This window comes from Chenopodium album, chromosome 15, assembly GCF_948465745.1.
Source record: "Chenopodium album chromosome 15, dcCheAlbu1.1, whole genome shotgun sequence".
NCBI lineage: Eukaryota > Viridiplantae > Streptophyta > Magnoliopsida > Caryophyllales > Amaranthaceae > Chenopodium > Chenopodium album.
The window spans coordinates 47,105,648-47,177,736 of NC_137848.1; the positions used below are offsets into that span (position 1 = coordinate 47,105,648).

Below are 72,089 nucleotides of genomic sequence, written 5' to 3' on the forward strand. Positions count from 1 at the left end.
AATACAATGGTTATCTTAACTGTTCCACTGTAACTTTATAATCTTACCCATTCATTTATAAATTTTAATCTTAACCGTCCATAATTATCATTTCAAAATAATAAACAAATAATTAAATTTTTTTTGAGGAATATAAAATAAATTAATTGTTTAAAAATTAAATAAAAAACCTGACTTATTTTTGGTTTGGAAAAACTCTAACAATAGTCAAGCATTTATTAAAAAATTATCATTAATGTTATAAATAACTTAATATAATAATTCATGATTACCAAACAAAATAAGTTTTTTTGCAATTACCAAATAGAAAAAAAAAATGTTACCAAAGAGAATTTTATGTTATTATTATGGTAATTACCAAATAATTTAACTATTACTATTAGATTAAATTATGTGTATATATAATTTTAGAATCTACTAAAAAGGTAGTCAGGAAAATAGGGTTGAATCCTCATGGAAACAATGTCTTTTTACTCTAATTATTAATCTTATCTAGTCTATTAGGAATGATGATTTGTGAATTATTAAACTAAAACAATAATTAACTAGGAAAATTATCAATAATTAGAGGCTTAAGGGATTAGGTTCACCAATGATAATAATTCGAGCCTCCGGGGTAAAACAAACAATCAACAATCAATGTTGCAATTAATTTGATTAACATGTGAAGGACTAGTGTCCTTTGATTAAGTGTATTATTCCAATAGATGGTTCAGTTAATTACGAAGTTAATTATGTTGTGTAGTTAATTAAGTGATCAAAATGTCTAGCTGGAGGCCGCATCTTAAGCCCGAAATCAACTCGTAAGACGAATTAAGGCAAAGGCCTAAATACGCCTATAAATATAGTTTAGATCAAAATGTTGGACGTAAGGTTTAGACGAACCAAGTCCAAGCATACAACTTCAATTGGATCAATGTATCGCAAGATGACAAAACAAATGAAGCTACCACGAGCTAGGCCTAAAGGCCTACCACAAGTCCTAGGCTAGCGCGCCAAAAGTTCGCCACAAGGCCTAATCGAGGTTAGGTGAGCCAACAGTTCAGCTGATAGGTATTTTTATGTTAATTCTGATTTATCTTTCCAATAAATTATGTATTTATTACCTTCATTTCATGCTATAAATTTCAAATTATCTTTAATTATCTCTCATTTGAGAAATTTGTTGTTTTCAGTAATTTTTGGTTTATTTTTCGTATTTTATCTCTATGTATCTTATTTGCTAAGATTAATGTCATGTGCTTTTTGATAATTTTACAATGGGCGTTTGAAAAATGACTATCATATTATTTTCATGATAAAAAATATGATTGGTATTTAACGTTACAAAATCACAAGTAGTCTTCTAATGTTTACATTGTTAATATAATTTATGAAAAATTAATCCAACATAAAAAATTTTGATAAATAAAAAATAATGTTGATAATATTTTTTTACATCAAAAATAATGTAATATAATTGAGGAGATTTAATTTGTAACACCACAAAAAAAAAAAAAAAAAAAAAAAAAAAAAAAAAAAAAAAAACATAAATTTGATTTTTAACACTATAAAAAAATATTTATTTAATACCACCAAAATTTTAAAATGTTGCCTTTTACCACCACTTAACTGATTCATGGATAGAATCCGTTAATGGGGTCCACAATGCTTACTTGTAGGGATGACAATAGGTCGAGTCTTGATCAGGTCCACTGAGACCCAAACCCAGACTCGGAATTTTGGAGGCAGATTCAGATCCGACACAGACCCACTGGGTCTAAAAAAAACAGACCCAGACCCATCGGGTCTAACGGGTCTTGGGTCTAAAACAGGTTCAAAATGGGTCTAACTATGATTTTTATTAATTTTTTATAATCTTTTATATATATTATAAATTTATATATATTACTACTTGAAATTAATAAAAGATGCACTAAAAAAAATTGTTCATATTTTTTACACACAAATAATTTGTTCATTGAAAAGTAAAGACAATGCACGAAAAAAAAAAAACCCTTAAACTAAGTTTCTTGGCTGCTTGCTATCTTTTGCTAAAGTCTATCTTCTCAAACTCTAATTACATAGTATATTATTAATTTAGTATATATGGTTTTTTTTTATAATATTATATCTTATATATATTTATTATTTATAAAATAAAAATAAAAAACAAGTCCATGGGTCGGATTTGGGTCAGGTCTGAGTCTACACTTTTTGGACCAAGACCTAGACCCGACCCATTAAACTTCAACCCAGACCCGACCTAGATGGCAATGGGTCGGGTCCAACCGGGTCAAGGTTGGGTCGAAGACCCATTACCATCTCTACTTACGTGTCAACATATTATTGGACGAAAATATTTAAAAAAAATTTAAAAATAACAAAAACCTTAAACTAACCTGTTACCCCATCCCCACCGCCGGCAGTGCACTGCCACCCACTGTGCCACCTAAACACCCCCGTTCCCAGCCAAGCCACCGAAAAATCCCCTCCCTCCCTAAAACTGGCATCCCCTCCCGAACTAATGCCTAAAACGGGCGATCGTTTTCAAACCACCAAAATTCGACCACCAATAACAGCCGTTATGGGTCGCAATCGGCCGGTTTATAATTAGGGCCTAAGTGGTCGATTTCGACCATAAACCTTAAACTAACAAACAAGTTTGAACAAAAATCTTAAGCTTGGTCAAATTGATGAACAAAGCTCGAACAACATTATGTTCGACTCGATAATGTTCATGAACAGCTCGTTAAGGTCCATTTATAAGTTTGCCCAAAAAAAATCCATTTATAAGTTTTTCATGCCTAAATAAAACTCAGACAACTTATACAAGTATATCTTTTGTTCATACATATTTGTAAGAAGTACTAATTATTTTATCATATAAAGGCATGAAAACTCCGTTATTACTTTATTCTATAGAAAGAATAAAAATATTTTATATAAAATTAAATGGATATGTTAAAAGAAATCATTTTTTTAATGATTAATTAGTGCTTTTATTTAATAAAGCCTGATTGAAATCCGTTCAAGCTCGAACTTATACCCGAAATGTAAACAAGTATGTTCGTGAACAAAGCACAGTTTGAACATGAATAATTCTTATCAAACTTAGCTCGAATAGATTAAAACTCGTCTTGGCCCAAATCGTTTGCAGCCCTATTTGATAGGCTAGTTTAATTAATGACTTATTCGTAACTTATCACCAACCAAGGTTGCCAAGGCTTAGGGCCAACCCTCGCTGGTTAATTATTTGCTCATTTACCAAATGAGAAAAAAAAAAAAAAATTGTACGTTATTTTTTTTGTTGTATTTTGTTTCTTTTTTTTCCCCTTTTTTTTCTTTTTTTTTTTTTTTTTTTTTTTTTTGCTCATTTATCAAATGAGAAACAATTTTTTGTTCATTTACCAAATGAGCAAATAATTATTTGCTTATTATCAAATGAGCAAAAATTGTTCGTTCATTTATCAAATGAGCAGCAATTCTAAAACATTCAAACTAATATAAAACCTTGAACTTAATTAGGCCCTGTTCTTTTGAGCTTCTTGGTAGAGCAAAGAAGGGATCAGCAGAGCAGAGCAAGGCAGGGGAGAGTAGATTTCTACATTATTATTATTATTATTATTATTATTATTATTATTATTATTATTATTATTATTATTATTATAAAATATTAACAAAACCTACAAAGTCAATCAATTTACAAGAAATTAGTGGGGAGCCAAGATACAATCTGGGCCCCCACTCCTCTAGCTATAACGAACCCGATCCTGTTGAAGATGTGAGCAGCTGCACGAGCAGCTATATCCTGAGTCCTTGTGAACACCTGAACCCGCTTCAGCAATGCAACAACATCCTTTTCTAATTCCCCTAAAGAAGAAAAGGAGAAGAAAAGAAAACCATAACCAATAGCCCAGCAACGCGCCCCATATTTGTCCCGTTTCCGCTGAGCAGCAACCGATACAACAGGACCAGGAACAAAGTCAGCCAATACTGATTGTGTCAAAGGAGAAGACCCCGTCAAGTCAACACACACATCAAGGCCTCTATCCTAAGAATAAAGCAACAAATCTGCAGGTCGAAGAGCCCCATCGTTGCCTCTTGTCAACCCAACATTAACCTCCTTTTTCGCAGAAATTCCGGATCGAAAACAACAATCAATAAGGATGTCGCGAACAACATTATGGCGATGTTTAACACCCATCATCCTAGCACAGGACATTGCATGATCTCCAAATATATCCCCATCAAAAACCCTTGAGCAAGCGGAACACGGCGTCGAAACCGAGAATAATGGAACACCCAATCTATAGCAAAGAACAGAACGGTAAGCCTTACCATTGTCTGACCCAACCCTGATATTGGGACTGCCCGCAACCAGGCAGATTTGTGATCCCCCTGCTGGGATTTCCATAAGGCAACCTGACGCGAAGATGAGGAGAAAGTGGAAGTTGAAGAAGCAATAACCTTTGTGAAATATATATCTGCAATTTTCTTCATGAGTTTGGGGGCAGCGATCGCACTAGGGTTACTCATAAGGTCAGTTTCCACAGTCCTATGAAAAAGACTAAGAGCATCATCAAAGGCCGGTCCCGGACCAACAATACCAAAATTGCGAAGAAGCGTAGCCTGAAGACCAGTAGACTCTAGACGTGACGCAAGGAAAGCATAGTGCCGAACATCACCTGCTAAATAAACACCCGGTCCACCATAAGCAAAAGGTAACGTGGCAAGACGCCATTGCCAATCACCAAAACCAGGCCCCGAAGCAGTTGCAATACGCTCCAAAGATGCCCGAAGAGCCATATAAAATGAAATATGTGCCGCTTCAAAAAGACGAGGAGGACAAGTGCGCATAGCAAAGTAGAGTTTTGAAACCCCAGTACACGCACGAAGAAGTAACAACTCAAATTGGGGGATCATCGAGCTTAGCAACAACATCCATTAGCACAATGGTCTTCGATACCCTCTGCGAAACAAGCTCACCACAGAAGGAGGATTCCGCAGTGACAGGACCACCCAGCAACCTAACACCATGCACAAGACGACCAATATCTGGAGGAAAGACACTCACGAGACGGCTACGAGGGTCCTTCAAGGGCTAGAAAACTTCCGTTTTCTCAACGTTAATATGGAGGCCGAAATGAGGTCCCTCTGCCAAAATCAACTCTAAAACCTTTCCTACCACTAAGGGTCACCAATAATAGTGTCGTCATCTAAATACCAAGCCTGAAAACATAAGTCAAAAGAATCCCTGATTTAGCACACCAACGGATAAAGAACCAAAGCAAAAAAGCAAAGGGCCTAAAGGATCACCCTATTATACATCCTGACATGACCATAAGGTATGCTCCCCGTAAAACAACCTGGCTGGAGTAGAGTAACAGAATTCAACCCATTGCGAGAGAGCTGGACAACGGAGAAAAACTTCACGTAACATAGCCGAATGGATAACCAAATTAAAAGCATTCTTGAAATCCACCAACAACATAGAAAGGCCAACCTCATCACCACAAGCCTCAACTAAACGATTAACACCATGAAGAATAGCCTCACCACCAACCGGCACCCCCAACACCAAACTGAAGACCTCCTAAATAACTGCCCAATCACGGACCAATTAAAGCATCCCTAACCTTTTGAAACCAGACGCCACCAAACAGTACCCACATCAATAGGCCGAATACCACCACCAGGCTTAACAAGTGACCTGAGAGGAGCACTAGCAATATACTCCCCCAACTGAGCAGGACATTTCCCTGTGAGAAAGAGATTAACCACCTGCATAATAGAGCCCACCAACTCATCTAGAATAGCAACTGTAGCACCACTCAAGCAATCCAGAAGAGGTTGAGCTCTCAAGATGTCTCTACCGCATGATTTACCACGCAGATAACCCCTAATCTGGTCCAAAACAACAGCAGGAGTAGCAATAAGGTGCTGATCAACAGGGATATCCAGTAATATAGGAGCCAGAAAGGAAGGATTCTTAGCTTGTAAATCTGCAAGAGTTGCATCATTGTACGGGGCAAGACCAGAAGACGAAAGAACCCTAACTGCAGCAGTGTAATGTCCGTCACAAATCTTTCTCTTACACTGCTTAATATTACGCTCAGACAAATCATGGTCCTCATCATTATCCAATAAAGGTGGAGACACGTCAGCCAACGTGTCCCGCACAAGTAGCATAGAACCACGAGGCTCACACCAAGAACGAATAGCAGCGGAGATACTTTCTTCCTGTCGTTGTCGTCTGAGCCCCCGAAGAAAACTTGCGATTACTCCGCGGAGAAAAGGTTTTAAGAACACAAATAGGTAACACAAGCAATTGAATCCAACAATAGATGTCATCAGGTTTGCAAATCACCCTATCAAGCGCTCCTTTGAGAACCCGAGAAAAACCCAATCGACACTTAGGAGGGATAGATTTCACCGAACGAAACCGCTTAGATATCAAACTATCAAGGAGAGCAACATCGAAAGCAAAATGTGGCACACGAGGCACACTAGGAACAACACTAGAAACCTCCGAAGAAAGACCCTGAGGTTTGGGAAAACCATAAAGAACAAACCGTACAACACCATCCCCTGAATCAAGTGGGTCCACAATAGCATTTGAACCACGACCATGTCGACACTTTGTACGAAAAGTATATGTCTTGAAACACTCCCCACAAAGCCAAATGCCCATACGACGTAAAGTTGACTCCGCCTCTAAGAAAATAGCCAAATCAGAAGTAAGAGAGTTTCGAGTCAAATTCCGCGCATTTGCACAACAATGGCGGTCATGGAGATGAGTGATCAAAGAAGTTTTAGTGAGTCCATTACCCCTGCCATCTTAACACCCATTAAGACCCACGAACGGGAAATGAAAGAGAACACTAGGAGGCATAACATCCACCACAACTAGCCACAAGAGAACCGTAATACAATACAACACAAACTGCACCAAAAACGTCCCAAAAACAAAGCAAAGCAGCTCCTAAACTGCACCAAAATCACACTACAACTACAATAAAAATAGCACCAAAATGACCACAAAACAACACCAAAACCACCTTAAAATAGCACCGAACAAACCAACCAAAAGCACCCAAATAGCATGCAAAAAAGCACCCAAACTGACCAGAAAATTGCACCCAAAATAGCACCCAAACAGACCAAAAATTGCACCCAAAAAGCACCCAAAACAGCACCCAAAACGACTCGAAACTTGCGTGAGAATACACCACTGACCCAGAATACCGTTTGAAAATTGGGCTTAAAACAGCCTGAGAATCGCCCAAAATAGCCCGAAACACGACCACCGAGGCTGCCTGAAAACACCCGCCTTAGACCCTTAATTGCCGCCAGAAAATAGTCGTTTGAACCTGAAATAAACGCCTGAAAAACTATTCCAAAACTGACCACCCTAAAAACCCAATTAAATACGCACCCTAAAAACCCTTAAAAACCGCCAGCAAAAAGAGATGGTGCAGCCCCCACGCCGGTACTATTACCCGCCAAAAAAGCTGCCGTGGAACCTGCTAGATATTAGCCGTGAAACCTACCTGTTTATTGACGTGATCGTAGAACCTGGTTGCACCCTAAACGCCCTATAATCGCCCCAAAACCGCCCTGTTTTAGAGTATTTTGTATTATTATTATTATTACTATTATTACTATTACTATTATTATTACAATTATTATTAATTATTATTATTATTAAATATTAATTAATGTTATTATTACTATTATTATTATTAATATTATTAAATATTAATCATCATTACTAATTATTAATTATTATTAAATATTAATTATTATTATTGTTATTAAATATTAATTATTATTATTATTATTATTATCATTATTATTATTAATTATTAATTATTATTATTATTATAAAATATTCATTATTATTATTATTATTATTGTTGTTGTTGTTGTTGTTGTTAAATATTAAATATTATTATTATTGTTAAATATTAAACATTAATTATTATTATTAAATATTATTTATTATTATATTTAAATTATAGTTATTATTATTATTATCATTATTATTATTATTATAAATATCAATTATTATTATCTCTAAATATTAATTAATATTATTAATATTAATTTTTATTATTATTGTTATTTAATAATATTAATTATCTAATATTAATAATTTTTTTAAGCAGAGCAGAGCAGAACAACTCAAAAGAATATAGCCTTACTATATCAGAAAATATACACAAATGTTGGACCATAAAAAGACCAACTATGTACTAATTTATATTATGCATTCATTTTTAGAAAATTTTTAGATTACCACCCAAAAATAGATTCATTTTCTAAATAAACACCCAATAAAAATTTTATTTTAAATACCACCCCATAAATTAATTAATTACGCAGATTCCCACCTTTTTTAAATTTCCGGTGGAATTCTGATGTGTGGGGCCCTCCTAACGGCTAGTTCTTGCTTTCCAATTGAATTCCCCCTCGATTTTTTCCTATAAAACATATCCCCTACCCTAAATTGTGATTTCTACTGCAAATTCTCCCCAAATTCCACAAATTCACCTACTTTGTAATTGTATACGCATCCTCAACAAAGCAAGAAGGTGAATTCGCATCAGGTAAATTCAATTACTCTTTAAATTTAGGGTTCTTATTGTACTTAAATTGAGGAAAACTGGTTGATTACTTAAGTAGGGTTCTTCTTCTTCGCAAATTAGGGTTGTTATTGTATGTTAATTGGGGAAAATTGGGTGATTAGTTCATTAGGGTTCTTGTTATTCGCCCAATTTTTATTTTTCTGTCAATTATTTGCTGCTAATTCTGGTGAAATTGTGTTTGCAATTAGTTTACTTAAGTATTGTTAGGATGGATGGGAGCATGTTGTAAGCTTGTATGTTTACTTGTTGTTGAAATTATTGTGGCAGAAATGGAAGAGAATAAGGTGGTTTTGAGATTTAAGTATTTGAGTGTTGTTATTGACTTTGAATATGAGATTGGCAAAAGTAACTTACAAGATACATCAATAGAATTTGAAGATAAACTTCGTGATATAGATGATCCAATAGAAGGATCAATTGACCTCCTGTACCCCATATTCCAGTATATTTATAAAGGAAAGTATAGGACTTTTAAAGATGATGGAGATATGTTCAAGATGATTAGGAGGTTACCTAATCAGGACATATACATCATACATGTTGGAAGCACAGATGACCCTGGTTTCTTGGCTAACTGTATCATTGAGTACAGGATGAAGCAAAATGGGACTTGGCCATCCCCTGGTTATCCCCATTTTGTAGCCAACCACCACAGTGAATAGGTGTGATTGAGTAATTAGTGTGTAATTAGTGTGTAATTGGTTGTTTGTTGGTATTGTTGCTTTATCTAACATGTTTTATGCTAATTTCAGGTTTCACGATGTCTTTAGAGTAACACATCTCCCACAAACCAGAAGAAATGCAATTGTGGCTTGTCTTTTGCAAAGTTGACATCTTGGACTAGGGAGAACCCAGGCAGGAAATTCAAGGCTTGCAAATTCTATGACTCTGACACTGAAACTAGGGGTGTAAGTGTTTTGAATGGGTTGACAGTGAAGGGACTGAGTGGCAGAGAGATGTGATTAACCTACTTGTGCTTGACAAAAAGTTGATGAAGGGTGAAGTCAACACATTGAAAGTTCAGGTTGATGAACTCACTGCCCAAAGAAGATGCTTACTTTGGGATTGAAATGCAAGGCCCTAAGTGGTGACAGGAAGAAGATGATCAATAGCAATGGGGATTCTGACAGCAAGCTTATGGTTGTTGTAGTTCTTATGTGTTTAGTTTTTTTAGTTCTAGGTTGTGTTGTACTAAATAAGGTTGTTTAAGGGGGAGGTGGAGTGAATGCTGTTTGTAATGCTATTTTTATGTAGTAATGAATGAAACAAGTTATTTTGGTTTCAACTTTGTGATTCGTATGAGTTGTGCTTTGTTTTTGAATGAACAAGTGATATTGACACACTAACAACAAATTTTGACTTAAACAACACAAATAACACAAAAAATGGCATATAATAATCTTTCCAATGCATTAAGCAACTAATCATTCACCAATTCATAACAGAACCCAAAAGATTGTAACAAAAGCATTCATCATTGTTCAACTACTTAAAAAAAGGGCATGCACCTTACATAAACTGTTACTTAACATTGTTCAACTTAATTAGACTAAGTAATCTATTCCTTAACTCCTCTAATAATATGCAACTTGCTTCTTGGTGGTCTAACAACTGGTGCAAAGGTTGTGGCAGCTATTGTAGTTGAAGCTTGGCTCTGTTGAGTCTGCTGCTGACTCAGTTGTTGTGCCTGTTGCTGACTCTGCTGCTCACTCTGATGCTGAGTCTGCTGCTGACTCTGCTACTCACTCTGCTGCCGAGTCTGCTGCTGCTTCTTCCTCTGCTCTTCTTGAGGGAACTTCTTGCTGGAAATACTGTTTGGTCCAGGTGTACCACCAAGAGCAGTCTGCAGAACATGACAGAAAACAGTTAGGGCTTAAAACCATGAAAATCACTTTTACAAAAATCACTCTAATTACCTTACTTAATGCCCTTTCTGCTTTCTTCTTTCTTTGATCATTGACCCACTCAGTATTCAAATGTGGTCTACCACCTTCTATCTTAGGGGATGATACAGCAACTGGTTTCACAGTTGGGTTTTTGCAGGTCTTAGCATAGTGTCCAAGCTGGCCACAATTCTTACATGTTGCCCTTCTTTTGATTAGTTTCTGTTCTTGCTGGTTCTTCCCTACTTCCTTTTCTTAGACTTAGGCCTCCTAGGCTGTACTTTCATTGCTGGTGGTAGTGGCTGCCTTAGCTTCACCTTCTCTCAATGGTTTGGACCAGGCATAGGTGCTACCTCATACATGTATGCTAACATGTATGTGGACACAAAGTAAGCATTGTCCACATACTCCTCAGGGTCTGCCCTTTTGTTCATGATGCATGCATACGCATGGATACAAGGGATACCAGTGAGGTCCTAATGGTAGCAAGTGCATGTTCCCTTGCTTAGGTCTACTTTGACTATGTCTGAATTAAGCTCAACCTCATAGGTGTGACCTCTAGAAACTTGCACAATGCAATGCCTTGCTGCTGGTTTTATCCTTTGGAATGCTTTTTTGACATATGGAACCACCTTTCCCTCCATTTTCTAATAACTTTCCTATTTGTCATTGTTTCTTTTCATCAAATACCTCCTAAGCCACTCCATCTGAGTCAAAATAGGCTTATCCCTAGCTTCTTTGATTACAGCATTAAAAGTCTCACATACATTGTTAAGCAACATGTTTGACTTTGAGAATGAACTAAAAGCATGTCTAGACCAATGCTCAGGTGGGATGTCAGGTAGGTATTCAAATGCATCCTCAGACAAGAACCTTATTGACTCCATTGCCACTTCAAAATCAAACTACAAAAAGGACAAGAAAACATACACAGTCAACACAGTCACACACATTCACAACCACACTCACACACATTCTCACTGACACACAATCACACACACTGACAGACAGTCACACACCAGACACAGTCCCAAACAGTCACACACACTGAAAGACAGTCACACACAGTCAGAAACGGTCACAAACACTCACACACACTTAAACATACATATCATACCAGTGTTGTAGCCCTTGCAGCAGACCAGAACAGCTCCTTGAATGTTGCTCCACTAAATTGCAACTTGAAGTTGGCCCATATGTGTCTGACACAATACCTTGTGTCTGCATATGGGACAACATGCTTGAAAGCTTCTAACAAGTCCTGTTATCAGTTCAAAAGTAATGCATTAGAGAACTAAACAATGTATAAACTATCAAAAAAAAAATGTAAGATTGGGTTCCCATGATTACCTTTTGTCTGTCAGACATAAAGGTAAATCCAAGGCCTTCATTCTCACCTTTTAAAGCATTCATTAGGCTCTCTAGGAACCACACCCATGTCTCTGTGTTCTTTATTTCACATGTAGCCCAAGTAATGGGAAAAATGTTGTTGTTGCCATCCTTCCCTACTGCAACAAGTATCTGTCCTGGGTATGGACCCTTGAGATGACATCCATCAACCCCTATTAATGGTCTGCAGCCAGACAAAAAGCCCTTTGCCATAGGTGCTAGGCAAACAAACATCCTCAGGAACAATGGGGGCTCAGGTTACTCAATCCCATCAACTACAACAATGCATTTTGCCCCAGGGTTATACTTCATGAGAGCCTTCCCATAGTCCCACACTCTTGCATATTGTTGTGATGCTGACCCATAGATCATTAGCTTAGCTCTTTCCCTTGCCATCCAAGCTTTGCTATAAGTGATTTCTATGCCAAGATCAACTAAGACCCTCCTTATGAATCCCTTTAACTTCCACCCTGGGTCAGTTCTCCAATCCTCAATGTACTTGTCAGCTAAAAACTCAGTAGTAAGATTGAGATTGCTTCTTACCCTTACACACTTGTGCTTCAGATTCAAATTCTTAATCTGCCAGAAATCTTGGTTGGCAGATCTCCTTGCAACCACCCTAAAATGGCATCTCCTCCCACCAACACAAGTACACTTAGGCAGCCTACACGTTTTAGAATTCTATTTGCACTGACACCTCCTTCTACACTGGATGGTTAACTTTCTACTATAATTGTGCAAATACCAATATTCATACCTATTCTCCACTACATGAATCCTCAATGCTTTCCTAATCAGTATACTGTTGAGGAACTTCTGCCCTTTCAGCAAAACAATTGGTTTCTTGAAGTCTGTTGAGGCATTAAACCATGGCTACTTGTCTTCCTCATCATCAGAACACCTAAGGCTATCCAACTCCTCAGAACCAGAAGTGAACTCTCTCTGTAGAGTCACTTCTTTGCTTAACGATTCACTTTCAAGGACAAACTCATTATTCTGCACCTCATCATCTCTCTTATCTTGCACATACTCCAAACTTGCATTGACATCTTGAATTATGTTGTAACAGTGTTGTCCAAATCTTCTCTAAACTCAGCATCCTCATCTAACACTTTGTCTTCTTCTTCCTCCTACCCTTTGCTTTACACTTTCCCTTTCCCTTCACTGTATTTCTCCCAGATGGACCTTCCTGTTCCCCTTGCTTCTTCTTCCCTTTTACACTGTCAGAGAACAATCTCTTTCTTGATGATTTCTTCCCTTTCACACTCACAGATGGACCTCCCTCTTCAGTCTGCTCTACAACCTTATCCTTTTCTTTATTTTCCACATTGACCTTAAACCTAGGGCTTCTCCTAACTTCAGTGGGCTTAACAGCTTTGCTTTGAGTGTTTTGGGTGGGTTGTACAATGTTGGGTTGTTGGCTAGTACAATAAACTACAACAAACCCATCCTTAGTCTTTGTCTCCAAAAAGCCCTTTACATCATCTTCACTCAAAATCTCCTTTTTACTATTTGACCAAGTCTTCCTCTTTTGTTTGTACCAAATATTCCACATGTTGGGCACTTCTAAATCTAACTTCACAAACCCCCAAATGCAAGATTCCCTTACAAAGTGCACTGACATCTCACTCACTTTGCACTTATACCTCCAATATTCCCAGCCACCCTCATAGCCAAACAAAGTCTTCCCCCTTATTTTTTTGTCCACAAACACACCCCCTAATCCAACCATAACATCAACAAATTCAACAGAAGCAGCAATTTGTGCATGTAATAGCAAAATTAAAAGATTTAGCCAAAAATTGATTTGTTTATTAAACCCAATATACATAGCAGCAGTAAACAAATCCCCTAATTCACTGTCCTACCCACATCCATACTTAAACAATTCACCAACAATTAAAGCATAATTGACCTCTATTAAATAATTCAATAAAGTATAAATTGAACCCTAAATTTCAACAAAATTGCAATTCTCCCATCACCAACAAACAACTAACAAAATTAAAGGCAAGGAACAAAATTGCTTACCTCAGAAGTTGCCATTGCACTCAGAAATTGTCAGGTGAATGAACTCAGCAAGTGGTCCCTAGAAAACGCCCTAAAAATGGCGACTTTCGCAGTCAACCTTCAAGCAAAAATCCAATTACACGGCAGTAACTTCTTTGTTGAACTAAAACTAATTTAGGGCTTTAATCTGCAATTTAGGATTCTAATTTGAAGAATGGGTGAGAATTTATGGAGATAGGTGGATTTTGCAGAGAGAATTGAATGAGAGAATTGAAAGAGGAGTACACTTCAGTAGCTTAGGATAGAGAAATCGACAAAAAGGAAAAAAAAGGAGGGAAGTAACGACTGTGGGCCCCACACATCAGAATTCCACTGGAAATTTAAAAAAAGTGGTAATCTGCGTAATTAATTAATTTAACGGGTGGTATTTTAAAATAAAAATTTTAACGGATGGTTATTTAGAAAATGGTCCTATTTTTGGGTGGTAATTTAAAATTTTTCCTTCATTTTTTGCCTAATTTTGAATTATAAAGTTCACAAGGTTAATTTAATACATTTAAAAATTCAAATAAGCAAACTAAATTAAACGGGTTTTTCACTATATGCCCCTGAGTTTTTTGTTTATTCACTATATACCCCTAAACTTTTTTAAATTCATCATATACCCCTGAGTTTTCACAAAAATACACCATATACCCTTGATGACTAATGATTTTTAATTTTCTCAATCATTAGAGTTAATTATGAACCGAAACCACCCTAAATACATTCCCTAACCCCTTAAACCACCCACACTCCTTTTCCCACCCCCAAAACCACCCTAAATTTCCTTTTTTTTATCCTCAAAATCAATCATACGGATATGATTGTGGAGATTTATAGTGGTTTCAGGGGCTGGAAAAAAGGATAGAAGTGGTTTTGGGATTAGGGGAAGAGATCTAAGGTGGTTTCGAGATATAATTAACCAAATTCCACTCATCTTATTTTTATTAGGGGTGTATAGTGAAATTCTGTAACAACTTAGGGGTATATGATGAATTTGAAAATTTTGATGGGTATATGGTCAATAAACAAAAAACTCAGGGGTATGTGGTGAAAAAACCGTAAATTAAAATTAGCAAACTGAAATAAAATAAGCAAACTAAAATAAAATGAGCAAAAATACATACTTTAAAATTTACAAAAACTTCAATCAAAATGAACAAAATTATATTAGAATCACATTAAATTGCTCCATACTATCATCACATGATACAAACTCATTAAACTCATTTTTGATCGCCTAAATCTTTCAATTTTATCGAAACAACCATAATCATCGTCGATTGGAGCTCGAAAATGCCATAATTGGTCTGAATTTTGAGCTTAATTTCTTTGTTATTGATGTTGCGAGGTTGATAACGATGATGTTAATGGCGGTATTGTTGATGGCGAACATAATCGTCGTCAATGGGAGCTCGAAGACCCAATTATTGACCTCAATTCGAGCTTTATTTCCTTGTTTTTAATAGAGTGAAGTCGATGGTGATATGAGCTTAAAGACGCCATGGTTGATTAGAATTTGAGCTTAATTTCTTTGAAATTAATGGCGTAAATTTGTTGACGTATACTAAAAAAGGTTAAGGTGAGAGAGGAGAGAAGAAGAAGGTAAGGAGAGAGAAAGATAGAAATGTGGAGGTGAAAGAGAAAAATAAGGGGTTTTGTTTAACATAATCATAACCCTTAAATATAAAGTTTCAAAAATAAAGTTAATTACTTTATTTTATTCTATTTATGTATTTGTTAATTTAGATTTCATTTGTAGATGGCTGATGACTTTTATTAATGAATTGATTTTGTTTTATTTTAAAAAAAAAAAAGTTACTTAATTGTAATAAAAGATGATATAGTAATTTGTTTTCTTTTTCTAATCCTTTTTATTCAATATTGTAGTATAAACCAAGAGGGGTATTTAGTCTTTTTAGTTAGGCAATGCAGCTTCCCCTTTGGTTATAAAATAGTGATGGATTTATATAACAGTACATAATAACAAAGATTTAAGTAATATGGCATAATAAGGTAAGTAGAGTAAAAGTCTTAGCTCTTTATTTAATTAAGGGTACACAAGAACTTATAAATAAAGTAATAAAATATAATATCAAATGGATCATACGTCCAAATTTTAAAATCACCCTCCTGATTTTACTAGCTAACAACTAAACATATTTAATTACTTTTAAGTTGAGCAACGACATCCATCATTGATGATCTAAGGTGACAAATTGCCTCTAATAAAGGCTTTTCCTTGGGACCAATGTTGACACCAATTTTCATAGGCGCTTCCCAATCAAAACATTGGATAAGAGTAGCCAAAGCACAAGTGAAACTCCTAGTAGCAAAGGCACTCCCGGGGCAAGACCTCTTCCCAATTCCAAAGGGAAAAAACTTGTACCCTTGGGTTTCATATGCAAACCTCTCTGGCTTAAACACATTTGGCTCGTCCCATAGGCTAGGGTCCTTTTGTATAGCCCAAGCGTTGACATAGAGCATTGTGCCTTTATCTACATGGAACCCTCCAATAGTGCAGTCTTTGGATGAGCATTGTGGAAATAGAATTGGTTCTGGTGGGAACATTCTTATAGTCTCATACATTATCCAATGTATGTAGCTCATTTTTGGTACATCAGATTCGTTTACGAGCCTTCCTTTTCCTACGATTAGATCAATTTTGCCCCTTGCTTTTACGATGATTTCTTGGTTGTTTATTAGGTTTGACATTGCCCATTCCAAGGTTTGAATTATACCTTTCGGTCCCGCTAATAGCTGCATCTGATATATAGGTAATCATCACATGACTTATATGAGTAACACTCCCTCCATTTATTATAGTAGAAGGAAGTTTTTTTTAATTTCTACTTCATACATTAATTCCTAATATAACAACATCACAATACATTTATAAATATTAACTTAAAGATATGAGATACACATCACAATACATTCATTTTGCCGGTCCTAAAAAGTTTCATCACCCAACAATGTGACAACAATTTAAGTAGCTTCTAAATCTTATAAAAATGTTTGACTCTCTCATTTTTTTTTTTAAATCAAAGTGAGATACTTACATTTGATGTTTGAGAAATCTACACTTAAACAAATTACGCTCCTCCTCACATTATCAACACTACATTAATGAATATTTGTTTCTTCTAATGAGCAATTGGCCATCCTTACTTCTTGTAATAATGATTACTGATCAACCATAATTTAAGCAATACTAATAAGGGATACTAAAAAGAACCTACATAGTCAAATATTATCCTTACAAATAAATATTGCATTTACTACAATTTTCATAAATAATAAGGTAAATTAGGATAGAATCTTTTCTTACCTTTATTAAAGAGTTTCTAGTATGTTAAAGAGTTTCTAGTTGTTTAAAGAGTAATATTATCATTTTATTTATTTTCATTTTCTTTTACTTGTCACTTCTTTTTTTCTATTCTCTACACACTTGCCACATTAAATTTGTGATAACCTTTTGTTTTTTAACTTGCATTTCGACCTTTAGCATTTATATTTTCGTTAAATCTAAGTTACAAATTAATTATAATATAATTTCCTTTTTACTAATTATTTATTAATTATAAACTTTCCTTTGATTCTATATTATGATTTACTCATGTAAGGATAAATATGTTTAGATGATATTTTGATAGATTAGATCTTAAAGGATCAAATCAAATAGGAGATATGATAATTCTCGAAATAAATAAATATTAACTTAAATAATTTGAATCGGACATAGCTTATCATTTAAATAAATACATAATTAATGACATTACTCATTTGATTAATCAAATTCATGCATTGACATGTATCCTATTTAATTGTAGCAATTAATTAAAAATTTGAAGACTTAACACATTGTATCAAGAGGCAAAGGGAGTAATAGTAATCTTACCAAAATGAAACTTTTGATAAATTCATCGGTGTAGCAATCTGGTTCAGCAACCTGGAAGTCTAGCAATTGTTCAATCAAATTTTTGTCACAACTTCCTTACAACAAGATGATCCTCTTTTAATACTTTCTCTACAATCATCAAGCAAATTTTGTAAATATTCATCCCTCTTCTTCATAACCTTTTTCAAATTTTTTTCGATCTGTCCAAAACCTACCCATCTCAATATGGGAAAGAAATCACACATTGTCATGTAACTAGGGGGTGGTGTCAAATCCATATTATCCCATGTCTTCCCATTTATTACCCTCATAACAAAGTTGTGAGCCATCTTATGAAAAATATTATTTAAGTTCACTTTCCGAGTCCCACCCTCAGACTCGTTTAGAAGCTCTAAGATCATGTTATGGATCTCAGCTATTCGGATAGGGCTCACGTCATTAAGCTTATTAAAGGAATACAAAGTTAAGTCTCCAACATGTCAGAGATTCCTCCAATTGAGGATCGAAAAGTTATATCCTAAAATCTCACCAACAATGAACTTAGGTCGGTTAGCAAATACGATATCATTTTTGTTAAGGCATTCCTCGACGACCAATGGAGAAGAGACAACCAAAAGGGGTTGATAGCCCAAACGAAGGGAGAAGATTGGGCCGTAATGTTCGGCAAGGGTGAGGAGTGTTTTGTGGAAGGGAGGCTTAAGTAGGTGTAGGTGGCCCCATATAGGAATTGATGGTGGACTTGGTGGGAGTTTCATGTTCTTTGCTTTTGAGGGTAGAAAGATTTTTTGAAGGAAAATTATTATTGCAAAAAGAGATAGGAACAAGTACATTTTATCCATTTCCATGGGGTTTTGTTGTATTAATGTGGGTGCTTATAATAAGGATGTCATTACATTTGAAAGTGGAGATAGTATATATAATCAAAATAAAGTGTCAAAGATCAGAACATTAAACAATTATAAATATTCATTAGTCTTATGTGGTGGTTAAAGATTATAACAATGCATGTAAGGCATGTGCGCCTTTTGGCAGGTAAGGAAATAAAAATACAATAATATTTATTAGAAAATTAATGATTCTTAACATACATGGAAGATAATTAAACTTAAAAAAAAGGTAAGATGAGATTATATCTTAATTTGATTATTCTTTTAAATATGTAAATATTTATTAAGGTAAAAAAAAATTGAGTATATTGTATCTCTTTAATTGATTAACATTTAAATATTTGGATTAAAGTATTTTATATGATAAAAAAAACTAATGCTTCATCTTTTTTTCAAAAAGAAACGTACGTTTTTGGCACACACTTTGAGAGAAAGATTAAGCAGTGTATATCGGCAAATCATATTTTCAAAACAATTTATACAATATAAGTACTATAGGCACCTTATTGTGTCTCTTCAACCTAAACTCGGTAATGAGTGACCTTTTACCGCTAATTGGCCAGGTTGCGCAATAAGTCTTAGCTGCACCCTGGTGCAGCTAGGATAGATGCAACACGGCTTATAAAATTAACGTGAAAAAAAAATATATGAACACGTAAAAAATTGAACATCTAGTAATAAAAAATGAACACGTAACAAAAATGAAAATTTAGTATTAATAAGTGAATATGTTAAAAAAAATGATCATATAGTAAATTAAAAATGAACATGATTATCATATAATCATAGAATTGCTGGACCAAGGCCTTAAAAATGAACATTAAGTAAAAAGAAAAAAAATAAATAATGAACACGTTTTTTAAAAAATTAACATTTAGTAATAAATAATGAAAACGTAAAAAAAAATTGAACGTTTAGTGTATTAAAAATGAGCATTTATCATTCAACCATAGAATAGGTAGACTAAAGCTAATAAAATGAACATTTCATACAAAAATATGAACACTTTTTTTTTTTTTAAATGAACATTTAGTATTTAAAATGAACACATCAAAAAAGTTTTGAACATTTAGTATATCAAAAATGAACATGATTTTCATATATTCATATAAGTTCAAATTCTTTATATATAATTATTAACAAAATATACAGATAAAAATAAATCATTAAAATATGTTCATTTTTTCTGTACTAAATGTTCATTTTCGGGTATTAAATGTTCATTTCGTACTAAATGTTCATTTTTAAAGTACTACGTGTTCATTTTTATTTTACGAAAATTGTACACAAGTTCTATTTTAATTATTTTAACTCTAAAAATTTAAATATCCACCTTAAATCTTATCTTGGTTCATCATAGTGAAAATAATTGCTGATGTATAATATTATAGATTAGAAATTACAGGTGAAAATTGATAGAAATCAACAATTTTATAACATTCACATATTTATAAACCACAAAAAAAAAAAAAAAAAAAAAAAAAAAAAAAAAAAAATCAAAATTATTTCACGATTCACAATCGCGACGAAGATGATGATGATGGAGAATGCTACAATGGTGACGAATTGAAGAATGCTCGAAGTAGAAGGACAAAGAAGAATACTAATGATTGAAGGAAAGTGAGGTGTTTACTTTTTTATTTTTATAGAGACAATAATGGAGAGAGAAAGTGAGGAAAAACCAGAGGAGAGAGAAAATTAATAAAAGTAAGAAAAGAGAAGAAAGAGAATTAAGATATAAAGAAAGAAAGAAAAACGCATGTTCATTTTTGATGTACTATATGTTCATATATATGCTGCTGGTGCAGCTAGCTTGAATTTGCTCAGCCTGCGCATTGGAATTAAATATTACTTGAACTCCTAGCCCTTGTTTATTCTATCCACCTAATCCAATCCATTCCTAGCCCAAACGAAATCCATTTAAGTAGTTTTCATTGCCCAAATTCCAAAATTCTTAGTCCAATTTTCTTTTTTCTTGACCAAAGTCGAAAATTAAGCAAATCTGATTTTTATGTCCCATAACTTTGATTCAATCATATTTGGTTGAATAGCTCTTGAAATAAGATTTTCAGCGATATATCATAAGCTCAGTTCCAATATAAAATAAATAAGATATAAGCCAAATACTAAACTTGGCCCAACAACAACACACTTACGCTCCAACGATATTTTATTTGTCTCATTCTGATTTCGGGATAAAAAAAATACGATAAAAATAAAAACTGCTTAAAACCCAGTTTTAAGATGTCATGGCGCTGCAAGGATGGTGTGACGCAGTATTTCTGGCATCCCGAAGTTGATGAAGAACAATCGACATAACACCACTATCAACAACTTCAATTCAAAACGTAAGTATTGTCATACGATAATAGTACATTCTTGATTATGACTGAATTAGACGACATGATAACGAGCATGTATACACCATAATTCTCATTTGCAAACATGCATCATACTTCGTAAATTAAGTTCCTTGTAACTTACACGTTACAACAACAAAACTGTACAACGGCTCAAGGCACCATTACCATGATAACCCAAAACGTTTAACAAAGAGAAACGCTAACTTGCATTTCCTCTTGAAACACACCACACTAACATGTTTTTTAAACTTGGAAACCTCTGCATCCAAAAAACAGAGGATTTTAACATTTATAGGACACTTTTTTTAGTGCCTAGTAAATTTTGTACTTTCTAGTATTACTCCATATATATCATATTGCAAATTACGGCGTATAAAATTTTTAAAAATAACGAGAGGATGCTTAGAAGAAAGAGCGTTTAGCTGGTGGTCTTCCAACAGCTCTCATTAAGTTGGCTACTTCAAGCACTCTAGCCACTTTGGTTCCTCTCTTTCCTTCAGCGGATGCTCTCCTTTCCTCGGCTTTTCTACGTGCTTTTGCTATATCGTTTTGCGTCTTTTCCATGGCTTTTGCTCGTTTCTCTTCCAATTTTCTCTGAACATTCACAGTTTCGAAAATTTGACAAAGATGAACAAAAATCAGTTTGACTTGTAATAGTTGTAAACAACAACTAACAAACATATCAAAATTGACTGTAAATCTAGTGCGCTTGAATTGGAAGTGTGAAGGAAATGATCATGCTAATTAATAAACATCACTTGATTTCAATTTGTTATACAACAAATTGGAAGACTCATATCATAATAAAGATGGTTTCGTAAATTAGTAACTAGTTTTCATTTAAAGTTTTCTAAGTGAAGATGTTACCACGGGATACACCGTTTGTGTTAAGAGCATTGCAAAAAATAAAGTCTAGGTCTTAAGATCATTTGTGAGCTAAGAGCAAGATTAGCCCTAGGTCTTAAGATTCTATATGAAAAAATCATAATCTTGATTCACATATTATCGTAATAATAGTATTTACTAATGTATCATAACACCTATGTAGCATGCACCTCACGGCGATTTGCTAACAACCTTGTTTACATTAACTATACCCTAACGATGTAGATTTATATGCATTTGACATAAAACGACGTGCTCAACAAAACAGGAGAAATCAAGTGGTTCATAAGGAGAATACCCATTTATTTTACTCACTATTAGCAATACAATAAGCGCCATTAAACTATAAAACTTTAACGCTAAGGTGTAGTATGGTACGTGACCACAGGGCACAATCCTAACGATATGTTAAAGTAATATAAGCACACTTCAAAAGGTCCCCCCACTACTAAGCGCCTTTTCTTTTTCGCCTAACAACCGTACAACTCCATCAATTCTTCTTCCACTAAATCTATTAGACTACTAGGAAGGATGTCATAGCCAACTATATTACTCGAACTATTAGTTTCATCTCAATAAACCATATTAAATCCTTTTGGAAAGAATGGAAATTATAACATGTGTTGGACACTTTAACACTTTATATTTTGAGACAAATTATGAAGTTTTTTTTTTAAAAAAAAAAATAGCTTAGTCAAATAAATGGATATGTACTTGTGTCAGACACAAGTACCTGAGTCTGAGTAACATAGATGGTTAGTATCTTTGGTGACAATCAAGGGCCATGAAACTTGGGTTCTTACCAATTCAATTCTCATATAATGGAATGTTATTGTTGTATGGAAAAGATCTTTCTAAAAAATAATTTCTCCATTTTTTTTTTATCAAGTGTTAATATGATCTTGTTAGTGTTATACAGAGCTATATACCACTTTAATGTAGTTTATATTATATACTGTCTCTCTAAAATTGTGCGCCACTCCATTCTACCCTTTTGATAGATACTTATAACTACGTATATCTAATAGATCCAAGGAAGAATTAGGCCAATGATACATCATCTTCTATTGGCATTACTTGCTGTTTTCCTTGTCTATTGGTGGGATCACTGAGACAGTGACCACCAACTTCAACTACATCCACACCAATAAATTAAATTGTATATTTTTTTGGCACTTAATTGATACCAAAAGTTGATCATACTACAAAATTTCTCCACACACAATAACACAATTTTTTTCCCGTTAAAAAAAAAAAAAAAAAAAAAAAAAAAAACACATTTTTTTTTGTACGTACAGTTCTAACTTGTTTAATTTTAAGGTGATATGTATGATTTAGTTGATTAATTAATAAGACAAAAGTATGGAAATCAAAGGAGTCCTAATAACTTTACTTAATTATGGAAACAGTTAAACATTTCTCCTCAAGCTTAAATATTTAACTAAAAAACGATCAAAATCAAAGATGTGTGAAATAGAGCATTTTATTAATTAGTCGGTTTAACTGTTTAAGAGTGGGTTATATAAAAATCGTTGCACATTGCTTAGCTTTTGGATTGATTCTCGAATAAACTCCTTTTTAATGTTATTTTTAGTGACCAAATTTATGGAATTTTGGGTTTTTAACAAATCATAATTTCCAAAATAGTAACCTCAATTATAACATCAAGTCAAACTTCTAAACTTTTGGCCCAAAAAGTTAATTGCAAGTAAATCATCACTATTTCAAAGTAAAATAACTTGCTATTTCTACATGAAGATTGTATGTATTTACCACACATGTTTAAGATCATCATCAATAAAACTTTCCTAATTTGAACTCTTAACTAATTTTGAAACACAGTCCATCTATAATTAATCAAAGAGTTGACATCCTAGTAACGATTTGGATGAAATATCAAGATCAATTTCTTAATCAACTTTCAAAATCATCATGATGCTATGACTAGTTCGCTTACCTTCCTATTACGCATTTGAATTCGCAATTAACGTCTAGTCACTTACATAATTATGGATGACAACCATACCCAATTATGAATTGCCCATACTATAATACTAACCTTAACCAATCATTCAACTTATAATACTATAATATAAAGCATAAACCAATTAAAACTATCACAAAAAAAAGAAAGATGAGAAAGTAAAAAAAGATTACCTCAATTTTTTTCATCCAAGAAGTAGCCTTATGAACTTGTTCATTCTCCCATCCGCTAATTATTGCGTCCTCCCTCTTAAATCGATTGTTTATTTTCGAAATCTTAGCGGTTTGCCATGCCGCGATCTTTGTTTCAACCTCCTCTTTTTTTACATGATGTATAGCCATTTCTCCGCCACTATTATTATTACTATAACTATTACTATTACTGTTACTATTATTATTAGTAGTTGTACTACGACTACTCGATCCCATTAAATGGTGACCAAATGATGAATCATTCCTATTCCCTTGCCTTCCGGGAGGGGAAGGCAAAGGGTTAATATCCGGCACTATAGCCAACGGATTAGTCTCCTCGGCCTCCCCCTCCTCTTCTCCGATCCTATCTAAATTTATATTATTATTACTCCGATCATTTCCATTTCCATACCCGTTATTTCCACCAACTTGGTTATTATTGGTACTATAGTCGTTATGATCAATTGTGGACCCCGCTATAACAAGAGCGTTGAACTCCCTACTCATGGTAGTAAAATTTTCACTAGAGTTGGTGATGTCGCTTGCTACGGATAGGTTGGATGATCGACGACTAGTAGCATCAAACATACGTTGTCGACTAGGAGGCACGGGGTGAGAAGGCGTTGTTAAAGCATGGATGTCACGAAAATCATCATCGTTATCATCGTCGTTGTGGTTGTTGTTGCTATAGGAGGGTGGTAGTGGTAGGGGTGGTGATCTTGTGGTTGGTGATTGAGGGTTCATAGTTGTTGACGTGTTTTTGCTAGTAAAAAGAAAAAGGAGGAGTTATTAATTTGCATGATTATTTACTATCATTAAAAGAATTGTTAAGGTCTTTGATTAATTAAGGGGAGATGAAGTGATATGAACCACATGAGGATATATGTGAGTTTAATTTGATTACTAGTGGAAATAAATTTTAGAGATTTCAAGAAAAGAAAGAAAAGAGGATATAGGCTAACAAATTAAAGTAGTGATGAGAATGTGTACAAGGGAAACTACATATGACCAACTTTAGTTTAAAAAAAATTGAAGGTTTGAAGTATGAGATTGACAAGTGATTCATTTAGGGAAGGCCATATACTAGAATTTGATAGTGACTACTAGTGTAATGTAGAGTCTTTAAATTGTTTTCTTGTAAGAAATTTAAAGTTGAATAATTTAATATTCTTACTTTTCTAACTTTTTTTTCTTTTAAAAACTGCTATATACATATACACGATTTATTGGACTAGTAAATTGAATAAATAAATTACTCCGTAATAAAACATTGGTATTATTTAGTGTGTGGATAATTTAAAATGAATTTTAAGACTCTGTATAATATACATTTGTTTATATAGTGTTTGTTTTTACAATTCAACATTTTTTCGTTTTGACACAATTCACACAAAAAGAATTGACTAAGGGATTGATTAAGGTAGATGCCAAATAATTTTCCAGGATAGTTATAAGATGAGTTTCAAAAGGATAAGGATTCGGAATTGAGGATTGATGATACTTGAGAATATTGGATTATTGGATGAAAAATTAGATTATTGGTAACTAGTTTGGTGCATGCCCCGGCGATGTCCGGGTTCGTTGCTTGTTAATTTTTAAGATAAACTTTTTTTTTATCAAGTTTTAAAATATATAATTGATACAAAATTAGTTAAGTTTTGAGACGATCTAAAATATATAGTAGGCATGTAATGACTAATAACAATATTGGTGAAAATGTTTAATTAAAAAATTGTAAAAAAAAAATAAATAAAATAGAAAAATCAAAGTAAGCTTGAAATATAAATTTTTAAAAGTTAGCCATAAATAAAGTAAAACAAAAAATTGTTATAAGCTCGTTGGGTTGATCTGAACCCGAAACTTAAGGTGGTGTAAAGATTTCTTGACCCGCAATCTAAAGTGACTCGACCCTAAATGACCCGTGATAAATTATTTAATTGTTGTCTACGAAACGCGATATTTGGTGAAAAATTAAAACGGCAAGTGTCGTTGTCTCGTGATCGGGATAAACTAATAATTAATATTGTACTTATGAAATATAGGTATTTTATCGAAAATAAAACTATAAACCAACAATTTTATCCTATAAAACTATCCATATTTTATTGAAAATAAAACTCTAAACTAACTTGTTTTTTTTATGCTAGAAAATATATCGTAGTTTTTATCCTACTAAAATAAATACAACTTTTTTATTCTTAAAAAATATATCCAAATAAATCCTACGTGTCATACTAAGATTTAGTTATCGCCAACGTGGTGCGACACTTGGCGAAAAGTTGAAACGCCAAGTGTCGCTGTCTCGTGACATGGTTAAAAGTTTACCTTTATATATTAGTTACTAGTTTTGTGCCCGGACGATGCCCAGATTGTCGATAAAATTTCAATATAAACTTTTTTACTTGAATGTTAAATAAGGTCCTACAATCTCTTTTGATATGTAGGATATTTAGACATACGATGTCATATCACTTATTTAATTAAATAATAGTGTATTTTTTGTAGTTTAGTTTGTGAATATCTATGTTATTATTTACTTGAAATTATTTTTATTAAACTTAATTATTTTTTTTACTAATTCTCTATTTTTTAAAATAAATTAAATATACTGGTATTATAAATAAATTTTATTTTAAAGAACTTTTTAAAATGAATTAGATGATGTAAATAGAATAAAGTTATAGGATATTTATCAAAAGTTATGATTAATTTTGTATATAAGAAATATTAGAATTCTATTGATAATTATAAAACTCTATACAACAATTTTATCTTTAGAAAAAAATTATCCAAATATCACTTACTTAGCATAAATGTGTCACAATAATATCTATTTTTCGCATACGTGGCGCGACACTCGGTAAAAAACTGAAATGCCTAGTATCGTTGTCTCGCGGCCTAATTGCGAGACCGGCTTTATATATTTGTGATATGATATGATTGCTAAAATTATTGTTTTTTATTACTCTCCCAACATTATTGTCTTATTCACTCTCTAGAATCTTCATTTGTTTTCAATAAAGATCAACTTGATTATTTGTAAACTTTTATTTCTAGAATGAATGGAAAAAGTGAATGGACAATGGACATAAGAAAAAAAAATGTATAAATAAGATATTTAGGATAAAAATAAAAAAATAAAAAAAATAAAAAAATAAATTGATTATCAGTTAGAGATATGATATATCGGAAAATATGTGTGATATATTTTCCCTATACATATTGTTATGAGAATAATATATTTAGGACCTGTTCACATTTACTGAACTGAATTGATTGGAGCTGAACTGAAGTGAACTGAGCTGAAATGAATATTTTATGAGAGAAGGAAATTAGGAACTAAACTGAACTGAATTGATTAGAGCTGAACTGAACTGAACTAAACTAAACTGATTGGAGTTGAACTGAACTAAACTGAAATTAAGCTGAAGCGAACAGGTCCTTAATATTATCTCATGTTAAGATATTATATAGAGAATATATTTTTAGGATTTATAGTTATGCTACTTTATCTTTTAGGAATATTGTTTCCTATCTTATGAACCTAGGTTTTGTATAAATAGTCTACCTGTTGATAAATAATAATCAAGCCATTCATTCTCTTTTTCTCTAATTTGTGATGCTATCAAGAGCAGTTTACCTGTCTGTGGGTTAGAAAATCAAACCCATCGATGGAATAAACCTTTAGCCAAAAATATTTTCTTTTAATTCTTCCGCTGTGCAAATTTAGTGCCTTTGAGATATCTTTTTGATATTGTGATCGATGGAATAAACATACAGTGGTATATGATGATTTGCTTAGCTTGGAGTGTATGAGTGGGCTTCCTCCAATGCTTGAATAAATTAAATGGCGTTATGCTTGACACAATATTTAAAAAAAAAAAAAAAAAATCGGCTCTCTTGTGTTTTGAGACAAGATATGTTGGTTCTCCTTGTGCCGTGAGATAGGGTTTGTGAGTTGATTCGAGCATGATTTTGCTCCTTTGCATATGAATTTGGTTTTGCTCTAAAATAAAACCAATAAGATATTTGAGTGGGGTTTACTCTGAAAAACCAATAAGAGATTTGAGTGCAATTTACCCTGAAAAACCAATATTTGATTGAAGCTCGGTTTTCTCTATTTGCAGGTTCGAAAAAGAATGACGTTCCTGCTTGATTGATGACTGATGAGTTCGAAAAAAAATGAACATTCTCATCATTGAAGAAAAAAACAATTGAAGGCGACATTACCCAAGAGTGCATCTCGGCTTCAACAAATTGAAAATTTCCAATCGCAACGTTCGTTTTACTATCGTTACAATTACGGGAGGGTGTTAGAGATATAATATATAGAAAAATATGTGTTATAGTTATGCTGGTTTATCTTTTAGGAATATAACTATAAATCCTAAAAAATGTATTCTCTATATAATATCTTAACATGAGATAATACTAAATATATTATTCTCATAACAATATATATACGGAAAATATATCACACATGTTAAGTGAACTAGCATAACTATCTCATATACATTATACCTATAAATTCTAAAAAATATATTCTTAACATGAGATAAAGTCGTAGCACTTATTCACTTAACATTGTGAGAAAGATTTATTATTATTATTATTATTATTATTATTATTATACATAAATAAGAAGAAAGTAATTATCAATATGACGTGTGAGATTAAAAGGCTATTTTCACCGACATGCACTTCTAATTTTGTAAGGAAAACTATCATAATCATTACAATATTGTCTATCCATAGTCCAATTTTCCCAGATATCATCATATTGATAATTACTTTTATTCAAATGACAAATTAGAGAAAGAGAGAATGAATGGCTTGATTATTGTTTATTAATAGGTAGACTATTTATACAAAATTTAATTACTTTTAGGAATAATAGGTAGACTATCTTTTAGGAATAATAGGTAGACTATTTATGAAACAAGTAAAATTTAATCAACCACAATGATCTACTAGTATCTTGAAACAAAGAAAAACCAATAAAAATGAATTGGAAAATTCTCATTGGTAGTCGTGTACAGTTGTTTAATTCTAATGGCAGTCAATTCGTATAAAAATTATCTATGGTAGCTTTCTACTTTTAAAACTTCACTTTTGTAACCTTTTTTAGGGCCTATTCTGATTTAATGAAGTGAAGTGAACTGATTGGAGCTGAATTAAACTGAATTGAAATGAAACTAAACTGATTGAAACTAAACGAAACTGAACTGAACTGAACTGAAATTAAGCTGAAGATAATAGACCCTTAGTAAAAAATGTTAAAAGATTGATTAACATTACAAATAACTCAAGTTCATCAAGTTAACGATTTATCATTAACATTTTTTACTAAATAAGGTTAAGAAAATGGATTTGATCAATATACTATCGACACGTGGAAGTTACATCCTCTAATAACTGGTTACCAACCTAACAAAATTGGTCATGGCTTGTTAAAAGAAGATCCTTGTCAAACATAAAATTGTTTTGGGAATAATCAAAAAGCAGGATTGTTTTGAGAAGATGAAGCAAAACTAAACTGGGTTTATTTATTTCTATTTTTCCTAAAATAAAGTTGTAAGAAATTTTCTCTAAAAAAAATTAAAATGTTGTAAGATACTACATTTGGCCAAAATTCTACTGTTGACCTAATTTTATAGCGTTAACCCACCTTAAAACACCCCCCAAAACCACTGTGGGGGTTGGTTTTCAAGGTAAAAAGGTTATATTCAGGGTGGTTGGAGGATATTCCGAGTTGGTGAGGGTATTTTCATGCTTCGAGATGGTGGTTTTTGGGTTAGAGAGGTGGAGGTTTTGAGGTTGTAGGGTGGTTTCGGCATGGTGGAGGCAATTTAAAGGTAAAATGTTGTAAAGGTAGTATTTTACAACATTTTACCTTTAATTAGGTAGTTTCTTACAACATTTTACCTTTTATTAGCTAGTTTCTTACAACATTTTACCTTTTTATTAGGTTGTTTCTTATAAAAATTTTGTTATTAAGTAATTTCTCACAAAATCTAAGTTTTATTAGGTGATTTCTAACAAAAAAAAAAAAAAAAAAAAAAAAAAAAAAAATCCTAATTTTAAATTATATATTTTAATTAATGGTCAAACTAATGCATTTACAAATTAAATTTGCCAATTTGTTAGTTATTCAAGAATAACAAAAAAGTATAATTATACTCGATATTTCTCTTCTTTAGCTTTTCTCATTTGTATTACATACACTAGTAGAAAAATATAAAAGAGCACCGGTTCAAAACCTCCCTATAGAACCAGTGTTTATTTGAGGGATGCCAAAAAAACTAAAACATTAGCACCAGTTCAAAACCGGTGGGAATACTTGTTATTGGCATTGGTTAACCGGTGCTAATAATAAGCACCCACTTTTTTTTAAAAGTATAATTCATTACTTTTGGCACCGGTTAAAAATGCCCAAAAAAAATCATTTTTTTTGTCTTTTTCACTTAAAAATTAGCAGAAAATGATATTAAAAACATAATACAAGTATACAATAATCACACACACACATATATATATATATATATTCATCAAATAAATTATTATTTTATAATTTCAAAAAAAAAAAAATACAACATCGAATTAAAACACCAAAATCTATACTCCAAAATCAACATCTTGAATCCTTTTTCTGTGTGGAGTGTAAAACCTGCATCAAATTTGGAAACCAAAATTAATAAAAAGCCACAATAAACTAACATTCCAAACCCAAGAACATTATAGAACAATAAAATAAAATAAATAAATAAATAAAAGCAAGTAGTAATAAAAAACAGTTTGAATTCCTCAAAAAAAAAAAAAAAAAAAATTCCGAAATCCAAAAACATCTACTAGAAAATCTAGTCAAATATAATAATAAAAACATTATAAACCCAAACACAGAATTAATATTAATATTTGTAAAAAAAATAAAAAAAAATAATTAATCTTGATATTTAATCCTCAAAACTCAAAACAAAGAAAAAGAAAAACCCAAATTAGATCTACAAGACAAGCAGAACAATCCACCACAACCACCAGCAACCAAACCGCATAAACCTCCAAGACCAGCCACAATTTCGAACAATATTACATCAATTAAACCCAAAAAAAATCAAGGCAATTTAACATGAATAATTGAACCAAAACGCAAAGTTAAAGAACCCAGAAACACTAATTTCAAATTTTTGATTGACAAGGAAGCTTGTGAGGGAGAAATGGCTTGATTAACGAACAACGATCGACCAACGACAAGGAAGGACGACCGACGACCAGAAATAATGACCGACCGACACGAGGAAGGACGACCGACGACCAGAAACAATGACCGGCCGACACGAGGAAGGACGCCCAACGACGCTTCAATGGAGAGAGAAGGGATTTCGACGGAGAAGAAGGGAATGGCGAGGGAGATCGAAGAAAAGGGCTGAGGGTTAGGGGTTTGGTTGAGAAGAGGGAGAGGAGGAGAATGAAAATGAAAAAAAAGGGGAAAGAGAATGAATAGGGCCGGGGAAAGGGGAAAACAAATGAAGACTGGGTTCTTTTTTTTTTTTTTTAAATGACACTGGTTTAAACTGGTGCCCTTTAAGGAATTTGGCACCTATTTGGTTTGAACCGGTGCCAATTTCCTTCAACCCAATCCCGCCCATTTTTTTCCCCACCGGTTTTTAAAAATCGGTGGGCATTACTCGGTGCCTTATTGTTATTTCTACTAGTGATACAAATTGAATTGTAAATATATTTGTAATTTAATCTATAATTTTGAAATATTTGTAGCTATAATTTTCAATTAAGCATAAATAATTTAATCTATATCAATTATAAACTCTAAATTTATTTTTACACACACACATATATTGCATTAGCACAAATTCATTTTAATGATGACTGATAAATTAAAGCATATAATCCATTCATGGGATTAAACGATCCACTTAAACTTTTTAGTTGACTTGGTCCTCTAACATGGTATTAATTAGTGCCAATGTGACATAAAATGTCAATGTTTAAAACTCATCCACCCATTCCTTTCAAAATTGAATGTTAATTATTGGGTACGATATAAAAGGGCTCAGGTTGCATTCACAGTTCAAAGTCACTGGGCGTGATAGAGTATATATATCAATCTTGATTTTCAATGATCATCTTAAGCTTTTTTTTTGTTGAGATGGTCTTCTAATTATGACGAAAGGAATTTTTTTTCTTTTTTAATAAATATAATGAAAAATGTAAGGGATCATTAGCTAAATGGAAAAACAAAAGAAGGGATTAGGGACTTGTAGAGGTGATCACTCACTAGCTCAACCTGCCACAACGCTGATTTAGACAAAGCCTAAAAATTAATTCTTACTTAAGAATACAAACCTAATTCAAAAAAGCGCAAAAAGACGGCCACTTTTTTATGAGTTTGGGGATGACATTTGATGCTAAATCCCGACGTGAATTTTAATCACCTCAAGAATTTAGGGATGAGGGTGAGGCCACCGATATAAGAACTAGTGTCACTCACAAGTAATTGGGCAAGAACAATACTACTATCCACGTGTCAAGCATATGAGTGATCATTTACCCACATAATTGATTACACGTGTACTAGCTTTAATTTCAATGGGACCCAATTAGTGGTTTCGTAGGTCCCTTCCATGCAAATTGCTGAGGTTAAGCTCGTCTTTTTCCGCCACGTGTGCGGTTTAAGTTTTGGAATTTTTTCAGGTTTACTAGATGCCCACGTCTTACGTGATAATCAACGTTATCTTCTCTTTAATCATACTTTTTAGCATAATTAATTCTTGTCGTTTATCACTAATCATACATTATTTTTTCGAGCTTGAATAGTTGAATGACGACCATTTTAAGTGATTAAATTATGGAAAATGATATACATACCCCTAAAAAGTTAAAAGAGGAATGTATCTGTGAAATATCTTCATTAATTATACTGATTTATGCGTAATTTTGTTATATATTTTTAAAATAATACCAAATAAGGAAATATATTTAATGTTTATTTGTATTTTTTAAATTATAAGTAAAGCTTGTTTAACATATATAAACAATAAAAAGCATAAATAAATCTTAGTTTAATTGGCCCTTTTTTGTATCAATTATGTTGTCCCTGAAACTAATAAATTCTTTGTTTATTTTGTTTTTGCTCCATTGGAGTTTTGAGAGATTTTGAGCTAAAAAGGGCAAGTATAAGATGGAGAGAATACGTCATTTTTATTAAAAATGTCTACTAATTTTACGATTTGTAAGATTTGATTCGTGTTATTATTAATTTACAATTAAGCATTGAAGTGGGAGTAAAAGCAGTACAACAGTTTTTTTTTTTTTTTTTTTTTTTTTTTTTGATGTGATGTGTCGATATTGTTTCAATTTTGTCTTTCGTTGTCATACTTAATTCAATCTAAGGTTATACAGAGTACAAATTTCCTTGATACATTTTCTATGGGCCGACAATCAGACTATGTAGCTGGCATGCACATGTATTGTATTAAGATTCAACGTGATATAAAGATCAAGAGTTCAAATTTCATTTACCATCATGCTAAAGAGCGAGAGAGGGTATCTTTGTGTATAAAAAAAAAAGTGAGTTTTTATAAGAAAAAAGGTGAATAAAGTAAGAGAAAAAATATAAAAACGTATAGTAATTATTATTGTAGAGTTAATATTGAGGGTATATTTAGGAAATATCAAAACCTAAATATATCCTCAATAGTTAAGGAGTAAGATAAATAAGAACGGATTAAGACAGAATTGAGTAGAAAAGAAAAAGGGAGTAATAGTATTAGACAATGTACAACATTGAAATGCATCAAATCAAAATGAATAAATAGTTGACATTAATAATTCTTTGAATGAAAATTGAACCAAAGAAATTTCATATGGAGTACATTATTGTTTTCACACACTCAAACAACATAAAGAATCAAAACAAAAATGATTTAATTATTTCAAACTCTCCAATTTATAAACTAGGAGTAATTTGAAAGTCATTAATGTATTTCTCAAAGAGAGATATGTGATCATCAAAAAGCTTAATGTTCAAGGAAATGGCACCTTCTTCTTTTGGGTTTGCTATAAAAAACGCTTGTCCCTCGTTTATAATTCCACCATGGGCCACTAAATTGGGCTTTCCCCAACCAAAATCAGCTAAATCAGTGGGTAGTTTGGCCCAAGAGTTTATCATGAGATTTGGACATGTAACATGTGGGGCCCCACGAACGATTGAATCTAGATCCGACTGCGATTCTAGGTAATCACTTGCCGATCTTAAGTACTCTGTGCTTTGAACTTTCATTAGGGCTTCATGTATCTTACTCGCGGCGTACCATACCGGATTGCACGTGATATCACGTGCCTTAGCAATACAAGCAGTAAAGAAAATAACATTTCCAAAATATCCTTGTGGTAATGTTGGACCCTTCAATCTTGATCGTCCATCAATGTGTATGTAGAGTTTCACGTCTTGATCACCTGTTAAACCACGTGCTTTGCATGTAGTTCGCCATATGTGCCCGGCTAGAACCTCGTATGTACTTAGATTGTAGGTTTGTGCCTTTTGGGGTTGCGACGTTGCTTGTAGTTTTATGCTGTTAATGTAAAGTTTACTGAAATTGAACATAAACTCCCTTGTGGTTGGAATCTCACCTGATATTATTGTAATGTAAAGTTTTAGTCATCATTGTTTTATATTATATCGCCATGACAATGACAACATGTGAGATACATAACATACATTTCCCTAAAAAAAAATAATAATAAATAAATAAATAAAAAATTACTGATACACAGACAATGAGACAATACAACACATATTGTGCGATGCATGATCTAGAAAATAAGACATTTTAAAGGGTCAATGTGCCGGCATGTATAATATGCATTGACAAACCTCACTCTGACAAGGTAACTAATTAGGGCATGTTTGGATTGGGGTGATATATTAAGGGGTAATAAAAATCAAATTTAAAAAACATGAGTAATTAGAAGTGTTATTGTAGGAGACAAGCTAAGGTGTTTACAATTGAAATAAGATAGTTGTGCCATGAGGAAAAGAGAGAGATGAAAAGAGAGAGATGGAAGAATTATTATCCTCGTGATGAGGGTAATAGTTATCCACCCTCCTCCTAGTGTAACTATTACCCCCAAAATGAGGATATTAGTTTCTCTTTGTTCACCTCATACCACACCATAACTACATAATTTTCCTTACATCAAACCATCACTATCTCCTTCTTTCCTATATTCACTTTCATTTTGCTTAGTTTGACTTTTATTACCCTAGTAATACATTTCCCTCAATCCAAGCATGCCCTTACAATTAAAAAGTTCCCTCCTATTTAACATCTTTGACAAACCTCACTTTGAACATGTAACTACAAGAATAAAGATGTTTGTCAATGCATATAATTATTTATTAACAAAAAAATTTCCTTAAATTAATGTAAATAATCATTATACAACTTTAATTTATGTTAATACCTATTTAACACTTCACGATAATTTTTTATTTATTTATTTATTTTTATTTTTTTAATATATATATATATATATATATGCTCATAACAAATAAAAAAAATAATAAAAAAAAAGTCAAACTTGATATGCGAATAATAAAAACAATCGAATATATCAATTATTCTTAAATAGATGAAGTATTATATTAAAGTCGATTTTTTTTTTTTTTTTTGAGGGAATTATATTAAAGTCGATTAAAATGACTAAAATTATTTGCCGTCAAACTATAAGTTTAAAAATAAAGGGGGTATCACTAACCTGTAAGGGTCTTGAGTGTTAGAGGTGGCAAAGGTGGTTCATACTCCAAATGTCGAAACTTGATCTGAGTCGGGACACGAGGAGCAACGTAGACGGCCCGATCATGGAAGGGCATAACGTCGAGCTCAAGCCCCCTAGCAACTCTTGCCCATGAGACAACAAAGTATGCCGATGCCAATGCATCAACTATATGGTGATGTGTGGCGAAGCCCATGCATACACTACCACATTTGAAGCGTGTGACTTGTACCATTAGTAAGGGGATTAACGACAAACCGGCCGAGTAATCGCACGTAGGGATCGCTATCTTGCGAAACCCGGCACCTAAGTCCGCAAGAGTATGCGTTGTTTCCGCCTCTACGAACAATGCTCCGGCCGCATTGCAATCGATTTCGAATCGACCATTCTCTTCGTTCATTTTTAGTCTCCCCGCTATCGGATAAAATGGTACTAAAACTTTACTAAGAGACTCCTTTAAATTTTTGTGTCGAAAACTTTGTGTCCCATTTTATTTTCTTTAGGACTATAAACGCCTACAACATCGGAGTGGGAGTATGGCGCACGAATCATCATGTCTAGCCTCGAGAGCCAAAGACTTCCCTTCGGAGTCTCCTCGGCCGGGCGCACCATGGTCGACTCTCTTACGTTCACGCTCATTCTTAGGTGATTCAATTGTATGTTTAAAGCTTAAGAATTGCTTAACGATGGAGGGCTTATAAGTTAGTGCATGGGATGCACTTCATATATAGACTTTTTAGATTGGACAATAGCTTGGCTACCATACTTATTTAAATTATAAAATTTTTAAATTATAAATGTGCGTGAAAATCATTATTGCTCCATATTTAATTATTGGTGATATACTTGGAAGTATTTTATTAAAATGTGCTGGACGCAACTTGGTAGTTTATCGTCTAAAAATATGTATGAATACTAATTGCCGAATAAAATCAAATCTCTGACCAAAGCTATTATGTACAACTATGAAGTTAAGTATACTATATATAGTACTGAAAGCAAAACATGCATAATTTAAAATAATATAATAGAAAATTGCAAAAGATAGGCATGTTCAATATTGTGGCATTAATTTAATTATTTTTAATATATATTCGAGTGCAAGTAAGTTTATCTTTGTTCATTTGCTGATTAAATGTACAATAACCATGATGATTATTGTTCATTTAATCATCAAAATACACAAAAAATGCTTTGAGTGCAGCGTACACTCGGTTGTAATGTTAGTTGTATTACTTGTATATAACAACCTTCGCTTTGACATACTCTAACTATTCTAACCTTACATATTGTGCCATTAATTTATTTATTTTTAATATATATTCGGGTGCAAGTAAGGTTATCTTAGTTCATTTGCTGATTAAATGTGCAATAACCATGATGATTATTGTTCATTTAATCATCAAAATACTCAAAAAATGCTTTGAGTGCAGCGTACACTCGGTTGTAATGTTGGTTGTATTACTTGTATATAACAACCTTCGCTTTGACATACTCTAACTATTCTTAGCTTATATGCAATCTTGTACTGCCTCCGTTTTTTTTATTTAACACCATTTGACTTTTGCAATATTCACAAACTGCACTTGACTAACTTTTGTGATTTATAGTTACGATAAATATAGTCATGTGGCATTTTGTTTGAATCGTCTCAATGTAATTAATATCCACTTTTTATAATTTTACAATATCGGAGATATTAATCGTTAAAATAGTGTGTTGACAAACGTGATAATAGAAAGGTGTCAACTTAAAAAAACGGAGGTAGTAACTTGTAACACTCTCCATGTTTTTATTATTTTGTAACACTTTGATTTTTTTATTTATTTTTTTTTCATTTTTCTATTTTGACTAGCTTTGCTAATTTTAGATGAGGGACAAAAGCGTTTTTTGGGATCTTGTTATATTTTTACCCATTTATACTTCAGATATTAGCTTAGTAATTAAAAATATTGGTGATTGAAAATAGTGCACTAGTGAGCATGAAAGTAAAAGTGTTGTAATTTAGGGGTCAAGGAGGGAATTATGTCTATATGATTTATTTTTTAACCCCAACTTATTTCAATTTCGCCAATTGTGTTGAAAGTATATATATTGTGCTAATTGATGTTGTTTAGGTTTGCTAGCTTTTATTTAGTTGTATATTACTCACGATTAGGTTTGCCTATGGCATGACACGACCCAATAGAAAAAACAAGTACAACATGGCAAGCATGGGCGGATCTTTGCTTTTGGGTGGGCAAGGGTTCGGCCCCCAAAAGTATTTTTGATTTGTATGTTGATTTTAAGTAATGTGATGTTTAATAATTGTATATAAAAAGTTGTATATTGGTTACGTATTGTTATTTTTAATTAGCAAAAGATTAGGGGATCAAACTCCCCCCTCCCCAACTTTTTGGCTCAAAGTCTGCCATTGATGGCAAGGGTTACACAAGTTAAATTAAATTAGGCACGACACAATACGCTATTGTAGTGCTATGTCATAAGATTAACCCAAGCTAACCACATTTGTTTAGTATATTACAACCAGGCATGATATTACACAACAAAGGAAACTAAAATTTAGGGATCCAATAAGCATGGCACGATACGATATCAGATGGACGACACGGCTTGAACCTAGTTTGTCCTTTAGAAAATTTCAACACACATGGCGAGTTGACACGAAATAAAGGATGAAAAATTAGCTAGAGGGACATGTTGGCCTTGTTTGACAATTGGCTGTTGGTTGTTGGTTGTCGGTTGGTTTGATTGGCTGGTTTGACTAGCTGTTTGTATTGGCTTTTTTGTTGGTTGTTTGACTTTTTATTAGTCTAAAAACATGTTTGGTAAAATTGGATGTTAGATGTTATTAGTAACTTAGGTAGCCAAAAGCTACTCTAAGTAGCTTCATTTTGGCTTAAAAGCCAACTTTTCAATTGGCTGAAAAATCCATTTACCAAACACAAATTTTGGAAGCTAAGTTTGACCAAATTAAAAAGCCAAAAGTCAATAAAAAAAAGCCAATGAAAAGCCATTTACCAAACAAGCCCATTATTGTAAAATGTTGACCAGCTGTAATAATTGTATTAGATCAGTAAAGAACAAATAGATTAGTTATTTTGTCAGCCGAGAAATATGTCTAAGATGTTGTAAAAAAAAATAAGTCTAAGATGACACCCTAGTATCTTCATAAAACAACGAGCATGTTCTACAGTAGTTACTGTATATGAATATACATATACATTATCCAACCTCCTAAATAGAGGTGTCAAAAGCAGACCGATCCGACCCGACCCAAAACCGATCTCAATTCAAATTGATCCGACCCGACCTCATCATATCCGATCCGATCATTCGAATTGGCACCAATCCCAAACACATATGCATGATGAGTCATCAAGCCAGCTAACATTACAATCTCCAATCTGGATATGACCTCATCCAATCATACTGGCCTAGTGGACAAATAACTCGACCTAGAAATTATTTCATTTGATCTTTTTTTAGTTGACATGGTTTTTATTTATTTATTTTTAATTATGAATATTAACACAATGAACTTTGTATGAATCATATGAAAAGCTGTTGTATGAGACCGGACTCACCGTGAGTTCAATATATGATACAATAATATTCTAATATCTAACAATAATTTCTAATATATGACATTAATATTATAATATCTAACAATAATAATATATGACATTAATATTCTAATATCTAAAAATATTAGATTATTAGTGTCAAGTATTGGAATATTAATGTCACATATTAGAATATTGTTGTCAGTTATTAGATTATTTGAACTCACCGTGAGTCCGACTCACCCAATATTTTTTTTTTCGGAATTATATATATATATATATATATATATATATATATATATATATATATATATATATATATATATATATATATATAAGAGAGAGAGAGAGAGAGAGAGAGAGAGAGAATTTTATATTTGAATTTTGATAAAATTCATGTTAAGAACTCGATTGAATGATGTTAATATGATCTTGATTGAGTTGTTGCCATAGCTTATGGCCATTTAGAGAATTACTTATATGTTGTGTTTGGATCCTTCTATCAATTCATATGTAATTAACAAATTGTGTCAATTAATTTTATATGAAGGAATTATTTGACATCTACAACATAGAAAGGATCCAAATTGAATAAAAAGTTGAAATTATTTACTAGAAGAAAAATTACACAATCAACACAATGTTGTCACACGCAGAAACAAAACATTTAAAAAAACAACACAACATTGAAATGTTTCAAATTCTCCAAACTTATAAATCTATAAATTAGGAGTAATTTGAAAGTCATACAAGTATTTCTCAAAGAGAGGTATGTGATCATTGTAAAGCTTAATAGTCAATAAAATGACACCTTCTTCGTTTGGGCTTGGTATAAAGAATGCTTGCCCCTCATGTCTAATTCCACCTTGGGCCACAGTCTTGGGCTTTCCCCAACCAAAATCTCCTAAATTAAAAGGGAGTTTGGCCCAAGAATTTATCACGAGGTTTGGACATGTAACATGTTGCACCCCACGTACGAGTGTATCTAGATTAGGTTGTGATTCTATGTAATCAATTGCCGATCTCAAATATTCCGTGCTTTCAACTTTCTTTAGCGCTTCGTGAACCATACTCGCGGCATACGATACCGGCTTGCACGTCAGATCACGCGCCTTAGCAATACAAGCTGCAAAGAAAACTACATTTCCAAAGTACCCTCGTGGTAGAGTTGGATCCTTCAATCTTGACCGCCCATCAGTGGGTATATAGAGTTTCACATATTGATCACCAGTTAAACCGCGTGCTTTGCACGTACTTCGCCATATGTGCCCAGCTAGCACCTCGTATGTACTTAGCTTGTAGGTTTGTACCTCCTGTGGTTGTGATGTTGCCTGTAATTTTAAGGTGTTTATGTTATGTTTAGAGAATTTGAACATACATTCCCTTGCGCTTGCCATTTCACCTAATTAAAATCATAGCCACCTCAAGAATTTAGTCATTATTTGCTGAAAATTTTATGATACAGCAGTTTGTAGCTTGCTTGGTACAGACAAATAACACGGAAAGAACATATAGCTGTTTTGTAAAAAACATATAGCTATTTTGTAAAGCACATATAACTGTTTTGTAAATAACATCTAAGTTTACATTTTTTTTGTATATCTAAAGAAAATTTGTAATATTAATAAAGAACATGATAAATATTACATAATGAACATTATTTATATATATATATATCCACCATAATTTTAAGACAAAATTCAGAGAACATTTCACAATAAACAATGAACATTATATCACAAATAAAAGTGTATTACACTGACAATCAAAGAACATGGACATATATTCTTTTCATTCTCTTTTGGTGCAAATATGTTCCTTTTACTTTAAGTATATGTTCATTACATATTAATATAGTATGTTCTTTTCAGTACATCTATATGTTCTTTACATTTGTATGATAAGTTCTTTCCGCAAAAACGTCTGTACAACATAAAGTATCCACGCCTGTAGGAACCACACACTGATTATTTGCTATATAATTTTATTTGCTCAATGCACGCGAATTTAAAATAGGCAAATATAAAAGAAAGAATTCGTTATTTGAATTGGTTAATAGGCAATTTTCGTTTATCAATTCTAGTAGACAAGTAGTATTTGAAACTTTTCGTATAAGATAGATTATGTATTATTCACATGTTTTGTTTTAACCATAGAAATGAGTCAACCATCAGAAATCGAATAATGATAAAGAAAATTAAAGTTTGTGTTAGAATGTGACTCAAACCTGTAAGACCCTTGGGTAGTACGGGTGGCAAAGGTGGCTCATACTCCAAATGTCGAAACTTGATCTGAGGCGGGTCACGAGGAGCAACATAGACGGCCCGATCGTGGAAGGGCATAACGGCGAGGTCAAGCCCCCTAGCCAATCTAGCCCATGATACAAGGAAGTAACCAGATCCAACTCCATCAATTACATGGTGATGTGTTGCGCACCCCATGCATACACTACCACACTTGAATCGTGTGACTTGTACCATTAGCAAGGGGAACGACGAAAGGCCACCCGAGAAATCGCACGTAGGGATCACTACCTTGCGAAAATCGGTACCTAAATCCGCAAGAGTATGCGTTGTTTCTACCTCTTTAAATAAAGCACCGGCCGCATTGCAATCGATCTCGTATCGACCATTCTCTTCATTCTTTTTTAATCTTCCTGCCATCGGATAGAATGGTACTAAAATTTTACTAAGGGACTCCTTTAAAATTTTTGTGTCGAAAAATTTTGGACCGTTATTATCCTTTAATGGACTATAAACGGCTATAATGTTGGTGTGGGAATATGGCATGCGTATGATCATGTCTAGCCTCGAGAGCCAAAGATTTTTCTTAGGAGTCTCCTCGGCCGGGCGAACCATGGTAGACTCTCTTACGATCACGCTCATTTTTGTTATCTTTTTTGGTTTCTCAATCTTATGTTTAAAGCTTAAAAAGTGCTTAGCAATGGAGGACTTATGAATTAGTGCTTGGGATGCAATTAGCGTACACTTTTAAGTGATCAAAAGTTATCTAGGCTAACTACTATGTGATAGAATAAACTTAAAGGAAGAATATTATACTTCTACTCGTATAATATATTATGGATTGAGTGAGTCATGCTTTGTCTTTGAATTATTAGTGATGATTAATAAATTTTATCACCTTAATGAAAGTGATAATAGGAGACTACTAATAATAAAAAAAATAAAAAATAAAATTTTAAAAAAAAAATAAAATAAAATTGCATAGAGAATTGTCAAAATAAACTTTATAGATAGAACACCTTAAAATTGTTTTTTGTGGTCTTGTTTGGTGTAGTTGGGATATAAGATTGAGATAAGCGATAAATTTACATTATTTCTTTATATTTTTTATAGGGGAAATAAGTGAAAATAAGTGATTTTTCTTTAATCTTTAATCTTTAGACAAATAAAAGAAAACAAAGGGAGTAATATGTTGTGTTAAAATTTCTTGAGAAACTTATCAAAATATTAGCCAACAACATATGAGTAAAAAATTGACCTATATAACGTTGTACTTAGAAATAATTGGGAATATAGTAAGAGGATTTAATTTCGATATTTTTTTAATGAATGATTGAGAATATACTTCACAAATATGGATTATCTTGTTATGGTTTGGAATCATTAGAATTTAGAAATGACTAGTGGAGGTATATTCTTTTTTAATTTTGAAGATGAAGTCATTGATTGCTACATGTTGCACCAAATACACTTGATTCTTTGAAGTACTCTTACCAAACTTTTGGTGATCAACAACAGTTGGAAAACAGCAGTTGATTAATGGTTAGAAACTTATTTTTTTTTTAGTTTAAAAATATCTGTCAAATTTTGACTTTTTGTTTTATTTTATTTTATTTTATCAATACTAAAACATGTTATCATGTTTTTTTATCAATACTAAAACATGTTATCATGTACAAATGTAATTAACTATTCAAAAAAAAAAAAAAAAAAGTACAAATGTATTTTTTTTTTTTTTTTGGAATTAGTATAAATATTTTGTTTTTTTAGTTAACATGCTTTGACTTTTTTCGTGATTCACATATTTTACTTTGACTTATACTTCCTCCGTTTTTTTAATTGACAACGTTTGACTTTTACACTATTCACATAACATGTTTTGACTCGTTTTGTGGTTTATAAATACGATAAAATATATTCATGTAACATCTTGTTTGAATCGTTTCAATGTATATATTATTAATATCCAATTAGTTTTGTATAATTTTACAATGTTGATGATTAGAGATATTAATCATTAAAAACTTGCATTGGAAAACGTGATAATAGAAGGTGTCAACTAAAAATAACTGAGGAAGTATATTTAATTTATTGTTAACAAATCACATAGTCATGTGAGTTGTCTTAAGAGATTTATAGTAATATATTTTTAAATATCAACTTTTTATGATCTTCGGTTATAAATAATAAAAATATATCTAAATTTTAAATAATGTGTTCGTAATTGTGTATCAAAAAATTGTGTCAACTCAAATGAAGTTGACATAATATATTTTCAAAATATCAATTTTTTTATTTAATTAAAAATATTCAGGTTAAATTTATGTGTTGAAAATGTGGTAATTACAGATCAAACTATATTAGCTATTCATATATGAAGCCACGAAGGGAGTACAAGTAAAATCAAAAGCGATAGATGAAGAAATACTAGCGAAATCATGCTCGAAATCAAGTACAGTAGTAAAGAATAAGAACATCATTACGATATGTCTCACAGATTAGCAATTTAGAATTATCCTGTCCATTTGCACTACCATATTAAAAGAGGAAAAAAAAAAAAAAAAAAAAAAGACTACACGTAAATTAAAGATCCAATATACGTAGTATATGTCGAATTTTGAGAGCTAGATGGCCTGATCTCATATGGGCCTGTCAAGCTCAGCTTAAAGCTCAATACATTTTATTTGCGACTCCAAGTCTAGCAGAGTAGCAGTCGTTTAAAATCCAAACTGATAAGGCCTAATTGGAATGAAATCTCTAACAAGTTAACATACCTTGGATTAGTAGGTTAAATATTAAGGAGTTACGGGGAAAGAGAAGGGTAAAGGAATCCTCACTAAAGTCCCCACCTTTAAGTTGTCGTCAGTGAGGATTTAATTGTATGGTTGTGAGATATAACCCTTATCATTAGATCAAGTACTACTTGGTAACTAAATATAAAATTTGTCATATGTGAATTAAATACAGTACACAATTAGTCATATATGTACTGTACGCTAGAAAATTTACAGCGGTCATTTGAAAAATGACTACCATATTATTTTAAAGATATATAATATGATCGGTTTATTTTTTTACGTTATAAAATGGTCACAATTAGTCTTAGAATATCTAAAATGTAAATATAAATTTTAAAAATTTTAATCCAACAAAAATAAATATTTTTTGAGAAATTATAAAATAAAAATAAAAATTACATAAATGAAATTAAAAATTTGATCAATCAAAAAAATGTTGATAATACTATTTAATACTCCCTTCGTCCCTTAATACAAAGTCTCTTTCTAGCATTTATTACTCACATAATAAAGAGAAATAGATTTTTAATATAGGGACAGAAGGAGTAGTAGCATTAATAAAGTAATATAATTAATTACTTGGAAAAAATATATCAATTATGATCTATATAATCATTAAAACATTATGGTATTCATATTTCAAACGACTACTGTAAAATTTTCTGAAAAATCGTGCAAGTTACAAATGAATAACACTTAAAAGAATGGAGGGAATGATTAATAATCCAGATGTGTGTATATATATATACTATGTCCATTAACAGTTATTTGCAGCAAAAGGGGTATGCGCGGACTCCTAGGCAAAACTTCTTAAACATGATTATTGAAAGTTGTGGACATGTATTTAACTACTAATCAATTTAAAAAAAAGATTACAATTAAACTATGGTTGCCCAGAACCACCACCACACGCCACCTAGAACCACCACCTATGCCACCCAGAACCCACGAACCACCACCCACGCCACCCACAAATCACCGAAACCACCCACAAACCACCGAAATCCACCTTTGAACCACGAAAACCATCCAAAACCCACCAAATCTGAAACCCAAAAACCAAACCCACTCACAAAATAGCTACCGGAAAAACAATAACACCCATGAAATAGCCACCCACAAACCACCAACACCCACAAAATAACCACCAACACCCACGAAATAACCACCCACGAACCACCAACACCCACAAACGAACCACCAACACCCACGAAAAAATTTCAGATCTACCGAACCCGCTTACAAACCACCCCCCACAAACCACCAACAACCACTCACGAACCAAATGAGAGATGAGAAAGTAGAAATGATGGATGAGAAATGAAGAAGGAGATGATAGATGAAAAAGGAAGAAGATGATGGATGAGAGAGATGAAAATGGAGGGGAGAGATGGTGGGGAGATGGATAAATCAGATATTTTTTGGGGAAAATTTTAGATAATTACATTAGATTAGAGTTATAATAATTTGTAATTATGTATAGTATTATGGGTTAACAATTTTTAAATGAGGGTATTTTGATCATTTTATTAGAAAAAGTTACTACATATATTAGGAAAGAAATAATTTTGTTGCAAATAATAAGTAGCACCCTTTTTTGGTAAATATTGCAAATAACTGTTAACGGAGGTAGTATATATATATATATATATATATATATATATATATATATATATATATAAAGAGAGAGAGGGTAAAGTACCAATAAAATTATGCATACAAATGTTGAGATAAATGACAATATATGTAAATGAGTTTTTATTGATGCATTTCCTCTTTTAGACATTTCAGAATAATCAATACAATTTCTTTTTGGACACGGTCTATCATTATGTAAATGCTTTAACCTAATCTCTCATGGTCCATTTACCCTCCACTCTCATATGTTCGCTTTTCTCACAATATAAAGTAATTTCACTAACTTACTTCACTAAAAATAACTTAATTTATAGTCTCTTATAAAATACTTTTTAACTACGAGCTCAAAATAAACCGTCAATTATTCTAAAACAGAAGGGATACTATTTCTTCAAATTATAACCTAGGAACAAGGGGAGAATAGAAATCATACAAATACTTCTCAAATTGAATCATATGGATAGTATAAAGCTTAATAGCCAATGAAATACTACCATCTCCATTTTGGTTTGCAATCAAATATGATTGGCCTTCATATTGGATCCCACCATGTCGGAAAAATTTGGGCCTACCCCATCCAAAATCAGCCTCGTTAAACGGGATATTTACCCATGAATTAATGGTAAAATTTGGACAAGTAAAGGTGTGGGCCCCACGAACAAAAGCATCCATATTTGGTTGTGATTCAAGGTAATCAATTGCCGACCTTAAGTACTCAATGTTGTTCATTTTATTCACTGCCTTGTGAATCATGCTAGCAGTGTACCATAACGGCTTATTCCTTATGCTACAAACTTTAGTAACACAAGCAGTGAAGAAGATTGAGTTTCCGTAGTAGCCGGGTGGCATTACGTCCTTTAGTCTTGATCGCCCATCAACTGGTATGTAGAGCTTCACGTCTTGTTCGTCCTTGAGGCATCGTGCATTACATGATGTGCACCACACATGCGCAGCTACCACGGTAAACGTACTTAGCTTGTAAGGCTGTGTTCCTCCTTGAGATGTTGCTAGTAGTTTTAAGGTGTTGATTTGTTCCTTGGAAAATTTAAAGTGGCGCTCTGTTACCGTGGGCAGTGCACCTAATGCATAGTAATGGATGTTACAATTAAGGACTAAAGAATGATTTCACATATATAGACTAGCTATTTGTGAAAGAAGAATGTTAGACTAACCATGCGTCTTTATATTATACGGAGTTACAATTAAATAATAACAGAGTTTAAAATTCATAAAAGCATGAGTGGTCCATTTGAATGTGAAATGGAGGTAACAATAAACCATTAATATGCAAACATGTGACCTTTTCTTATAGATGTATAGCATGATAGCTTTAATTTTGTTTTGTTTTGAAAATAATCTCATTATATGTCTTTTTAAAATTAAGCAAAAAACCACAAAAACTTAAAGATAAAATTGGTGGTCTCAATAGCATAAACTTTTATAATTACAGTATGTATAAACTTTCATAATTACAGTATGTAGTAATAGATAGAACACCACCAACCTTCATTGGATCCATAAAATATCATATAAATAAAGTCGACCATTACCTCATAGGCAAATCTGTATTATTTTAATACTTTTGTTTTTTATTTTATTTATTTTTATTTTTTTAATTTTTGAATATGCTTTTATTTTCTTCTCCCTCCATCCCTTATCTACATTATGTCTGCTTAATTTTTTGGGGGTTTTAAAATTACATGCCCATTTCTATTTAAAGAATATACTCCCTCCTTTTTTAAATACTTGTTCCATTTTTACATGCGCGGAGTTTTAGGAGAAATTGAAAAAAGTAATAAAATATGAAGGTAGTGGGTTTAATAACGTAGTAGAATAAAAAATTGTAAAAAAACAAAAGTAGTGGAGAGAATTGGAGGAGAGAGAATATGAAATTAATAAAATATGATTCATGGTGGGTCTACTAGGTGAGAGAAATTAATTAAATATTATAAAAGCTTTCCAAATAAGGAAATGTAGCAAGTATTTAAAAACGGACGAAAATGAAAAGTGGAGCAAGTATTTAAAAACGGATAGAGTACTTTTTTACTATATTACCTCTTTTTGATGAGTTATCATTCTGCAACACTTTTTCTTTCTATCTCTTTAATACTCTATAATTACCAACTATATTTTCTTTTTCTATATATCTCTCTAACCCCATCTGTACATTTATACTTCTTAATCATGGATTTTAAGGAATCTCTAATTTTCTTAGTTTTCGTAAAAAAAAAGGAAATAGGCATGTAAATAAGGGACTGATGGAGCATTGGTTATGTACCTCCTTTCTTCAATTCCCAAATTTCTAAGTTTCTAACTTTATTATTTCAATGGGTCATGTAAGATTTGTCGTATTATGTAGTTTCATACTACCTCCGCTTCGGATTACTTGCAACAAAGTACATGTTTGCGGACTCCTAGGCAAAATATTGAAAGCATGATTATTGAAAGACAAGGGTATGTGCTTAAGTATTAATCCAACCCAAAAAAAAAAGAAAAAACAAATTCAAACTTAATTAAATTAAATAACCCACCACCCATCACCAAACCCCACGAACCCAGCACCACCATCACCAACGACGCACCTAGCACCACCCATCACCATCGACGCACCCAACACCAATATCACCACCAATGCACCCAGCAGCACCCATCACCACCGTCGCACCCAGCACCAACATCACCACCAACGCAACCTTGAACCCAGCCATCACCACCGTTGCACCCAGCACCAACGTCACCACCGATGCACCCTTGAACCCAGCCATCACCACCGTCGCACCCAGCACCATCACCACCAACACATCCTTGACCCCAGCCATCACCACCGTCGCACCCAACACCATCACCACCAACGCACCCTTGAACCCAACCATCACCATCGTCGCACCCAGCACCGACATCACAACCGACGCACCCTTGAAAACCCCAAGCACCCTTGAAAACCCCCAAATCTAGAAAAAACACAAAACCACGAAAACCCTTTAACCCACCATCACCACCACCATCAACCCAGCGAAACCACGTGAACCAACCAACGCACAAAACCACTCACCCTTGAACCCACCAACCCACCACAACTCACCCACCAACCCACGAACCTAGCAACCACGAACAAATCAACCACGAACCCACAAGCCCTTTTCTATCATCAATTAAACCTTTAATTGGGTCAAATTTAACCATCAAAACTCTAGATCTAGTATTTTGATGGTTAAATTTGACTATAAAACCTTCGAATTTGGGTTTCATCGGCAATGAGAAAATAAAAGGCAAAGGAAGAGAGAGAAAATAGAGGCGGCGATGAAGGTCGTGGTGGTTGCCATTGAAGATGGTGGTGGTGGTAGTGGCGGTGGTGATGGTGGTGGTTGCCATTGAAGAGAGAGAAAGCTTATGAAGGAAGATGTTGAAATGTTGAATGTAGATGGAGGAAGGGAATGAATTTGGTGGTAAGGTGAAATTAATTAGCCTTAGGGATTAATGTAATAAGAACAAATTTATAGTTTAATTAGGATGTTAAAAAAAAAGTAAGGGTAAAAGTGTCATTTTATAGGGAAAAAGTTACTAAAAGAGGAAAGAAAGTAAGTTGTTACGAGTAATGTGAAGCGGCCAAAAAAGAAAGTTATTGCGAGTAATATAAAGCGGAGGTAGTAATATTTTTTATTTTTTTATTTTTAAATATACAATACATTTTTACTAAAATACACATTTCTCGAACACTATGAAGTTGTAATTGAATAAAACCTTAAGGACATTAAATGTCCGCTTTCACGTGTATAACAAAATCAACAATAAACGATTAGCATAAAAAAGACAGAAAGACTTGCATGGACCTGGTCCATAATAATACGATATTTATACACACGCAACTGATATTATATTGAACATAGTGACCCTTATTTTTGACATACTAATCTTTATTAAAACTTGTATAACATTTAATGTTATTATGGACTTGAATACAACATTATAACCCTAATTTTAACATAGTGACCTTTATTTTTCATATTGACCAGTATATAAAATATTTCATTAAAAAATTTAACCTCTTATAGCCTACCAAAATGACTTTTATTTCAACATAGTGACCTTATTTTTATTATAGTGACCTTTTTTCTTATTAATAAAACAACCATAGTTTCTCTAATATTAGTGGTCCACAATAAATTAGTGTGAACCAGGTTCATTTAAAAATTTATGTAAAATAGATTAATATATAATGTAATAAATTGAAAAATATAACATATGACAAAAAGAATGAATCGGAACAAAATTGTAGTCAAAATACACAATGAATAATGTAATACGGAGTACTTCCTTTATTATTACGTTGTTGTTATTTTTTTTTTCAGTTGCAATGAAAATGTAACAATAATTACAACACACTTTTAAATTGTACTATTGCCATTATTTAAAGCTTATGGCTCATTTGATTATACTCTTAATAACATCTTAACCCCGTCTTAAGTGTATTACTACCTCTGTTTTTAAATACTTGTTCCACTTTTTATTTTCTGTCGTTGTTAAATACTTGTTCTATTTCTTTATTTAGAAAGTTTTTACAATATTTAATTCATTTTTCTCAATTTATGGACCAAACACAAATCATATTTTTTTAATTGCACATTATCTCTTCTCCAATTCTCTCAAATACTTTTGCTTTACCTACCCATTATCTCCATATTCTATTACAAAGTATTTTCTCTAATTTCTCCTAATAATCCGCACATGAAAAAATAGAGCAAATATTTAAAAATGAAGGGAATATATCATATAAGATCTACTTTTCTTAATAGTGCGATAGAGTGTGTAATGTGTTGCAAGATTGTAATTTATAAAAAACAAAAGAAGTATAAGATAAACAATTAAACATATACAAGTACTTCGTACTTTTGTAGATGATGTGGGATGTCCATCTTTGTTTTTGGTGATCACAAGATTCACAACTCACGAGGGGCAAGCCCCCTCTAGGATGTCCATCTTAACTTTGTACTCGCTGGTCATTAGATCTTGTCAGATTTATCAATCAATTGCCCTCTCCAATCTACTCCCTCCATTTTTAAATACTTAATCCATTTTTTCGTACGCGAAATTTTAAGAGAATTTGAAAAAAGTAATAAAATATGGAGGTAGTAGGGTTGGTGGAAAAATAAAAAATTGTAAAAAATCAAAAGTAGTGGAGAGAATTAAAGGAGAAAGAATATGGAATTAATATTATTGGGTCCACTTGATGAGAAATTAATTAAATATTGTAAAACTTTTTCAAATAAGGAAATGGAGCAAGTATTCAAAACGGCCAAAAAAGAAAAGTAAAGCAAGTATTTAAAAACAGGGGGAGTATAATACAGTTTCTGTTTTCTTATTTTGGATAACCAAAATATTGTTCCTATTTCTATTTTTGGATATTATGTAAAGACTATTATACTCTAGGTTTTTTAACTTTATTCATTGTACTTCCTAATTTACCCTTGAATTTTGCACATGCATTGTACTACCCCGTATTTTTATATGTATTTTTCTAATTAAATAATTAATTATTATTTTCTAAAAAGGGTATTTTAGTAATTTAACTTACTATTTAAATCTTGGAGCCAAAATGATATTTGAATTTTGGCGCCAAAAGTATTTTAAAAACAAATTATTATTTTGGATAAGATTTATTATCCATTTATCCTATTTTAAAAACCGGATTATTTATATATTTTGGATATTTTAATTAAGGCAAAAGCTATATTTTATTATTATTTTAATAAGTCCGAAAATCCCATTTATTTGGCTAATAAATTTCGGATTTTCCTAAGAGAAAATCTGATTTTATTAGTTAAATTATTTGGTGAATATTTGGTATTTTATTATTTAATTATTTATTATAAATAAAAATTATTTACACAATTATTTTAATTCCTTAAAACTAGCAAAATAATTTCCTAAAGTACTAAATAGGAGGGCCGAAAATATGAGCTTGGGAAAGCTCAAAAATTTCGGCCATCCCATGTAGATTTTGGGAAAAATATTTTGGTAATTTCTATTTTTAATTATCTCCTAAAAATCTCCTATTTTCCTTAATTCTAATTCTCCATTTTTTTAATATCCAATCATCATATTTTCTTGCCATTCATTCTTCTTAATTATTCCCCAAGTAATTCCAATTTCCTTATTATTTTTCATGACATACATACTTCCATATTCAATTATACACAATCTCTTTAATATCAAAACTTTCCTTAATTCTTTTATTTACTTCTCCAAGTAATCCCTTAAACCCTACTTGCCATAATTCTTCCCACATTCTCTTGCTATAATTCTTGCATGAGCTAGCCTATAAATACCCCTCCATACCTCTCACATTCTTCACACCAATTCTCTTCTTTTCTTCTCATCTTTTTACACAAATCATCCCGTTTATCTTTAAAGCCAATTTCGGGCACTTCTAGTCATTTTTTGGGGTATTGCTGTTTCACAAAAGATTATTCCTCTCAAAAAATCCTTGAGGTTAGGCTCAAGAATCACCCAATTCGGAGTTATATCAAAGGAGTTATAGCCTCTGCAAGTTCTGTCTATTCTTTCCAACGAAAATCCAATTCTTCTCTTTTCCTTGGTTTCTTATCTTTTCTTCTTCTCTTCTCTTATTCAATTATTATTATTATTATTATTATTATTATTATTATTATTATTATTATTATTATGGGGGATTTATAAAAATTATTATGACTAGTTTTAATTATATAAAATTAGATTTTTAATGATGTCTATGAAAATTAATTTAAAAGGTTCATGTACATATAGTTGGGAGGTTTTAATTTAAATATTTGTGATTATTTGTTAACCTTATATTGATTAAGGTTATATTTATTTGTAGGGTGTGTCGATCAAGATTATTGAGGTTCCTTTAGTGTGTTTTTGCTAAGCAAGGATCAAGGTACGTTAGGTGGTTAGATACCTTGAAAGTGATAGGTTTGAATAAATATGTTTGAATGATTTTATGATGATTGAATTAAATTGAATTGAATTATGATTTATGAAATAAAAATCATGTTTAAATAAATTGGTTTTGATAAATAAATTGGAGTATTGATTTTATATCATGTTTTAAATAATTAAAATTAGGGAAATTCTCTTTGGTAACACTATAGTTTTTATTTTTCTCAGTGGTAAATTGCCAAAAAACTTATTATCGTTGGTAAACTTTAATTAGTTTTAATTTTTCAATGGTAAACTTAATAAAATAATTTAGTTAATTATTAACTATGGTTAAGGTTATTTTAAAATAAAAATAATAAAATTCCTAAAATACCCTTACTTAAAACACTCAAATACCTAAAATGCCCCCACTTAAACCTAACCTACAATCATCATCTTCATCCTCATTTCTTTCTTCAACCTTACATTTCACCATCTGACAAACAAGCTCTACTAACAATAATCGATTTTTGCAAAATTTTGTAATTAATCTTCAAATTGCGAAAATCAAATTTTTTAGCCAACCCCATTGATCTTCTTGTTGTGGCTATGATTGTTGCATTCAGAGTTGAAATTAGGCTAACTTATTAGAGAATCGTCCTACAAATTAATCAGAAAATCAAACCTTGCAATTAAATTTGGGGAAATTAGGTTGTTCATCAACTGAATTGGGGCTTTATATGCTTAAATTGACGGGCCACTATCTTAATTGAAGTAGGATAGTTGCGAATTTCGATTGGTGCTGCCTTGAGTTATATTGGTGGCGAATGGTGGCGAGTGCGGCTGTGATTTTTGCTAGACTGCGGCCAATTGTTGCCGTTGTTGTAGTGTTTGCGATTGTGGAGCAGTTGATATGTGGGTCAATTCGGAGCAGCTGTTGTTGTAGTGTTTGCGATTGTGGAGCAGTTGATATGTGAGTCAATTCGGAGCAGCGCCACTAATTGCGGTAGGTTGTGGGCTGCAGTTGGTGGTTAAATGGCGAGGTAGAATTAGTGAAGGTGAATGTTGTAGATTGGTGGAGCAAGGGATGTCTGGTGAGTTGGTTGTTGTTGGTGAATGGTGGTGTTGCTGTGATGCGTGGAGTAGCGGTTGGAGAGGGCTGAGATTGGTGATGCAGGGGTGTATTGGGCAGCAAGGTTGAGTGGCGGTTGGAGATGGTGGGTGACGGTGGTTGTGGTCAGGTGGTGCGATAATAGTTGAGATTGGGTAATGGTGGAATGGGCTAGTTTGAAGGGGAGTGGTTCTGGACGATGGCGGCGGCTAGGCGGTGGTTCTGGTTGCTGGTATTAGTTTTTGGGTTGAAGGATTTTGGATGAAAAGCTGGAATTGAGACTAGGGCTAAATTAGTCATTAAGTCTTTAGTTAACTAAGGTTAAGCTTATAATTTCATTAAGTTTACCATTGAAAATTTATAACTAGTTAAAGTTTACCAAAGATAATAAGATTTTTTGCAATTTACCACTGAGAAAAATAAAAACTAGAATGTTACCAAAGAGAATTTCCCTTAAAATTATTATTCATGTTTAAAAGGTTTGATTTTGAAAGCATGTGGATTTAAATAAAAAGGGAGTTTGAATTATTATTATTAAAAGTTGAATTATTGGATTTAAAAGGGGATTTAGTGAATCATTGAATTAAATTTATTATTAATGCTTTATAAGCATGTTAGTAATCCCACTATGCGGATTTGGTATATTGATAAGGCCTTGAACTTTGTATGGCCGGGTCTTTCCTCAAGAATAGGCTTGTAACATAAGAAGACTAGCTTGGGGGGTGTGCACACTTGGGAGAGAAATTGGTTTAATTGGTTTGATTGGTTTATTATGGAGGAATTGGTTTTAATATGAGAAATTGGTTTTAAAATAATTGGTATTGGTTTTATTGAATATTGATATTGGAATATTGAGGATCGGTTTTGAATCATGAGTTGGAATTATTGGATTAATTATTGGAATTGATTTCAAAAGCATGTTTGCAAATAAATTGAGTTTAATTATCTTACACTTACCGTACTTAGCATATTTTGCTAATCCGTATTTCTTATTTTGTTTTAGTTCGCCCTGTTTACCTTAATGGTAAGCAATGTTGACGAATTTCAGGTGGAGTCAATAAATTGATGTGTTGGAGTCTCGGATTTGGTTTCACTAAGTTAGGAATCTTGGTCTTTGTATCTATTTTTGAGTACTCATAACATTGAGTTCTATTTATAGTTATTATTAATAAAGAATTGTTAGTAAGTTGAGTAGCCTTGCGTAATCACGCGGCGGTAATACGCCTAAGTCTATCTCTACGGTATAATTATACTATTATACTAGTATTTCCGTAGAGGGAGATTTGGGGGTGTTACATGCATTGTACTTTTTTCCACTTTCACTCTCTAACTTTTGTTTATGATTGTACTTTTCACTTTTATATATGATTGTACTTTATCTACTTTCCCCTCCTATTTCTTAAATATCGTAAAAAACACACAAACAAGAACTATATTCCCTCCGTTTTTTTATTACATGCTTCTTTCTCATTTTGCACGTAAATTAAGAAAGTTAAAAATTCCTTAAAACTAATAATTTGGAGTATAAATATGTATGTGGGGTTAGAGCGAGATAGAAAGTAAAAGAAAAAGTGGTTGGGAATTAGGAGAAAGAAAGTATTGGAAATTGATGTTAAAGTACAAAAAAGAAAAATATAAAGGATGACAAATCATTAAAAAGATAATAATATTGTAAAAAAGTACAATCTATAAATAAAAACAAACACTTAATTTTGATGACCCAAAAAAGGAATATAGACATATAATAAAAGGACGGAGGGAATATTATGAGACGGAGGAGTATCTATTTATCTTACGCCTTTAGTACAATTTATATACGAGTAAATAACTATTTTAATGTCGTGTTTCTATAAAACAACATTTTATATTGGTGTATATTCAATGTTGAAGTTATTATAATCAAATCATGAACACATTTTCATATTGGTATAATTAATGTTAAATTTTGTTTATATATATTGTCACTTTTTTTTTTTTGAAACCGAACAAACTCGAGCTTGCATAGATGATAACTACTTATCACTTATCAGTCAACACATAAGGAGCAATCTCATGCAGAAAACATTAAAATTACGCTTTAAATATACTTTCTTTGTTTTTTTATACTTTAACACACCTTTTATCACGTTTTTCGAGAAGGTGATTAAACTAGATAAACGAATGAATTAAGCTACGAAATTTAAACCGTGTCAACTTATCCCTTTCTTCTTATAGGTGGTAAAATTTTGTAAATTAATTTATCTGTTTACCTAGTCTAATATCTTCCTTAAAATGTGTGGCGAAGGAATGTGTTGTAACTAAATAAAAACGGAGGAAGAATTTGTCAAATTCTTGTAATAGCCTTAAGAGCTAAAAAAAAAAAAAAAAAAAAAAAAAACTTTACGGAGTATGAAATAAATACAAAATTTTTATGTGGCTATAGTATGCATGACTAATTCTCATGCATATAACTTTCTCAAAAAATTCACATACATATAACGTAATTAATTGAAAAATAGGTTTTAGTCCAAACAAGTTATCTTTAAGGATGTGGGATTACTCCATTGAAAAATGGGTTTATATTACTCCAATGAGAAAATACAGTACTTTCATAAATAAGTGAAATAAAGTCAAAATAAAACAACAAAGATTACTCGAATAATAAAAACGTGGCAATTAATCACAAAAGAATAAATTCATAGATTTGACGATGTCATGAAACTAACCTGACAAGTCTTTAATTGGTACGGGTGGTAAGGGTGGCTCATACTCCAAATGCCGAAACATACTTTTACCTTGTGAAGGGTCACTAGGAGAAAGACATGAAGCCCTATTATGAAAGGGTTGAACCGCGAGGTCAAGCCCTCTTACTAGTCTCGCCCACGAGTTGATTAAGTGCGCACACGAAGCACCATCGGCTACATGGTGATGGTGCACAATCCCAAGGCTTACGCCGCCACATTTGAACCGTGTGAGCTGCACCATTAGCAAGGGGAACGACGAAAGTCCCCCTACATAGTCATACGTGGGAAAAACCACTTTTCGGAGCTCACTACTAGGCCTAAAATCACCAAAATCATCTAGCTCGTGTGTTGTCTCAACTTCGATAAATAATGCTCCTTTTGCGTTGCAATCGACTTCTATTCGACCTTTACCATTTTTCCACCCCGTTTTTAATCTTCCTGCCATAGGGTAGAATGGCACAAGGACTTTACTAAGTCCCTCCTTTAAAAGGGTAGTATCGAAAAATGATAATGAGGATGAGGATGAGGTTGAGGATGATGAGGACGAGGATGATTGATCAAAGACGAACAAAAGTTGAGTATGTGTGTAAGGCGAGCGGGTGATCAAGTCCAAGCTTGAAAGCCAAAGACTCCCCTTTGGAGTATCTTCATCTGCCGGGCAAACAGCTGTTATTTCTTTCACCTTGAAGTTCTTCATCTTACAAGTATTTTTTATTTGTGTCTCAAATTTTTTAAGAGGAACTAATTAAATTATGGAAACAAGAAATACTTGAAAAGGATTGAAGAAGAAGTTTTAGTTAGCTAAGTCATTGGTGATTCGGTGAGGATATATACTACAACAAACTAATACAAGTACAAGTTTTTGACAATTTAGTTGGCAGGCGGTTGTTTTGTTTTACATTAGATATTTTCTCCATTTACATACTTATTTCACTTTGATTTCTCCGCAAGATCACAATTAAATACGTAACGCATGATGTCATATATAGTCATAGTATTTTCAATTCTTTTACTTATAGAATGATACATAGAATTTAGGGCAAGTCCGTCCTTGCTCAAGATCACTCACACACACTCACCAAAATGAAAAAAAACAAAGACTATATATCAACGTACAAAAGGATTGTCAATATATTGGTGAGTTTATCTTGCGAGAAAGATAAGCGAAATCAACAAATAAATACGCACAGATTACGTGTTTTATTAATAATGCATTGGCTATATTCACAAACAGTAAAAGAAAAAGGTTTATTATTACTCTTGAGGAATACAATTACAGAACAGATTCAAAATGATAGCAAATGATAATCTTAACAAATTATCTTAAATTTCAAATTGTCAGACCTTCTATATAAGATAGAACTCAGCTAGGAATAACCCTAAAAAGAGTTTATATATTACTCCCTAAAACAAAAACAAAATTGCGCTAAAGCCTCAACAGAGAACTACGGCACAATCTAATAGAGTCTTGCGCCTAGCTATATAGTAGTGTACTATGAACCACACGACAATGTGTATCACGGAGTAATAGTACGGTACACGGTACACGCATCGTGTACCATGAAGCACCCGGTCGTGTACTAAATGGATCGACGTTTCAAGGCATTTTCTAAAACCTGACCTACAAGCTGCAACATAATATTGTACTCCCTTCGTCTCAGAATATTTGACGCAGTCAACATTTCATACATGTCAATGCACTAGTTTGACTTTATTTTAATATAATTAAGTATTAATGAAAATTATTTTTAAAATTATATTGTGAAACTTTTTATTAATAGGAAAATTTGTCAAGAATAGGCCAACTTTTGCGTGGTTAACTCAAAATAGGCCAATCTTTTGATTAACTCAAATAAGTCAACTTTTATTAGATATCTTCTCAAAATAAGCAAAAACCTGTTAGATTAAAAGTTAACCGGTTATTAAGGTAAAGTACGACACGTGTCATTATGTGATTAGTTCTTTTTTAAATAAATAATTAAGAATTAATTTTTTGATTGATTATTTAAAAAAAATTTAATTTACAATTAAATAATTATATCAAAATAAATAAATTAAAAAATACTAAAAAATGAAAAATTCAAGCCATCACCAATTGTCAGCCTCCTCCCCCTTCCGGCAGTCGACGTCTGGTGACCACCTTCCTCGTCCGTCACAGACAAACCCATCCCCTCCTTATCCTCATTCCCGTTTTTTAACCCAATCCCCGAAACCACCCTAAACGAGATTATGGGGGTGACTTTGAGGGCGGTTTCAAGGGTTGGGTTTAGGGTTTTGTTGATCCAGGTAGGGGACGGCCAGGGGATGAATATTTACCATGAAAGAAGAATTCGCCTCTTCCAAGAAATGAAGTAATGGCCGGATTAAGTGGTCGTTTAGCCGTTCACCATACTCAGCAAAAGAAGAGGGGAAAGCAGAGGTGATGAGAGAGAAAGTGGATAAAACAGAGATACGATGAATACCCAGCTCTTGAAACGCTACATGGATGTTGCGAATGGCCGCCGGAGAAAAGCGTCGGCGAGATCGTCAGAGGAAAAGAAGATGTCGAAACTGATGAGTGAAGGAAGTGATGGTGGTTGGGAGGAAGAGGAGGAGAGAGAATTCATGGGTTGGGGGTAAGGGAGGGGAGTGGGTTCACCAGCGTCGAGGTAGGGAGGTAGTCACCGGCGACGGGCTGGCAGTGCGTGGGGGGAAGGGGATAGCTGGGTTTTTTTTTTAATTTTTATAATTTGTTTATTTAATATAATTATAGTTAGTTAATTAAAATTAATATTAATGAATAATTAAATTTAATAAATATTTTTAATTGAAAAAATAACCTGTTTGGTAGGTTGTTGGTCATTTAACATATTAAAAGAAAATACTCTTTAAATGTCGACTTATTTTGAGTTAATCAAAAGGTTGACTTATTTTAAGCTAACCACGCAAATGTTGGCTTATTCTTGACAAATTTTCCTTATTAATACTTATCTAACAACATATTTTATGATAAAATATGTGAAACTTTTTATTAATACCTATCTAACAACATATTTTATGATAAAATATGTTTTTATTATGTTAATAAATATATGTTTTAATTAGGATTTTTTTACTTTTACCACACACAAAAAAAAAAAAATCAAGAAATTGTTTTTTACCAAAAAAACTTTTAAAATTTTTATTTTACCAGCAAATAAAATTCTAAAAATTGTTTTTTTTTACCACCTACCGTTAAGAAAACCATTAAATCTAATGGTTTAAAAAAATTCTTCGATTTTCATGCGCAAAACATGTTACGTGGTAAATCGTGGTTTTTGTAAAACAACAAAGAGTGTATAATTACGCTATGTTTGGATAAAGAGAAATGGAGGGAAAGGAAGAGAAGAGAAAGAGAGGGATGCATCCTCCCTTGTTTGGATATCTAATGTAAGGAGGGAAGGGGAGGGAATTAGAGGGATCCATTTTTCTTCCACTTTTAATAAACCAAATCTCTCCATTGTTGGAGAGATTTGGAAGAAAAATGGAAGGTCTCCTTCTCCCTCCCCTCACCTCCCTTTTCCTTCCCTCTTTTTCCTTCCCCTCCCTTTCCCTTCACTATTGTTATCCAAACATAGTGTAAGGGAGGAGAAAGATGAACCATAACATCACATATTCACATGTAACATCGTGCAATGTATCTTTTGACATAAACTAATAAGTACCGTGTAACTCGTGCATGAACTTGAAAGTAGAGCTGTCAATTCGGGTAAACATGTCGGGTTTGGGTCGGGTAAGAGTGGGTCGGTTTAACTCGGGTCGGGTAAATTCGGGTTAATGCCGTAATCTATGCGGGTCGAGTTCGAATTTGGTCATGCTTGAGTCGGGTCATACATCTTATCGGGTTTAGGTCGGGTTAATAACAGGTCGGATTACATTTGGGTCGGGTGAACAGTAGGTCGGGTTTTCACGGGTTAAAACGGGTTAGGGTAATTCTCGGGTTTGAGTCGGGTTCGGTTCAAGTCAATAATTTGCGGGTTAGAATCAGGTCAGGTCATTCTCGGGTTTGAGTCGGGTTCGGTTCAAGTAAATCATTTGCGGGTTATAATCAGGTCGGGTCATATTCAAGTCGGGTCATTCTCAGGTTCAAGTCGGGTTCGGTTCAAGTCAATAATTTGCGGGTTATAATCAGGTTGGGTCATTTCCAAGTCGGGTCATTCTCGGGTTCAAGTCGGGTTATGTTCAAGTCAATAACTTGCGGGTTACAGTCAGGTCGGGTCATATTCGGGTTCAACTAACTATAAATAGATAATTATCATTTTTATTAAGCTAATTATTTCCTTTGCCTACAATATATATGGCAACATATTAGGGAACTATAGTCTATAATTTAGGAAGATAATTATTTCCTTTAATTTGACCATACAACAAATATATACTATATTTAACTCTTAATTTGGGAATGATGCTCCTTTCTTTTGTTGGTCTGGACCGACTTGGTCTCCCTTGATAAAATGCTTTCAATCAATCAATCAATCAATCAAAGCCTTAATCCCAAAAGTGGGGTCGGCTAACATGAACCAAATTTGATTATTCCGTGTAGTCATCAACATAAATCTTTCTCCTCCATCCCTTACGATCCAAAACTTCATCCTCACGTAAATCCATGCACTTCATATCCTTCCTCACTCCTTCCAACCAAGTCATCTTTGGTCTCCCTCTTCCTCGTTTAATCCCTCCATGGTCCCACTCTTCCACTCTTCGCACCGGTGCACCCTCGGGTCTCCGTCTTACATGTCCAAACCAACGCAGACGATTTTCCCTTAATTTATCTACAATGCCCGCCACACCTACTTTCTTGCGAATAACCTCATTTCTGATTCTATCTCTTAAAGTGTTTCCACACATCCACCTTAACATGCGCATTTCCGTAACCTCCATCTTTTTAATATGCTCTTTCTTAGAAGCCCAACATTCTGTACCATAGAGCAACACTGGTCTTATGGCAGTCCTGTAGAATTTTCCCTTCAACTTTAAGGGAATGCTGCGGTCGCATAGCACTCCCGTGGCCGCTCTCCATTTAAGCCACCCTGACTTAATCCTGTGGGTCACGTCTTGATCAATGTCACCATTCTTCTGGATGATCGACCCTAGGTACTTAAAACATTCACTCATGGTCAAATCCTTTCCATCCAAACTCACCACTTCATTGCTTGTCCCCCTCTGAGTGCCAAAACGACATACCAAATATTCAGTCTTACTCCGACTTAGCTTAAACCCTCTAGATTCCAACCTTTGCCTCCATTGCTCCAACTTGACATTAACCCCATCCTTAGTCTCATCCACCAAAACGATATCATCTGCGAACAGCATACACCATGGAACCTCATCTTGAATTGGTCTAGTTAATTCGTCTAGAACCGTTGCAAAAAGAAAAGGGCTTAATGCAGACCCTTGATGCAATCCGATTGTAATAGGGAAATCTTTTGTCAACCCTCCGCATGTCCTCACATTTGTTGACACATCCCGATACATATCCTTAACTAGGTCTACATACCTTCGTGGGATACCTTTCTTCAACATTGCCCACCAAAGTATCTCTCTTGGCACCTTGTCATATGCCTTCTCTAAATCAATAAAGACCATATGAAGATCTTTCTTCTTTACCCTATAAAACTCCATCATTTGTCTTATCAAATGGATTGCCTCCATAGTAGATCTCCCAGGCATAAAACCAAATTGGTTATCTGAAATGCTTGTGCATGCCCTCAACCTTTGTTCAATCACCCTTTCCCACAACTTCATAGTATGGCTCATAAGCTTAATTCCTCGATAGTTAGAACAATCTTGAGCGTCTCCTTTGTTTTTATAAACCGGGACCAAGGTGCTCTTCCTCCAATCTTGTGGGATCCTTGTAGCCGTCCATATCTTGTTGAAAAGGTTTGTTAACCAATCAATACCAATCTTACCCAAACACCTCCACACCTCTATCGGTACCCCATCAGGGCCAACCGCCTTCTTAGGTTTCATCTTCCTCAGTGCAATCTCCACCTCTACTCTCCTAATCCTTCGCACATACTCCATGTTGATTTCTTCATCACTCATAGAGGTATCTCCTATCACAACTCCATTACTTCCATTAAATAATTCATCGAAGTACCCCTTCCACCTGTCTTTGATGCCCTCCTCTTGCACTAGGACCCTTTGGTTCTTATCTTTGACACACTTCACCATGCCAATATCCTTCCTTGCCTCTTGTCTTCTCTTTGCCATCTTATAAATGATCCTTTCTCCCTCCTTGGAATCAAGCTTTTCATAAACCTCCTGATATGCCTTTTCTTTTGCTTGGCGAACAGCTGCCTTTGCCTTACTCTTAGCCTCCTTATACGCTGCAAAGGTTTCATCACTCCTACATTTTCCTAAGGCTTGATAGCATTCCCTTTTTTGCTTAATTACTGCTTTCACCTCTTCATTCCACCACGAAGTATCTCTCTGTACCGAAGTTCTTCCCCTTACTTCCCCTAAGACCTCTTTGGCCACTCTTAGGAAACAGTTCTTCATTCGTAACCAGGTCATGTCCGGATCCACCTCTCCATCCCAATCCGCTTCTTCAATTACCTTTTCTGTAAAAACCTTAGCTTTTGCATCCCTTAGGGTCCACCATCTTATCCTTGGTTCTTCTTGTCTAACTTTTTTCTTCGCCTTCTCTTTCAGACGAATAGTCATTACCAATAGCCGGTGTTGGGTGACCACACTCTCCCCTGGGATAACCTTACAGTTTATGCAACTTTGTCTATCTATGCTCCTTGTGAGCAGGAAGTCTATTTGAGTTGCATTTGCTCCATTCCGAAAAGTTATCAAGTGTGAATCCCTCTTCTTAAACCAAGTATTAGCCAAAATTAAATCATATGATTGGGCAAAATCCATAATAGCTTCACCACCGGCGTCCCTCTGCCCATACCCAAAGCCTCCATGGACACTCTCATAGCCATCTCGGCTCGCCCCAACGTGCCCATTTAGATCCCCTCCAATATATAACTTCTCTGAGTGGTGGACACCCTGCACCACCTCGTCTAGGTCCTCCCAAAATTGTCGTTTCTCTTCTGCATCTAAACCCACTTGGGGAGCATAAGCACTGATAACATTCACAATCTCCTTGCCACATAGCAACTTCAGCCTTATCAACCTATCGTTCTTCCGATAGACCTCGATCACCTCTTTTGCCAACCTCTCATCGAGAACCACACCAACTCCGTTCCTAGCTCCACCATTCCTTGTTCTGTGGCTCGTTTCTTGCCCAACATACCATACCTTATACCCCAAAACCAAGCCTCGAGCTCCTTCTCCTGTCCATCTTGTCTCTTGGAGGCACATGATGTTCACGCGTCGTCTTTTCATTACTTCTACCAATTCTGCTGATTTTCCCGTAAGAGACCCCACATTCCAAGAACCAATCCGCAAACTAAATTCTTTTCTCCCACGCTCCCTCCTGATCCCAACTCCAAGTCCTTGATTATTTGACACCACAATTGGGCAATATGGCGCGTCGCTTCTGGGCGACGACCTAGCAACCCTTACATACTTATCACTGCACCCGGGTCTGGGAAGTGCAGCGCGTCGCTCAGTAGGGAACGCCCCAATGGCACGCCCTTGCTCATTTGACACCACACTCGGGCAATGTGGCGCGTCGCTTCTGGGCGACGACCTAGCAACCCTTGCATACTTATCACTACACCCGGGTCTAGGAAGTGCAGCGCGTCGCTGAGTAGGGAACGCCCCCACGAAAATATCTGTTTGGCTCATGTCATGGGATGTGACGAAGTTTTATACTGGCTGTCACTGGCCTACCGTAACCCTCCTCCTTTATCCAGGCTTGGGACTGGCAGCGGGAAACCCACTTGCTTTGATCAACAATAATAAGGTGGTCTAAATTGAATTTAAGGTGATTTGAAATCGGGTCAGGAACAATTTGGGTTGAATTTAGGTCGGGTCAAATAACAAGTCGTGTTGATTTCGAGTCGGGTTAGTAACAGATCGGGTTGAATTTTTGGGTCGGGTTAGTAATAGGTCAGGTAAAATTCGGGTTGGGTCAATAACAAGTCGGGTTGAATTTGGGTCGGGTCAACAACAATTCGGGTTGATTTCGGATCGAGTTTGTAACAGGTCGGGTTAGGAACGGGTTGGGTTGAACTCAGGTCGGGTTAGTAACAAGTCGGGTTAAATTCGGGTTTTGACGGGTTAAAACGGGTTTGGTTCAATTTCGATTCAACTCGGGTTCGGTTCAGGTCAATAATTTATGGGTTACATTCGGGTCGAGTCATCTCCAGGTCGGTTCATATTCGGGTTCGGGTCTCACATACTCGGGTCAACTCGGGTCTAGGGTTGGTTTCAGGTCGCGTCAGGTCGGGTTTGGGTCACCATTTTTTCGGGTTCAAATGAGTCGGTTAATAATCGGGTTCGGGTCGAGACAGCTTTTGCTAGCTCTACTTGAAAGTTACTATTATCAAATACAAGCTAAGTACAATATAATATAGAGTAAAATCTGTCAACAGCTGAACTTAGATCAATTTTGGAGATATTTTAGGGGAATATTAATGTACGTAATAGCACACAATTAAATAAAACAAAGTTTAAGGTTTCAAAAAATAAATAAATAAATAAAAATAAAACGAAGTTTAACAATATCATAATAGCGTTAACTGACAAGCATTTAAAGTCTTAGGCCTTGTTTAGTTCACTTTATTTTTACTTATTTTAGAAAAAAAAAAAAGTTCAGATCAGATTATTGTTTTATATGCAATTTTTTATCGCTAAATATCTTTAATTTCGTAATGAAAAAAATTATAAAAATTACATATCAATAAAATACACATTATTAGGAATCTAACAAGATCCCAATTGATATATTTTTACCTTACCAATTATCGTACACTCAAGGTTAAAGATTGGTCAAATTAGACAATAAGATCAGATCAGATTAGACCACACCAAATCAGATCAGATCAGACCAGATCAGATCAAATCAGATAAGCAAAAATCAGGTGAACTAAACAGGGCCTTAGTCTCCTACTCGATTTTGACAATATTAGTGACAAGATTGATTAAATGATTAGTGATATACTGATATGCAATCTATAATCTAATAATCAGATCAAGAAATGAATTATCTTGTACGGGCTAGTATTAAATAATTTAAAGACTTAGGCCTTGTTTAGTTCACCTAATTTTTACTTTATTTCAGAAAAAATAAATTCAGATCAGACCATATCAGAAAAAATAAATTCAGGTCAGATCGTCGTTTTATGTGCAGTTTTTGATTGCTAAATATCTTTAATTTTGTAATGAAAAAATTTATAAAAATCACATATTAATAAAATACACATTATTACGAATCTAACAAAACCCCCTTTGATATATTTTTCCTATAGATTATCATATATTTAAGGTCAAAGTTTGGCCAAATCTGATATTCAGATCAGATAAGCAAAAATAAGGTGAACCAAACTAGCACTTAGTATGCGTAATTAAAATCAGATCTTTATGGAGTAAATATTACATTAATTATTCTAAGCCAGTATCGAATTCCCTCTGTTAGGTGTTGGCATTGTTATTATAAAATTTATGATTATTGTTGGGAAATTAGCTAGTAACTATCTTCCTTCGCATTAAAATTACATTAGGTCTATACGCATGTAATGTAATAGATTAAAATAATGTTCACCTACATTATTTACTCCATTCGGGTCACTTGTTTTAGATCTTAGATCCAACTAAGTATCACAGCTTGGCTAGTGATCTGCAATACCTAACTTTTGGTAATGAGCACCATTGATTCTCCTCACCTAAAAGAAGGTGATGTAGTCAATATATTGTAAGATCTGGTTTGGATGGTCTGATTTGAATACTTCTAATCTAATCTGCTAGACATATATCATATTAAATGATGAAAGGCTAAAGTGAATTGAGCCTCATTTAGTCAGACCAAACCCATTGGATTCACGGCTGTAGTCTAAAGATTTCAAAGCCCAACTAAAAGACATTTTTTACTATTATAATCTATATATAGCTGATTTAATCAATAATAAAGTGACAAAAGCAGTGATAAGGACATTATGTGATGTTTTAATTATATTCATGTCTACTACATACTCAAAGGTATGAAAGTTGTTTGTAAATGAATTGCTTGCATTTGGAATATAAATGACATCGACTTTGTTTTTGGGTAGCATTTTATGCAGGTATACTAATTTGAGTCTCTAGTATAAGAATGAAAATTCTAAGGTAATCAAATAGTTTTTGATCACTTTAAGCCATCTTACATGGCACTCTCTAGGCCACAAATAATCAAAGTGATCCATTTATTTTTATTTTTTTGCAAAAATTCATTTAATTGATTTTCTAAATTGCTAAAAATCATTTATGGAAATTGGAAAATAATTTTAGAAATAAAAAAAAAAAAAAATTCAAGCCACCTTCTCCACCAGCCTCCACCCTACCGCTACCACCGACGATCACCTTTGACTGCTGGCGACCACTAATCCAGCACCCTAACACACCGGCGACCACTAATCCAGCGCTCCGACACATCGGCGACCACTAATCCATCACCCTAACACACCGACGACGACTAATCCAGTACCCTAACACATAGGTGGTTATCTCCCTTTTCCCTTACCATGAAATCGCCAGTGACGCCCAGCCCAAACTCTATCTCGAACCCGAAATCAACCCCCATCACTTTCCTCCACTTCGAAAACGACTCCCCTCACCATTTCAGGGTGGGGGAAAGGGAGGGAGCCTGGTTTCATGGCTGAGGAAGGAGGTTGGTGGGGTTTCGTGCGGTCGCCGGCCGTGGTGAGTGCGCCGCCCCGATTCACTATTATTATTATTATTATTACTACTCGTGTCAATGCTTGGTAAATACACGACTCGAGTTGTCTTGACTCGAACTCGTAATCTTAACAATCACGAGTTGAGCATGCTATACCTTGTATCGATAAGCTTGTGATGACCTTCATAATTGTTGAGCAAATCAATATTTATGAATTGAGTATTATTCCACAAATCAATGTTTATTCGTTGATAAGTAGAAATTTTATAAATTATTAAGTATTATTGAGCACATCAATATTTATTCGTTGATTAGTAGAAATTTCATAAATTATTAAGTATTATTGAGCAAATCAATTTTTATAAATTGGCATGCCAAAAATTGTCTAAATAATCAATGTTTATAAATATATACTAATTGAATTGAGCAAATTGAGATCGATTTGGCCTAACTCGACTCAAGTTGTCTCATCTCAAACTCATAACCTTAATGAGCATGAGTTGAGCAAGCTATATATAACTCAACTCACCTAGATATTTTTTTTTTATTAATCAATGTTTAAATGTCCTGACTCGAGTCGTCTACACTTGAGTTGAGTAAGCTATAAATCGGCTTGATAAGCTCGTGAGTAACTAGTGAGCCTTTAGATGAAGCGCGATTAAAGGTTGAGATTGGTTCCCAGTATATATATATATGTGTGTGTGTGTGTGTGTTATCAATGACTAACATTTATGCTACTTTATAAATATTTGTAAGCAATAAAGATTGTCACTAAGGATGTTAATCGAATTTAGCAACCACCTCCATAATTTTTTTTATTTATTATAAAAATAAAATATCATAGTTAATAAATAATTTGGTACCTCCAGTGAAAGTTAGAACTTATGTCTAACACTCACCCCATTTTAAGTTTAAAGGAAAATTTATACAATTATGATAAATATTATGGTAAAATGTAGACAACATTGATTAAAATTGAACAAATGAAACAATGTAATTAAAAGATGATGAAGAAAGATATGTGAGAAAGAGCTAGTATAAAGTACTTTTGTTAAGAGAAAATATTTGCTTAAGTTTTACATTGAAAAATAAATAATTGGTAATTAATAAAGAAAGGTTAAAAAAAAAAAAAAAAAAAAAAAAAAAAAAAAAAAACCTTAAGTCATTATTTTGCCAATGTCCCACATTGAAAAAAATATGAGGGATATCAACAAGAAGAGGTTATAAAATGATACATTTAACCTTCCTTCACAAAACTATAAAAGCTTGGGCCTTTTTAAAGGCTTAGCTTATTCAAATAATGGCTCTAATTGATAAATATGGGCCAAATTTATTGGGCTGGAATTTCACTTTACCTAGGCTTTTTTTTTTTTTTTTTATCCTTTTTTATTTTAGCTTGATGTAAAAGAGGAGTAAGGGAGCGGTAAGGGGAAAGGGAGAGGGAGGAGTCGCCCACAGTGGTGGGGCTGGGTTGCCGACGATGGTGGGGTTGACGGCTGGTTTCGTGGGCGGCGGCGGCGATTTCGCGGTAAGGGGAAACAAAGAGTCTTGGCTCGCTGGCAGATTATAATACTCCCTCTGTTTTTATATATTTGCATCACTTTCCTTTTTGGGGTATTTTTTTTTTCAAATGCATCACTTCTATATTTGGTAACTTTATACTATATTTTATCATTTCTCTCTCTTATTTTAAGCCCCACTCAACTTATTTTATTATTTCTCTCTCTTCAATGGTCCCCACTAAAATAATAAAAATATCAATCCTCTCTCACATACTTTCTCTTTTATGGTCTCCATCTTACTTTTACTATAATAATTTATTTACCCACTCACAATATTATATTAATCTCTTAAAACTTTGTGCAATCAAAAGTGATGCAAATAAAAAAAAATCGGAGGGAGTACGTGGTTGGTGGTCGATTCGGACGCAATTAACTAACTAATCTATAATACTTTAGACTTGATAGTATTTATAATAAGAGAGGATTAAGTGCCAATTAACTAACTTGATTAGAGTTAGGATTAGGGATTCTGGCCATTCTGGGTCGTATTAGGCGTTGTTGGGGAGTATTAGGGTTTCTTAGGATACGTTCTGTGCACGGTTCTGGTAGTTGTTACCTACACCCCCCTTTAGGCATCATTGCCTACCCTCCCCCCCCCCCCAACTAAATTACCATAAACCCACAACCCCTCTCTCTTTAATTTCCTACATTTTCTCCCTCCTCTTATAAATCAGTTTTCTTCATAATTGTACTAACATTTAAAATTTCTCCCTCATAATTTTACCACTTTCTCTCTTCTCATAATTTTACCATTTTCTCTCTCCTGAACTACCAAAATCTTCTAAAAATTTCTTAAAAAATAAATCAAAATGCTCTCAGATCTCTACTTGTAAAATAAAAAAATCAACAAATCTAAGAAAATTTCTACAAAAGAATGACCATCAATCAAATTGTAAGTTGATGGCATTATTTCTTTTTCGAAAAAAAGATCAAACCCTAACTTTTTATTTGCCTTATTCTTTCAATAGTATAGTAGTTCATGATTTCTTATAATTTTACTTGGTAATAATGATTTCTTAAGATTATAGTAGAATGATGCTTTATATATTCTATTTTAAGTTGATTTAACTTGTTGCACTACTAGAAAAAGCTCATTTACCGATGGGAATTACCGATGGCCTTTAATATCCATCGGTAAAAATGAAATTTACCGATGGTTTTTCTAAGCCATCGGCATTTAGAGAAATACCGATGGCCTAGCTATCGGTATATTATTTTTCTAAAAAAGAAAATTTAATTTTTTACCGATGGTTAAAAGCCATCGGTAAAACCATCGGTATTTTACTGATGGCTAAAAGCCATCGGTAATTTTTTAAAAAACACAAAAAAAAATCGGATTTTTTTGTAATCCTAAAATCCTAAGGAACCCTAATTTTTTTTCAGTCGAATCCGCCTCTCTCCTCTCATTTCTCTTCTCAGAGTCATGCCTCTCCTCCTCTTCTCCTCTCTCTTTTCTCCTCCTTCTCTTTTGCTTTCACTGCTCTCCATCTCCTATCTCCTATTTTAGCACTCTTTTTTTCACCATCTTCTCCCTCATCAAAACCACCACCACCATAACGAGCCATTGATTTTCTTTATGAATTTATGTGGTTACTAGCATCACAATCAAGAGCATTTACTTTTAAATTGAAGTTTACGGTTTTTTTTGTTCAATCTCGACCATGAAAATTTGATTTTGTGGGTTTAAATTTGATTTTGTGGATTAATTTTTGTGGGTTGATTTTTATGGGATTCATTTTTGTGGGTTTTTTTCATTTTTTTTTCAGATCTACAATTTGTATATTTTTTTTTGTTTTCTTGAATTTGTTGGTGATTTTTGGTTGGTGGTGGTAGGTGGTTTACGGTGGTTGGAGGTGAAAAGGGATGTGGTCGACGCTGCGGTGAGAGGTTTTAGGTGGTGGTTGCAGGTGGTTTAGGCGGAGGTGAGAGCTGTTAGGGTTAGTAGAGGGTAGGGGGAGGTATGGGGTGGTACGGGGCAGGGGGGTGGGGGTGGGGGTAGGGTATTAATTTTTTTTTAATTTTTTTATTACGATTTACCGATGGCTAAAAGCCATGGGTAAAAAAAAATTCCGATGACTTTTTGCCATTGGTAAAAAAACTCCGATGGCTTTTGCCATTGGTATTTTAAAAAAATACTACGTGATTTTGCCATCGGTAAAGCCATTGGTATCAATTTTACCGATGGCTTTTCCATCGGAATTTCTTGTTTTTCCAATGAGTGGTTTTCCGTTGGCCAAATACCGATGGCTGCCATCGGTAAATGTGATACCGATGGTTTTTGGCATGTTTACCGATGGTTTTTGGCCATCGGTATTTGACTCATTTCTTGTAGTGTTGTGTGTTTTATTAGCTTATACAATTACTGGACAAAAAAAAACAAAAATAGAGTTCAATTGCCCTAAGATATATAATGAATAATTTGATTTATTTCGTAGAATTATAGAAACCTAAATTTAGTTCGTAATGGATTTTATTTTTTTTATTCTTTTTATGAATGTTCATTTTTATTTTGGTAAATGTTCATTTATATACTAGTATATGGTCATTTACTTATTAATAAATAATCATTAGAATTCTTCACATATCTAATAAGAATTTCAATTAGAGTTTGTGATTTCTCATAATTTTTAATGGAAGTTATTCTTATTATAATATTTGAATCATGTTATAAGAATTTTCCATAATTATATCATAATTTAATTAAAATTGTTATTCGATGAATTTTGGCTAGTACATTTATTCAATCGTAAATGTTCATTTTTTATGGACTTTATGTTCATTTGTAGAAGAATTAATATTCAAAT

General features: G+C 33.4%; 4 protein-coding genes and 2 pseudogenes across 4 annotated transcripts; all 6 read right to left on the reverse strand.

Annotated features, from left to right (window-relative positions):
• Positions 1 to 11,172: 11,172 nt before the first annotated feature.
• On the reverse strand, positions 11,173 to 12,115 carry LOC145581303 (uncharacterized). The gene is made up of 3 exons (XM_081638333.1): positions 11,864 to 12,115; positions 11,631 to 11,774; positions 11,173 to 11,418 (listed from the first exon to the last, which is right to left on the reverse strand). The coding sequence occupies exons 1-3, from the start codon at positions 12,113 to 12,115 to the stop codon at positions 11,173 to 11,175; spliced, it is 642 nt and encodes a 213-aa protein (XP_081494459.1).
• A 4,002-nt stretch (positions 12,116 to 16,117) lies between these two features.
• LOC145581304 (cytochrome P450 81C13 pseudogene) lies at positions 16,118 to 18,610 on the reverse strand (annotated as a pseudogene).
• Positions 18,611 to 21,172: 2,562 nt separating this feature from the next.
• LOC145582369 (remorin 4.1-like) lies at positions 21,173 to 25,194 on the reverse strand. Its single transcript, XM_081639370.1, has 2 exons — positions 24,148 to 25,194; positions 21,173 to 21,699 (listed from the first exon to the last, which is right to left on the reverse strand). The coding sequence occupies exons 1-2, from the start codon at positions 24,907 to 24,909 to the stop codon at positions 21,508 to 21,510; spliced, it is 954 nt and encodes a 317-aa protein (XP_081495496.1). The 5' UTR covers positions 24,910 to 25,194; the 3' UTR covers positions 21,173 to 21,507.
• Positions 25,195 to 34,129: 8,935 nt separating this feature from the next.
• Positions 34,130 to 36,597, reverse strand: LOC145581306 (anthranilate N-benzoyltransferase protein 3 pseudogene; annotated as a pseudogene).
• A 3,607-nt stretch (positions 36,598 to 40,204) lies between these two features.
• On the reverse strand, positions 40,205 to 42,409 carry LOC145582370 (anthranilate N-benzoyltransferase protein 3-like). Its single transcript, XM_081639371.1, has 2 exons — positions 41,752 to 42,409; positions 40,205 to 40,926 (listed from the first exon to the last, which is right to left on the reverse strand). The coding sequence occupies exons 1-2, from the start codon at positions 42,407 to 42,409 to the stop codon at positions 40,244 to 40,246; spliced, it is 1,341 nt and encodes a 446-aa protein (XP_081495497.1). The 3' UTR covers positions 40,205 to 40,243.
• A 4,005-nt stretch (positions 42,410 to 46,414) lies between these two features.
• Positions 46,415 to 57,689, reverse strand: LOC145582371 (shikimate O-hydroxycinnamoyltransferase-like). The gene is made up of 2 exons (XM_081639372.1): positions 56,917 to 57,689; positions 46,415 to 47,282 (listed from the first exon to the last, which is right to left on the reverse strand). Exons 1-2 carry the CDS (start codon positions 57,629 to 57,631, stop codon positions 46,600 to 46,602), a joined length of 1,398 nt encoding a protein of 465 aa, XP_081495498.1. The 5' UTR covers positions 57,632 to 57,689; the 3' UTR covers positions 46,415 to 46,599.
• Positions 57,690 to 72,089: the final 14,400 nt, after the last annotated feature.

Coding starts and splice junctions, on each gene's coding strand:
- LOC145581303 (XM_081638333.1), bottom strand. CDS start 12,115: ATGGCAAAGGGCTTTTTGTCTGGCTGCAGACCATTAATAGGGGTTGAT. Junction 11,775..11,863: donor TTATGTCTGACAGACAAAAG/GTAATCATGGGA, acceptor AACTGATAACAG/GACTTGTTAGAAGCTTTCAA. Junction 11,419..11,630: donor CTGCAAGGGCTACAACACTG/GTATGATATGTA, acceptor TCCTTTTTGTAG/TTTGATTTTGAAGTGGCAAT.
- LOC145582369 (XM_081639370.1), bottom strand. CDS start 24,909: ATGAACCCTCAATCACCAACCACAAGATCACCACCCCTACCACTACCA. Junction 21,700..24,147: donor CTTGGATGAAAAAAATTGAG/GTAATCTTTTTT, acceptor GTGAATGTTCAG/AGAAAATTGGAAGAGAAACG.
- LOC145582370 (XM_081639371.1), bottom strand. CDS start 42,409: ATGAGCGTGATCGTAAGAGAGTCTACCATGGTTCGCCCGGCCGAGGAG. Junction 40,927..41,751: donor ACTACCCAAGGGTCTTACAG/GTTTGAGTCACA, acceptor GATTTTAATTAG/GTGAAATGGCAAGCGCAAGG.
- LOC145582371 (XM_081639372.1), bottom strand. CDS start 57,631: ATGAAGAACTTCAAGGTGAAAGAAATAACAGCTGTTTGCCCGGCAGAT. Junction 47,283..56,916: donor ACCAATTAAAGACTTGTCAG/GTTAGTTTCATG, acceptor ACTATGCATTAG/GTGCACTGCCCACGGTAACA.